General features: G+C 47.5%; 3 protein-coding genes across 10 annotated transcripts in view; 1 reads left to right on the forward strand and 2 right to left on the reverse strand.

Moving 5' to 3' along the window:
* Positions 1-5,587, reverse strand: part of ILF3 (interleukin enhancer binding factor 3) — a 41,002-nt gene extending 35,415 nt beyond the window's left edge. For 2 of the 7 annotated variants that reach the window (XM_004378342.2, XM_012556139.2), the window contains exon 1: positions 5,414-5,586. The gene's annotated coding sequence lies outside the window, so the exon portion shown is untranslated. Of the gene's footprint in view, positions 1-4,502; positions 4,873-5,413 lie in introns of those variants that run through there. The other 5 variants (XM_023733197.1, XM_023733196.1, XM_023733194.1 and 2 more) reach the window with 5 other exon arrangements.
* A 21,930-nt stretch (positions 5,588-27,517) lies between these two features.
* On the reverse strand, positions 27,518-56,511 carry SLC44A2 (solute carrier family 44 member 2 (CTL2 blood group)). The gene is made up of 22 exons (XM_004378345.2): positions 56,403-56,511; positions 42,105-42,153; positions 40,357-40,430; positions 40,150-40,234; positions 39,477-39,561; positions 39,200-39,310; positions 38,835-38,895; positions 38,622-38,745; positions 38,420-38,503; positions 38,214-38,326; positions 35,215-35,346; positions 35,032-35,131; positions 34,854-34,946; positions 34,608-34,692; positions 33,525-33,787; positions 33,349-33,443; positions 32,374-32,477; positions 32,192-32,265; positions 32,005-32,075; positions 31,746-31,834; positions 29,823-29,907; positions 27,518-28,999 (listed from the first exon to the last, which is right to left on the reverse strand). Exons 1-22 carry the CDS (start codon positions 56,431-56,433, stop codon positions 28,893-28,895), a joined length of 2,115 nt encoding a protein of 704 aa, XP_004378402.1. The 5' UTR covers positions 56,434-56,511; the 3' UTR covers positions 27,518-28,892.
* A 10,412-nt stretch (positions 56,512-66,923) lies between these two features.
* Positions 66,924-70,044, forward strand: part of AP1M2 (adaptor related protein complex 1 subunit mu 2) — a 13,411-nt gene continuing 10,290 nt past the window's right edge. For both annotated transcript variants that reach the window (XM_012556176.1, XM_004378346.1), the window contains exon 1: positions 66,924-67,042. In XM_012556176.1, coding sequence (XP_012411630.1) covers positions 67,001-67,042 — 42 coding nt within the window. In that variant the 5' untranslated portion in view covers positions 66,924-67,000. The remainder of the gene's footprint in view (positions 67,043-70,044) is intronic.

The following is a 70,044-nucleotide window of genomic DNA, read 5'->3' on the forward strand; positions in this document are numbered from 1 at the left end:
TGATGGGTCATATGGTAGTTGCCTGTTTTTTTGTTGCTGTTGTTGAGAATTTACACAGCACTGTGCAACCATTCTCAACCCTCCTTTTCTGAGGTGTTCCTCCTCCATTAACATAAATTAACTGCTCCCTAAATTTTCTGTCTAACCTTTGGAGTTGCTGTTGTCAGTTTGATCCCATACAGTTCTTAAAAGCGCATAATACTCAAGGCAGACATTTTTTACTAGTTAAACTATTGTTTTGGTTTTAAGACTTCAAGAGGATTTTTTTGGTTTAAGGTTTAAAGATCATGTCAGCGCAATAGTTTCAGGGGTTGATCCAACTTTCATGGCTCCAAGAAGTTTGGAGTCCATGAAAATTTGGAATTCTGTTATTTCCCCCCTTTTAATCAGGATTCTTCTATAGCATCTTTTATCAAAATGTTCAATAATGATAGCTGGGCACCATCCAGTTCTTCCGGTCTCATCGCAAAGGATGCTTGTTGAGTTTTAGAAGAAACCTCCGAACTATTTTCCACAGCTGAAGCCTTGGGTTTTAAAAAAGCAAACTTGAGCCAATTTCACCAAAATCGATTCAATTCACCTTCTCTCCACTCCTGTCACCTTACATATTCACTTTGCAAAGCTGGGTCATCAACAAGCCCCATTACTGAGCAGCCCACAGAGCTACCATGCTGACTGGCCAGCCATTATTTATTCCCTCCTCCAAGGATTCTGCACAGGTCACCCACTTGACAAATTATTTATTAAGTTTTGCTATGAGCCACAGGGCTGGTCTGGTTATTTCCATGCAGCTGACATTTAAGATTTTTTTTGAATTATGAATACAAAGCAGGGATTTATTAAACTGCAAAACAATCTAAACGTATTGAGAAGCAAAGCTAATCTGCAACATTTCATTCTTAAAACACACACACACACTCAGGTAAGAGAAAGTTGTTCAAAAGCAAGCAAAGAAAAGTCAAGCGCCCTGAAAGATTAATATCCTAATGAAAATAAGGAGAAGGATGTCTGACTGGAACCTTCAAGGGAAATTATCATGGACCTCAAATTGCCCATAGAACCACTTCCTATTAATCATCTAAGAGATAAACATAATTTGAAGCAAAGTTACATCTTCTGATAAAAAGGGTGCACATTCAACTTTGCGACTAAATAATCCTTAGTGGTCACAGATAGCCCCCGCCACACACACACACAAAAGTAGCACTTAGACAGTAAGCTCATTCTCAATTTCTTCATTATATGGACGTTTAATAAAAAATTAAATTTCAACTAAACATCACTTTCCCAAGCCATCTGAAAACAGCAGCTGTTAAAATTCCATTAGAATTTCCAATTGATATTTACAATGTAAAGTGCTGTCTTGGAAAAAAATAAGGGACAATTGTTTTTAAAATGTTACACTGCTGAGGCTCCCTAACAAACACCTGCCCACCCTGCTTTCCCTATTATTGAGAAATGCATCACAGAGAGGCACCAGCTTACCCTAAGCAACAAAGCTGACACATAACCTACTTGTTTCAAACAAAATAGCCAAATGATGCAGCAGGACACTGAAGTCAGCCACATCCCCTCAGGGCACCAATACCCCTCCTCACTGACTCACTTATGTAGACCCAGTCAAACCACTAAACCAACCTGTTGCTGTCAAGTCGATTCCAACTCATAGTGACCGTACAGGACGGAGAACTGTCCCAAAGGGTTTCCAAGGAGTGCCTGGTGGACTGGAAATGACCTTTTAGTTGGCAGTCAAACTCTTAACCACTATGCCACCAGGGTTTCCACTATCTGCCTATAATTCCAAACCCTTCTGTCAGAAACAGAGATCAAATCTTTCTCTCCTAGGACTTTGCTAAGATAAAAACCACCCAAAATGTCATTGTTAGCTGCCAACAAGTTAGCCCAGAGCTCATGGTGACCCCACACACAACGGAACGAAATGCTGCCTAATCCTGTGCCATCCCCATGGTTAGTTGTAGATCAGACCACTGTGATCTACAGAGTTTTCATGGGCTGATTTTTAGAAGTACATCACCAGGCCCTTCTTCTAAGTCCACCCTAGTCTAGAAGCTCTGCTGAAACCTGTTCAGCATCACATCAACACGAAAGCCTCCTCTGACGGATGAGTGGTGGCTGTGAGCGAGGTGCACTAGCCAGAAATCAAACCCAGGTATCCCGCAAGGAAGCTGAGAATTCTATCACTGTAACACCACTTCCCCCAAAATAAGAGCCTATTGTGAGCGGCCATCCAAGGTACAACTTGCCTCCATTCACTAAGAGCAACAGATGAAGAAAGGTCAGGAAATCACTGGAGAAAATGGAATACGTGTCTAATCCCCTCTATGACCTGCCTCCTTTGCTGAGAGACCGGAAGAACTAGATGGTGTCTAATACCGAACATGCAGATTAATGATTCTATAGAAGAATCCTGATTAAAAGCGAGAAAATATAAAAAAGAATTTCAAATTTTCATGGAATCCAGACTTTCTGGAGCTACTGAGGCCCTATGATCCCTGAAACTATACCCTGAAGGCATCTTTAAACCTTGAACTGAAGCTATCGCCTGAAGTCATCTTTGAACCAAATAAATTTAGCCTAATTAGAAAAAAAGATTGTATTAAGCATTATACTCTTCTAAAGAATTATCTGTGTGTGACCAAATTGACAACCCCAACCAAGACCAAACCCATTGCCATCAAGTAGATTCTGACTCACAGCACCCCTATACAACAGAGTAGAACTGCCCCATAGGAGTGGCTGGTGGATTTGAACTGCCAACCTCTTGGTTAGCAGTCAACCTCTTAACCACTGTGCCACTAGAACTCCAAATTGACAGCAACAACTCAAAAGGATGGATGAGAAGCTTAAGGGGGCAATGAGTTTGTTATGATGATGAAATAGTTTGGAAAAAGTTATGCAAAATAAAGGTGGCACAACTTGAACAACGTAACCATTGTCACCGAAACGTACACGTAAAAACTGAAGAGGTGTAGGTTTTTGTTTTCACCATAAAAATACAACGTGACAAACAACAGAACCTAGAAAATCCTAACTCTGGCAATAAAAGGTAGAAGATCCAATCAAAGCAAGATTCAAATAAAATGTCCCAACTTTGTGGGCCATACACGCTAGCACTACATGGTGACATGCCGTTTACACAGCTTTCAAAATTTCACAAGGTTAATCAACTTGATGACGAAATGTAGCGGGATGTTAAGTCCAAGCAGGTATAAATTCAGGCTGCTTAGGAAAAGGAATCACTCCTCTGAGGCCATGAAAGGTGAAATCAGAAGGAAGTGGTGAGGAGGGTGAAAGAGTTAAGAGTGAACAGTACCAGTCCAAGTAAAACTTCCAAAGCCTTTTTCAAAAGCAAAAACATTTCCAACCCCACATCTTGTTAAAGCCTAAGACACACAAGATGCTGCCTGACGTTCACCCAGAATAGGGAAGAGACCAACTTAAAAGGCTCTTTCTCCATCACCAGCTCCACCTGTTCCTACCTGGAGACCTTAACCAGGCAAGCTTGAAAAAGAGCACCACATATTTGCTAGGTCAAAATATTAGTAGCTGTCCATGCCAATGTATTTGACAGAAAGAATTTAAGAAAATAAAGTCTTAGATTCCTTACTCCCAGAAATATGGTACTCCAAAACTCTAAGTAAGGAGCTAAGGAATTCTTGCCTGCAGGCACTAGACAAGTTCAATCAGGAAAAACAAACAAAAACTACAATCAATCATGCACCTCTGTTCCAGAAAGAGGGTGATTCCCTGGCTTATCCAAGCTCCAGCAGGATAAGGGGTCTGATAAAGCAGTGCCTGGTGCTGGCAGTATTGCTCAGCCTCCAAGCTAAACCAGAGGGCCAGCCAGACAACAGCAGGGCCTGCACAGATTGGATGCACAAACCCCAGGGACCAGTGGCTGCCCACATGGCCAAGAGACAGCTCAGGGGAAAAGACTCCAAGACTATAGAACAGGGATGGTAGCACCTGCCAGTACCCTGGGGCCTTCTTTTCCTTCTTCAGCTCTGCAAGAAGCTCTGGTTCCCACACTTCATTCACAGCCAGGCTAGCTGCTGTAACAACATCCCACAAGACCACACACAAAGCATCACACATAAAGCATAGTGGCAGCACTGTGAGCAATCCGTGGACATATCCAATCACGAATACCTGCACAAAGGGAAGCTCACGTCCTAATTTGAATCGTAACGTCGAGTGGCATCTCACATTTCCCCGTGAACCCCAAATATGCCACCAACCACTCACTTTTAAAGCAAGATAGAATCCTAAGCAATCAGAAAAACAAATTCAGAATCACGAAAATATGAATCGAGAAAAGAGGCTTAAGCCAAAATCAATGCTTCTTTGCTGGCCCATCAAGTCCCGTCAGCAGAATCCCAAGCAACTTTTTATCAATTTTGAGTAGATGGCTCACTCTCTTCATGTTTAGACACTGAACACGGGAAGAACATACTGATCACTGTATATCCCAAATAACTCACCCAGGCAGAAGATTAACCCGCGCAGAACCTCGACAGCAACCTCAAGAATCTCAATCACTGAACTACTTGAAAAAAACAGAAGAGAGTTTCAAACTCCCAAGTTCAAGTTCCAATCTTGGAAGACATGTTGCAAATTACTGTGCACCCTAAACACCCGTGTTTGGAGAGAAACCAATCCTAAGATCGAAAAAAACAAAAATTACAGAAACACCTAAGCAAAGGGAAAGCTTAATCCCTCCTAAATTCGGATTCTGATTTGCGAGAGGCTTAGGTGGCCAGAAATTTGGAAACCCCAAGAACCCACAAAACTCTTATGGGGAGTCCGCGTGGAGACGGGGTTCCAGGGAGGGGGTACGCCTCCCCGCGCCCAGTGAGGACAAAAGAGGCGGCGTTGCCCGCCTCGGGAACCTGGGACCCTCCTGGAACCCGGGGCGGGAAGGGCACAAAGAGGAGGAGGGGGGTTGCCCCTACCGCTCGGGCCGGAGGGGGTGTGTGCTCCCGGCACGTGCGCCCGGGGCGCCGCAACAAACAAAGCGCAGCCCGGGGAAAGCGGCAGCCAGAAGCCCGGTGCGCGCGCACACCCCGCGCGAGGCGCTGCCGCCGGCCGAGGGGCCGTGAGATGGGGGGACGGATGCGCGCGCACCGGGCCCTGCCGCCGCCGCGGCCGCCATTTTGTTTCCTCGGCACAATGGGGGAGAGTAACGGCCGAGCGCGGGAGCGAAGCAGGCGAGGGAAGAATGGGTCAGACGCCGGGGTTAGAGGACCAGGCAGTCAGGGCGGAAGCAGGGGGTGCGCGGCGCCTCAAGGCTTGTCACTGCGACCCCCAAGCCGGGCCCGCGCGGAGAGGAAAGACGGGCGGGGGGAGGGGCAGAGGCGGGAGCGGGCTCAGCCGCCGCCACATTGGCACTCACCTCGTTGGCGTCCTCTTACCCCGACCGCAGCCGCCGCCGCCCTCCAGCCACAGCCCCCCGGGGTCTCCCCCCAAAAGCCACGCGGTGTGCGCCGGGCTGCTGAGTCCAACTGCAATGGCGAGAAGAGGAGGAGGAGGAGCTGAGGCCGGGGGCGAGCGAGAGAGTGTGCACGCACGCGCGCCGGGGCGATGCGGGGGCACGTGACTGGCCGGAGCCCCGCCCCCTCGCCGTCGCGTATGCTGCTCGACGCAGGCCCAGCGGAAAAGGGGGAGGGGCCAAAGGAGATTAGGGTGGGTAGGTCTTAGCCACGTGACGGAGGCGAAGCTGGAGCGTGGCTGTCACGTGGCGCTGGTACGTTTTCCTCTCTTTTCTACGTCTTTGCCTGATCATGTGACAATGGCGACTTCGTAGTCCTCCTTGGCCACGTGACGAGGACTTTTACGCTTTACCTTTGCTGTATTGGTAGCCGTGCGTCAGGTGACCGGGTAACAGCTCTTATTTAATGGCGGTTTTTCGGCGGCTATTACCACGTGACTCAGGGGCAAGGGCGAGAGGCGGAGCCTCGCTGCGGGTTCGAAAACAGTAATCTGCACGCCTGCGCAGCCGCCATCTTACGCCCGTCACTCTGAGTACGTTGGCGGAAATGGCTTTGGGAGGTTGGCGCGTGAGCATGTTCTTAGTAGCGCGATCTCGGTCGAGGAGGTTCGGTTTCCACCGGAGACTGCTCCGCAGAGCTTCTTTTCCCGTCCACATGTCCCCCAAGAGACTGAGATGCCTCGAGGTGCGTGTGCGAAGAACCGCCGGGCTGAGCCCCTCGTTAGTCCTCAGGACCGGGAACGGCGCGAGTGAGCGCCCCGGATCTTTGGTCCCGCAGTCCTTCCCTGGTGGAGCACCCTGCCGGCTTTAAGGCCCCGGAGCCTCCCAAGTGCAGAGCTGGGCTGATCAGAACGCTCCAGTGCCACTTTCACAGACGGAGAAACTTAAGACCTGTTCGTGGGAGAGCGGGGACTGAGGACGCTCGGCAGCAGCTTGAGGCTCATAAGTTGAGGCACCGGTGACGCGCCTTCTTTTTGCAAACCCGATTTCATTGAATCCTCCCAGGCTCCTTGTGCGACCGTAGCGTACATAGTCTATGCGTAAACTGCGCCCGCTCCCCTCCAGTGTCAGGGTGACACACAGCAGGCGTAGTCGCTAGCCAGGTTGGTAGGCTATTGTTAAGACCTCTCCGGGATTCGGAGCAAGAGCGCAAGGAGTTTTTGGAAAGACTTCCTTTAGGAAGGAGGTGAGAAGTTGAAGACGTATCTTCCTTGCAAAAACATAGGGGCGGTGCAGCAAAATTGTTACAGGATCCAGTGTCAGTGCTGTGTGACCAAGTTTTCGTTTCCTTACCGACAAAGTGGTGATAATTTAAAAAACAACAACAATCAGAAATGCCCCAAAATTATACTTTTTTATTAAGAAAGGAAGGTGTACAAATATGATTGCGGAAATAAGTGCATGCTGCACCTGCAGCTTTTTTAAATTTTGCCTGGGATTCTGAATAGGTAGTACATTTCACATGATGAAAACACGTCAAATGTGCAAAAGGATATAAGGATACCTGTGTCCCCTTGACACCCAGGTACCCTCACTCTTAACAGCTATTGTAAAGTTTTTGTGTATTTCTACAGAGATTTTCTTTCCCCTAGAGATGTGTAATTGTTTTTTTACATAAACAATTAGTCATTTTATTCTGCTGCTTGTTTTTTTTTTTTTTTCCCCTACTTGGTAATACTTGGAGATCTTTCTTACACGTTCAGAGCTTGAGATTCAAGAAAAGCATGGTAAAATTAGTGGGGAATGGATTCAGACAAAATTGATAAAAGTAAGTCTAGATTGTTCAAGGTCAGTGCGATGATAATGGTGATAACATATCCTAAAATGACTCTAACATACATGGTCTCATTTGAGGGCCCAACCCATGAGATCAGCCATGTCCCTATTTGACATCTGAGGCTCAGAGGCGGAGTGACTTGCCTAAGCTCACAGCGCTACCAAGTGGCAGAACAGGGACGGATTCTAATTTTCTGACTCCCAAGTTCTTGGGAGGCACTCAAGTTTACATCTCTGAAGAACTTGCTTTTGGGGATGTCATTCTCCTAAGGCAACTCCTATCAGAGGGGCCCCAAACACTGAGGCTTGTAGGGTTTTGATTACAAGCACAGGCTTTGGATCAAACAAAAACCTCCATGGAGGAGCCCAAGACTGATGTCAGGAGTTTTTCAACCTTAGGGGTTATTTGAGTGCCTGGCATGGAGCTTGAAAAGTGATTGTGATTTTTATTGTTACCTACTGGTGCTTTGTCCAACCTGGTTCTTTAGTGAGAAGAGCACTGGGCTGGCGTTGTTGAAGTATAAAGGAAACTGAACTCCCTTAAAAGTTCAGTCTGCTTAGAACCACCCCCAACCTACCCACCAGGGGCTGCTGCATATGATGTTTTCAGCCCATCTGACAAGCTCCATCATCGTGCTTGTTGTCCTTGTTATTTCCTTGGTCACCATACAAGATAGGCAACCTAAGATGCCATCTGTTCTCTCTCATCTCTGCAACTCTGTCTCCTACCCTGCCCAACCTCCTGCCATTCCCACATCTTCCCACTGCTCCATGGTTAACAACCCCGTGTGTTCAATCATTCTCTCACTTCCTTACCTTTACTGACACCTCTCTCTCATCTTCCCCACCCCTCCTTCCCACACATTGAAGATTGAGGTCATCCCTTCTTGCAGTCCCTGTCTATGGACATGTTCTGCCATCCTCAGGGACGTTAGCATCCTCATGAAGAGCTTCTCCATCCATTACCTTCCTCGTTTTCAGAGATTTCTCCCACTTCAGCTCGTTCCTCACTTCTCTCAGTTCTGCTCAAATATCACCTCCTCAGAGAGGCTTGCCTATCCTGACCACATCTGATCATACCTGAGAACTTCTCCCCTTGAAAGCTTTTGACCAATGTCCCCTGCCTTCCCTCCCTCTCAGTAGAGTGAATATGTGTTGACCACAGTGCTTTGGGGAACCACCCCTGTCCCTTGCTCAGTCTGTGGAGTTCAGATGGCAAGTCCCACCGCCTGACTTCAAAACTAGGTGCATGGCCTGGCACGGTGATTGGCTCAGGAGTAGGTGACCAAAACCAGGACAGTCAGAGCCAGTAAGCATCAGGCCTGGGCTTTTGGAGCGAGAGAAGCTCTGATTTCCCTGAGCCAGGAAAATGTAAAGGCATTGTTGGGGGCAGGGGATGCACCTTGATGAGAGAACTGGACAGAGAATGAAGTGACCCAGAAGGTGAGCCAAATATGGAGCAAGAGCAAGGCCAAGTCACAGCCACATCATTTGAGCCCCTGGATCCAGCCAGGCCTCAGGTTGTGGAGTTGACCCTCACAGTGTTGAAACCTGTGGAAAAAAGTTCACATAACTACACACAGTGATGCCATCACATGGGCCACGTGTACTAGCCCCTCCACCTTAAGTCTTATCTTCACCTTGCCTGACCATCCCTGCCACCCTGAAGTCCCTGCTGCTCTGGCCAGCTCTCGCTGTCATCCGCATGGCAGGTCTTTGTGGCTTGTGCCTGCTTAGCCTCCATGCCCTCTCTAATCTTGTTCTCTAATCTTGTTCGGATTAGAGAACCAAGACTTTCCTTTGGGGCACCACTTTTCTCCCACTCTGTGGCTCCTAGGTGAGGCCTACCTCACCTCAAGCTGGCACTGCCCCGGGTCTGGCCAATTAGAACTTTACTTTTCCTCTGGCCCAGTGATTGGTTCAGAGACAACATTTCACCCAAAGGGCCAAGGCAGAGGCAGCCCTGGGACTTGTCTGATCTGCTGAGAAAGAGAGGATCTCTTTCTGCTGGGGCTGCTGGGCTGAGAGGGTAGACAGTCTGATGTGTCCTTTGACATCTTACTCCATTCATTCATTCATTTATTAAAGCACCATCCCTTCCCACCTCAGGCCTTTGCACTGGCTATTCCCTCTTCCTGAAACACTCTTCCCACAGATATTCAGAGCTCCCTCCTCACTTCTCTCAGTTCTGCTCAAATACCACCTCCTCACAGAGGCCTGCCTATCCTGACCACTGTTGCATAAGAGCACTATCCAATTACCCTGCTTTATTTCTCTTCCAAGTATTTATCACCACTTATTATATATATCCACCACCTGTCTTGTCAGTTTGCCATGCTCTGATGGCTTGTGAGTTGCTGTGATGCTGGAATCTATGCCACCGGTATTTCAAATACCAACAGGGCCACCCATGGTGGACAGGTTTCATCAGAGCTTCCAGACTAAGACAGACTAGGAAGAAAGGCCTGATGATCTACTTCCAAACATTAGCCAGTGAAAACCTGTAGATCACAGCAAATCTAATGCTGGAAGATGAGCCTCCTAGTTTGGAAGGCACAACTCGATAGCCAGAACAATGGACTCAAACATAACTAATGATCTTGAAGATGGCACGGGACTGGGCAACATTTCACTGTGTTATATACAAGGTCGCCACAGGTTGGAGCCAACTCGATGGCAACAACAATAACATTATTTGTTGTTTATTATGTGTCTCACTCACTAGAGAGTAAACTCCGAGACCAGGGAACATGATTCTTCTTGTTCGCTCCTATATCTCCACTATCTATACAGTGCCTGGCTTAGAGTGCTTCAGTGCTGAGCAAGCAAATTGGTCATCCCCCACACCTGCGGCCCGATAGGCCCCAGATCAGTCCATCCTCATGGATACATAAGCCAAAAGGGAATTCTCCTTTTTCCCTTAAGCAATTTTTTGTTAAAGAGTAGTATAAAGGATCTTAAGTGTACAACTTGGTAAATGTTTACATAGCACACATCTGTGTTAACCACCACCCCAGTCAAGCCAAGGAACATTGTCACCCCTGCAGAAAGTTCCCTTGTGCCCTTCCTAGACAGTTCTTAGCCCTTATAGGCAACTCTTCTTACATCAGCAAGATTAGCTTTACCTGTCTGATAATTTTCTAGAAATGGAAGCATCCAGTGGGACCTCTGTGTGTCTGTCAGTTGCCCGGGCCACGTTGAGTTTTCTGCCAGCTTGTAACTCGCAAGCACACCTGTGCCTGCGTGCATCCCTTCTAAAGTGGAAGTGGTCCCCCTCCTGGCCCAGGCTCATCCCTCCATATGTCCCCTGGATCCATACCTCTCAGTGTTGCAAACCACAGAAAGAAACATTGGCCAACTCTAGTAGAAATGAGTTTGATTGAAGCCTGTTGGGAGCTCACAAACTGTCCGGAAGCGCTGGAGAAGCTGACTGTGAGGACCATGCAGCCTGGAGCAGATCTGGGGACATCTGGTGAAGAGATTCTCACACAGCCCTGCCCTCATTTGGTGGGGGGAGGGGGGCCAGGCAACAAATAATAAGCAAATTTTAGAATATGTCCAATAGTTGCAATTGCTAGGGACAAAAAATAAAGCCGGGGTACAGGAGTAGGTGGGTGGCAATTTTAAATAAGGTAGTGGGCAAAAAAGTCCTTATGAGGAGCCAAGGAAGGAAGGCTGTTTAAGTTATCTAGTGCTGCAGTAATAAAAATACCACAAGTGGATGGCTTTAATAAACAGATACTTATTTTCTCACAGTTTAGGAGGCTAGAAGTCAGAATTCAGGGCACTGGCTCTAGGGGAAGGCTTTATCTCTCTGTCGGCTCTCGGGGAAGGTGCTCGTTCCTTGGTTCCTTGTTGATCTTCATGTGGTATGGCATCTATCTTCCCCCATCTCTGCTTGCTCCTCTGTCCTAATCTGCTCTCTTTATATCTCAAAGGTGGTCGTCTTAAAACACCCTACACTGACAGGGTTTCTTAACAGAGAAAACCCATTCCCAAATGGAATGATAACCAGAGGTGTAGGGGATAGGATTTACACCACAAAGTCTGAGGGAACGCAATTCAAACCATCACAGAGGCCAAGCAGATTGCTGAGAGACAAGTGTTCCAGCAGGCGGAACAGCCACTGGAAAGGTCCAGAAGTGGGAAGGTGCTTGCTAAGGGAGCAGCAAGGAGGGGACAGGGAGGGATCAAAGGGCAGGTAGGTCCTGTAGGGCCCCAAGGGCCCAAGAGGAGATCTTGGCTTTAACTCTGAGGGAGCTGAGAGCTGTGGGAGGGTTCTGGGAAAAGGAGGGATGGCTCCCCAGGTGGCCCTGTGAAAAAGCCATGGAGGTGGGGAGGGGAAGCCAAGCAAGGATGCTGGGGCAGTCATCCAGGCCAGGGGAGAGGGGCGGGGGCCAGGAAGTCCTTGAAGGTAGAGCTGAGGGGATTTGCTCGCCTATGGGACCTGGGGTGGGGGAGAAAGAGGAGTCACTAGGCAACTGGAAGGATGGAGCCACTGCCCCCTGTGGGAGGGGCAGTCTGGGACAGGACCAGTTTTACACATGCTGCCTTTCAGATACACATCATGTTGATATGCTAGACACTCAAATCTGGAGGTGGTCACTACCCCAGTCCAGACCACCATCCCCTCTCTCCTGGGCTCCTTCCTTGCCTCCAAGTTGGAGTCTCTCCACCAGCTGGGCCAGACTCTCCAGACCTACACAGCAGCCAGACTGTTCCATCTTTGTGCCCCACTCCCCCACCCCTCCTCACACCCTCCAGGACAAAGGCTCAGTGCCTTCCTGCAAGGCTGTCCTCTCGGCCACGTCTCCACCCTTCTCATCCATCCTGCTCTTTGCATGTTGTGCTCCAACCTAACAGAATTGTGACACGTCTTATCTCCATGTCTTTCCACCCACTTCCCTGGATGGCTCTAACTCTTATTGGTCCTTTTGGCCCCAGCTTACATGTCACTCCCCCTGGAAGCTCCTGTTATAGCTTCCTTTAGCACAGCAAACTTTCCTATTAATTATTCATGCATGCCACATGATTTGTTAAGCACCTTGTAGGTGCCACATATGTTTGTAGGTCCTGGGAATCTGGCTGTGAAATTGGTAGAATCCCCCCACCTCAGCCCCATCTCGTGATCACACTCCCGCCCATCCCTAATTTCAAAGTCAACATGCCCCCTCTGTCCACCACATTCTTTCTTTCCAGTTTGTCCTCTGATGTACCCAACACAGCAATTCCCTGACAACCCCGCCCCCACCCCAGTCCTCTGACACTACCACTTTTGAGTGTCCTCACCCCGTCACAGCCTCACTTGCCTTCTGCTCACTTAGGTCCTTCATCATCATCATTATTTTCACTCCTGCACACACCCTCCAATCCCTGCTCCTTTCTGTAAATCCTGGCTACAGCAACTCTCTGCCTACTTGGTGCCTGCGATATCATGCTCCAGTGTTGCTGGAATCAAAACAAAACAAAACACAACACCACCATTCTCCTACATTCCCTCCTGCATGCAGCGCTCCCCCATGCAACTAGATGATTTCTCATGTCTTCTTTCTTCTCACATCTTCCAACACCTCCTCACCACCCTCCGCTCTCAGCCGATGACCTTCCTTCTTATTTCAAGAGAAAATAGTCATATCTAAAGCGCCAATCTACCATCTCACACCACCAGAACCACAGGCATTGGTATCCATGTTCCCTGTGAGAAATTGTTTTAATTCTCTCAGAATGCAGGTTTCTGGGGTCCGTGCAGTTGGGGTGACCCACCCAGGCCATTTGCCCTTAGATGTCTTTTTGAACATTGAGCCTTGAAGAAACTGGTTTCCTTAAGTCAAACAATAACCTAATAAGCAGCTTAGTGGAGACCTGCTTGCCTTAGACATTGGGTTCTTTTGGAGAATTATTTATATGTAGTCAGAATTGACTCCACAGCAAGAGGTTTTTCGTCAGTTTTGAGAAACAGAAACTCCAGGGTCTGAGTGGAAGCTGTGTTTTAGGGTAAATTGTTATTATGTAAACACTGGCCTGACCCGTTCCATTTCACTGGCAATGCTGATAATATGTGGTATAACAATTTTGCAAGTTCTTCTCATCTTTGAAACATTTTTCATTCTCTAGTTGAAACATGGAGTCCTGGTGGTGCAGTGGTAAAAAGCTCAGCAGCTAACCAAAGGGTCAGCAGTTTGAATCCACCAGCCGCTCCTTGGGCATTTCTACTCTGTCTTACATGTCTTATGTCTACTCTGTCTTATGAGTCGGAATCGACTCGGTGGCAACGGGTTTCAGGGTTTTTTCTTTAGTCAAAATGTTACCCCAATTTGTAAATCATATATTAAAGAAACTTCAACCAATTTCTATTTTTGGCATGAGTTAAAATGAGAAGAAACAGCTGCAAACATCCGTTAGTAATTGGAACATGAAATGTATGAATTGTGAAATCAAGGAAAATTGGAAGTCGTAAAAAATGAAACAGAATGCATAAAGATCGATGTCCTAGGCATTAGGGAGCAGAAATGGACTGGTATTGGCCATTTTGAATCTGACAATCATATGGCCTGCTATGCCAGGAATGACAAATTAAAAAGGAATGGCGTTGCATTCATTGTCAAAAAGAACATTTCAACATCTATTCTGAAATAAAAAGCTGTCAGTGATAAAATAATATCTATATACCAACAAGGAAGACCAATTAATGCGATCATTATTAAAATTGACACACCACTAATTCCAAAGATGAGAAAATCAAAGATTTTTACCAATTTTTACAGTCTGAAATTGATCAAACACGCCATCAAGATGCATTGATAATTACTGGTGATTGGAATTTGAAACTTGGAAACAAAGAAGGATCAGTAGTTGGAAAATGTGGCCTTGGTGAGAGAAATGACACCAGAGATCACATGATAGAATTGTGCAAGACCAACTGCTTCTGCACTGCAAATACATCTTAGGTGGGGTTCTCTAGAGAAGCAAAACCAGTAAAGCCTATGAATATAAATAGAGATTTATGTCAAGGAAATAGCTCATGCAATTGCAGAGGCTAAAACGTCCCAAGTCCACAGATCAGGGTAGAGGCCTCTCCCAGTTCATGTAGCCACAGAAGCTGGTGAACCCAAGGTCGGCAGGTCGGAGAGGGGCTCCCGCTCACAGGCTGTGAAGGCCAGTGAATTCCTAGATCAGCAGACAAGACCGCAAGGTTTCTCCTGATTCACGTAGCTGCAGGGGCTGGCAAACCCAATGTCAGCAGGTCGGGGAACTGGACTCTTGCTCACAGGCTGAGAAGTTTGACGAATTCCAAGATCAACAGGTAAGCTGCTAGCTCAAGTCCCACAAACCGGAGGTGAGACAACAAGAGGCAGCTGCTGAGTTTGGAAAAAGCCAGTAACCTTGGCAAGGCGAGCAGGCAGAAGGTAACCAGTGGAAGGCAGAGAGATGAAACTGAGGGGGTGGTGAGCTGCCACAGGCCCCACCTCTGCCAGTACCACTCAGCAGATTCCATCATGGGGGTGATCACAACATTATACAACTGCAGAAACACTGAGAATAATGGCCTAGCCAAGCAGACATACAATCTTAACCATCACAGCGACTATACACATGCACCTTACCAGATGGAAAACAAAGAAATCAAAGAAACAATGGAAAACCTCAATATCATCAGTCAGAACAAAGCTGGGGCCAACTGTGGAACACACCATCAATTGCTTGTATGTAAGTTCAAGTGAAAGCTGAAGAAAATTAGAACAAGTCCACAAGAGCCAAAGTACGACCTTGATTATATCCCACCTGAATTTAGAGACCATCTCAAGAATAGATATGAAGCACTGAACACTAATAAAGACCAGACAAGTTGTGGAATGACCTCCAGGACATAATACATGAAGAAAGCAAGAGGTTGTTAAAGGGACTGGAAAGAAAGAAAATACCAAAATGGATGTTAGAAGAGACTCTGAAACTTGTTCTTTAATGTCGAGTAGCTAAAGCAAACAGAAGAAATGATGAAGTAAAAGAGCTGAACAGAAGATTTCAAAAACAGCTCAAGAAGACAAAGTAAGGTATGATAACGAAATGTGCAAAGACCTGGAATTAGAAAACCAAAAGGGAAGAACCTGTTTGGCACTTCTCAAGCTGAAAGATCTGCAGAAAAAAATCAAGCTTAGAGTTGCAATATTCAAGGATTCTGTGGGAAAATAGTAAATGACACAGGAAGCATCAAAGGAAGATGGAAGGAATGCATAGAGTCACTATACCGAAAAGAACTGGTCGACATTCAACCATTTCAGGAGGTAGCATATGATCAGGAACCGATGATACTGAAGGAAGAGATCCAAGCTGCGCTGAAGGCATTGGCAAAAAACAAGGCTCCAGGAATTTGTGGAATACCAATTGAGATGTTTCAACAAACGGATGCAGCTCTGGAAGTGCCCACTCGTCTATGCCAAGAAATTTGGAAGACAGCTACCTGGCCAACTGACTGGAAGAGATCCATATTTATGCCTATTCCCGAAAGGTGATCCAACAGAATGTGGAAATTATTGAACAATATCATTAATGCCACGTGCAAGTAAAATTTTGTTGAAGATCATTTGAAAGTGGTTGCAGCAGTACATCAACAGGGAACTTGCAGAAATTCAAGCCAGATTCAGAAGAGGTTGTGGAACGAGGGATATCATTGCTGGTGTCAGATGGATACTGGCTGAAAGCAGAGAATACCAGAAAGATGTTTACCTGTATTTTATTGACTCTGCAAAAGCATTTGACTATATGGATCATAAGAAATTATGGATAACATTGCAAAGAATGGGAATTCCAGAACACTTAATTGTTCTCCTGAGGAACCTGTAGATAGATCAAGAGGCAGTTATTTGAACAGAACAAGGGGATACTGCATGGTTTAAAGTCAGGAAAGGTGTGTGTCAGGGTTGTATCCCTTCACCATACCTATTTAGTCTGTGTGCTGAGCACATAAACTGAGAAGCTGGACTGTATGAAGAAGAATGGGGCATCATGATTGGAGGAAGACTCATTAACAACCTGTGACATGCAGATGACACAACCTTGCTTGCTGAAAGCAAAGAGGACTTAAAGCACTTACTGATGAAGATCAAAGACCACAGCCTTCAGTATGGATTACATCTCAATGTAAAGGAAACAAAAATCCTCACAACTGGACCAATAGGCAACTTTATGATAGATGAAGAAAAGATTAAAATTGTCAAGGATTTCATTTACTTGGATCCACAATCAACACCCATGGAAGCAGCAGTCAAGAAATCAAATGACTTACTGCATTGGGCAAATCTGTTGCAAAAGACCTTTTTAAAGTGTTAAAAAGCAAAGATGTCACCTTGAAGACTAAAGTGTGCCTGACCTAAGCTATGGTGTTTTCAATCACTTCATCTGCATGCAAAAGCTAGACAATGAATAAGGAAGATCAAAGAAGAGTTGATGCCTTTGAATTATGGTGTTGGTGAAGAATATTGAATATACCATGGACTTTTAAAAGAATCAACAAATCTGTCTTGGAAGAAGTACAACCAGAATACCCCTTAGAAGCAAGAATGTTAAAACTACGTCTCACATATTTTGGACATGTTATCAGAAGGGATCAGTCCCTAGAGAAGGACATCGTGTTTGGTAAAGTAGAGGGTCAGAGAAAAAGAGGAAGACCCTCAATGAGATGGATTGACACAGTGGCTGCAACAATGGGATCGAGCATAACAATGATTGTGAGGATGGCACAGGACCAGGCAGTATTTCATTCTGTTGTACATAGGGTCGCTATGAGTCAGAACTGACGACGGCACCTAACAACAACAACTACAATGGGGTTGACTGGACCCTGTGGTAGTAGGATCCAAGTGGCAGCACTCAATCAGCAAAGACAAGGTGGCCATGGTTACTGTAATCAGAATAGTCCAACATTTATGGACTTATGGCATTGGCTGCTTAGTCATAGTGTCCCTAGGAGTGAAAGAGATAGGAAACCCACTAAATATTTACTTGATCTGTACAAGCAGAAGAGTTCTAGGTCAAGTGAACAGCAGTCTATCTCGAATCACCAGAATAGAGAGTCACGACGCCTCAGTCACTTCCCAGACATGAGCCAGTTTACAGACCCATAACCCCTTGAATGAAGGGGAGACCAGGTCCCCTTGAGGAAGGACCCCACTATGCTGCCAAACATTTATACTGTTAATATTTCTCCCAGCCTTCCTCAAAGGGATCTAAGGCCTTTTACAAGAGTGACTGTTCATTGGGGGAAAGGAAATAATCAGACTTTCCAGGAATCACTGGATACTGGCTCTGAACTAATTCCAGGAGACCCAAAAACGTCACTGTGACCCCCACCAGTCAGACTGGGGACATATAGAGGTCAGGTTATTAATGCAGTCTTAGGTCATGTCCATCTCACAGTAGGCCCAGTGGGCCCCCAAACCCATCTTGTACTGATTTTCCCAGTTCCAGAATGCATGATTGGAATAGATATACTCAGCAACTGGCAGAACCCCCACATTGGATCCCTGACAAGGGCTATTATGGTAGGAAAAGCCAAGTGGAAGCCATCAGAACTGCCCCTACCTAGGAAAATAGTAAACCAAAGGCAATACTGCATTCGTAGAGGGATTACAGAGATTACTGCCATCATTAAGGACTTGAAGGTGCAGGGGTAGTGATTCCTAGAACATCCCCATTCAACTCACCTGTTTGGCCTGTGCAAAAAACAGATGGATCTTGGAGAATGACAGTGGATTATTGAAAACATAACCAGGTGGTGACTCCAATTGCAGCTGCTGTTACAGATGTGGTTTCATTGCTTGAGCAAATTAATATATTCCCCGGCACCTGATATGCAGCTGTTGATCTGGCTAATGCGTTTTTCTTCATACCTGTTTTGAAGAACCACCAGTAGCAGTTTGCTTTCAGTTAGCAAGGCCAGCAATACACCTTCAGTTGCCTACCTCAGAGCTACATCAACACTCCAGCCCTATGTCATAATTTGGTCCAAAGGGACCTTGATTGCCTTTCCCTTCTGCAAGGCATTGCACTGCTCCATTGTATTATGCTGATTGGACCTAATAAGGAAGAAGTGTTAATGATTCTGGACTTATTGATAAAATATTTACATGCTAGAGAGTAGGAAATTAATCTGACAAAAATTCAGGCACCTTCCACCTCAGTGAAAATTCTAGGTGTCTAGTGGTGTGGGGCATGTCAAGCTATTCCTTCTAAAGTAAAGGATAAGTTATTGCATCACCCTCCCACAAATAAAAAGGAGGCACAACACCTAGTGGGCATGTTTGGATTTTGGAGGCAACATATCCCTTATCTGAGTGTACTACTCTGGCCTATTTATCAAGTGACTCAAAAAGCTGCTAGTTTTGACTGGGGACCAGAACAAGAGAAGGCTGTGCAACAGGTTCAGGCTGCTGTGTAAGCAGCTCTGTCACTTGGACCATATGATCCGGCTGATCCAAAGGTACTTAAAGGGTCAGTGGCAGATAGAGGTGCTGTTTGGAGTCGTTGGCAGGCCCCTATTGATGAATCACAGCATAGACCCTTAGGATTTTGGAGGAAAGCCCTGTCATCCTCTGCAGATAACTACTCTCCTTTTGAGAAACAGCTTTTGGCTTGTTACTGGACTTTAGTAGAGACTGAATGCTTAACCATGGGCCACCAAGTCACCATGTGGCCTGGGCTGCCTATCATGAACTGGATGTTGTCTGACCCACAGAGTCAAAAAGTTGGATGTGCACAGCAGCACTCCATCATTAAATGGAAGTGGTATATACGAGATTGGGCCTAAGCAGGACCTGAAGGCACAAAGAAGTTGCATGAGGGAGTTGCCCAAATGCCCATGGTCTCCACTACTGTCACATTACCTTCCAGCTCCAGTCTGCACCTATGGCCTCATGGGGAGTTCCTTATGATCAGTTGACTGAGGAAGAGAAAACTCATGTCTGGTTTACAGATGGTTCTGTGTGATATGCAGGCACCACTCGAAATTGGACAGCGGCAGCACAATAGCCCCTTTCTGGGTCCACCCTGAAGGACGGTGGTGAAGGGAAAGCCTCCCAAAGGGCAGAACTTTGAGCAGTGCACCTGGTTGTTCACTTTGCTTGGAAGGAGAAATGGCCAGATATGCGATTATATACTGATTCATGGGCTGTGGCCAGTGGTTTGGCTGGATGGTCAGGGACTTGGAAGGAACATGATTGGAAAATTGGAGAAAAGCAGGTGGGGGCAAGAGGTATGTGGATAGACCTCTCTGAGTAGGTAAAAAAAGTGAATATATTTGTGTCACATGTGAATGCTCACCAAAGGGTGACCTCAGCAGAGGATGATTTTAACAATCAAGTGGATAGGATGATGTGTTCCATAGAAATCAGTCATCCTCTTTCTCTAGCTACTCTTGTCATTGCCCAATGGGCTCATGAACAAAGTGGCCATAGTGGCAGAGATGGAGATCACGCATGAACTCAGCAACATTGACTTCCACTCACCAAGGCCGACTTGGCTACAACCACTGCCGAGTGCCCAATCTGCCAGCAGCAGAGACCAACACTGAGTCCCCGATATGGCACCATTCCTTGAGGTGATCAGCCAGCAACCTGGTGGCAACTTGATTACATTGGACCACTGCCATCATAGAAAGGGCAGCGTTTTGTTCTTACTGGAATAGACACTCTAGACACAGATTTGCCTCCCTGCACGCAATGCTTCTACTAAAACTACCATCCTTGGACTTACAGAATGCCTTATCCACCGTCGTGATATCCCAGACAGCATTGCCTCAGATCAAGGGACTCACTTCACAGCCAATGAAGTACAGCAATGGGCCCATGCCCATGGAATTCACTGGTCTTACCATGTTCCCCTTCATCCTGAAGCAGCTTGATAGAACAGTGGAATGGCCTTTTAAAGACTCAACTGTGGCGCCAACTAGGTGGCAATACCTTGCAGGGTTGGAGCAATGTTCTCCAGGAGGCTGTATATGCTCTAAACCAGCATCCAATATATGGTGCTGTTTCTCCCATAGCCAGGATTCATGGGTCCAGGAATCAAGGGGTAAAAATGGAAGTGGCACCACTCACTATTACCCCTAGTGACCCACTTGCAAAATTTTTTGCTTCCTGTTCCTGCAACTCTATGCTCTGTGGGTCTAGAGGTCTTAATTCTAAAGGGAGGAATGCCCCCACCTAGAAACACATCACTGATTCCATTGAACTGAAAGTTAATAATGCCACCTAGCCACTTTGGACTCCTTATTCCTCTAGATCAGCAGGCTAAGAAGGGAGCAACCATACTGGCAGATGTGATTGATCCTGATTACCAAGGGCAAATTGGATTGATATTACATAATGGAGATAAAGAAGAGTATGTCTGGAATGCAGGAGATTCCTTAGGGCATCTCTTAGTACTACCATGCCCTGAGATTAAAGTCAATGGAGAACTATAGCAACCCAATTCTGACATGATGACTAATGGCCTAGATCTTTCAGGAACGAAGGTTTGGCAAAGAACCAGGCAAAGAACCATAACCAGCTGAGGTGCTTGCTGAGGACAAAGGGAATACAGAATGGGTGGTGGAAGAAGGTAGTTCTAAATACCAGTTACTACCACATGACCAATTGCAGAAATGAGGACTGTAATTGTTATGAGTATTTCTGTGTTGTATGTGTGCATCAAAGTTTTTTGTTTTCTTTGCTTATAAAATGTAAGATGTAAACAGAGCTAGTGTGTTTTCTGTTGTACACGTGTTTGTTGTATCTTATTAGGTGCAAGTACGACTTTATAATTGTCTTTAATCAGAGTTTATGTATGGATTAAGGAGATGTGTACAGGTGCCAAGTTGACAAGGGGTGGACTGTGATCATTAAGGTTGTGTGTCAGCTTTGCTGGGCCATGATTCTTGGTGGTTTGGCAGTTATAATGTAGTTTAGCAGTTGTATAATGATGTAATCACTTCCATGATGAGATCTGATGTAGTGTAATCACCTCCATCATGAGATCTTCTATGAGTGGCCAGTCAGTTGAAAGGGATTTTCCTTGGGGGTATGGCCTGCACCCAATATATGTGGACTTTCTGGCAACGTATTCTGGCTTTTGCTCTGCTCTGGATCCTGGACTCAGCCATCAGCATCTGACCTCAGGTTCTTGGAACTTGGGCCAGCAGCCTGCTGTCTTACCTGCCAATCCTGGATTCATCAGCCTTCACAGCCCATGAGATAAGATTCTGCCATCTGACCTGTGGCTTTTGGGTTCATCAGCCCTTGCAGCTGTTAGTCAGGAGAATTCTCCAGCCTGATGCCTGACCCAGGAACTTGTGACTTGCCAACCTCTACAACTTCATGAGCCATTTCCTTGAGATAAATCTCTCTCTCTATATATATATATATACACACACATATATCTATACACGTATATATATATATGTATATATACGCACTTCATTGGTTTTCATCCCCTAGAGAACCTAGCCTAAGACAATGCAAAAACGAAAAACCAAACCATTGCCATCGAGTCAATTCCAACTCATAGCGACCCTATAGGACAGAGTAGAACTGCCCCATAGAGTTTTGAAGGAGCGCCTGGTGGATTCAAACTGCTGACATTTAGTTAGCAGCCATAGCACTTAACCTCTGCACCACCAGGTTTTCCAAGACAATGTGGAACAAGGGATATCATTGCTGGTGTCAGATGGATACTGGCTGAAAGCACAGAGTACCAGAAAGATGTTTACCGGTCTTTTATTGACTATACAAAAGGCATTTGACTGTGTAGATCATAACAAATTATGGATAACATTGCAAAAAATAGGAATTCCAGAACACTTAATTGTGCTCATGAGGGAACTGTACATGGACCAAGAGGCAGTCGTTCGAACAGAACAAGGGGACACTGCATGGTTTCAAATCAGGAAAAGTGTGCATCAGGGTTGTATCCTTTCACTATGCTTGTTCAATCTGTAGGCTGAGCAAATAATCCAAGCAGCTAGACTATGTGAAGAAGAACAGGGCATCAGGATTGGAGGAAGACTTATTAACAACCTGTGATATGCAGATGACACAACCTTGCTTGCCCAAAGCAAAGAGGACTTGAAGCACTTACTGATGAAGATCAAAGACTACAGCCTTCAGTATGGATTACACCTCAACATAAAGAAAACGAAAATCATCACAACTGGATCAATAAGCAACATCACGATAAAACAGAGAAAAGATTGAAGTTGTCAAGGATTTCATTTTACTTAGATCCACAGTCAACACCCATGGAAGCAGCAGTCAAGAAATCAAATGACTTATTGCATCAGGCAAATCTGTTGCAAAAGACCTCTTTAAAGTATTAAAAAGCAAAGATGTTACTTTGAGGACTAAAGTGAGCCTGACCCAAGCCATGATATTTGCAATCCCCTCGTATGCATGAGAACGCAGGACAATGAATAAGGAAGACCAAAGAAGAATTGATGCCTTTGGAATTATGGTGTTGGCAAAGAATATTGAATATACATACCATGGACTGCCAAAAGAATGAAGAAGTACAACCAGAATGCTCCATAGAAGCAAGGATGGCGAGACTACGTCTTATATACTTTGGACATGTTGTCAGGAGGGATCAGTAACTGGAGAAGGACATCATGTTTGGTAAAGTAGAGGGTCAGCAAAAAAGAGGAAGACCCTCAACGAGATGGATTGACACAGTGGCTGCAACAATGGGCTCAAACATAGCAATGATTGTGAGGATGGCGAAGGACTGTGCAGTGTTTCATTCTGTTGTACATAGGATCTCTATGAGTCGGAACTGACTCGAGGGCACCTAACAATGACAACAATATGAACTGCCGGAAGAAGAAACAAGTCTGCCTTGGAAGAAGTACAGCCAGAGTGCTTCTTGGAAGCGAGAATGGTAAGACTTTGTCTTGAGTACTTTGGACACGTTATCAGGAGGGACCAGTCCCTAGAAAAGGATATCATGCTTGGTCGGGTAGAGGGTCAGTGAAAAAGAGGAAGACCCTCGAAGAGATGGACTGACACAGTGGCTGCAAGAATGGGATCAAACATAGCAACGATTGTGAGGATGGTGCAGGACCGGGCAGTGTGTCATTCTGTTGTACACAGGATAGCTATGAGTAGGCACTGACTCAATGGCACCTAACAACAACAACATACCTGTGGTTATAATCTCATTTGGGAATGGGCTTTCTTTGTTATGCTAATGAGGCAGTATTAGTGTTGTTTTTGTTAGGTGCCATCCAGTTGGTTCCAACTCGTAGCGACCCTATGTACAACGGAACGAAATGTTGCCCAGTCCTGTGCCATTCTCTCAGTCATGCTATGTTTGAGCCCACTGTTGCGGTCACTGTGTCAATCCGTCTCATTGAGGGTCTTTCTTTTCCTCAAAATATGACTGGGGAAGAGCTGCCTCCTCAAAGTAGAGTTAACTTTAATGCTGTGGAAAGAATAAAGTTTTCAGGACCTTCATTTGCACAGCTTAAAATGAAAAGAAACAGCTGCAAACATCCATTAATAATTGGAACAAGGAATGTATGAATTATGAAATCAAGGAAAATTGGAAGTCATCAAAAATGAAATGGAATGCATAAAGATTGATATCCTAGGCATTAGTGAGCTGAAATGGACTGGTATTGGCCATTTTGAATCAGACAATCATATGGTCTATGCTGGGAATGACAAATTGAAGAGAAATGGCATATCATTGTCAAAAAGAACATTTCAAGATGTATCCTGAAGTACAACGCTATCAGTGATAAAATAATATCCATACGCCTGTAAGGGAGATCAGTTATTACAACTATTATTCAAATTTATTCACCAACCAGTAAAGCCAAAGATGAAGAAATTGAATATTTTTACCAACTTCTGCAGTCTGAAATCGATTAAACATGCAGTCAAGGAGAACTGATAATCACTGGTGACTGGAATTCAAGAGTTGCAAACAAAGAAGGATCGGTAGTTGGAAAATAAGGCCTTGGTGATAGAAGTGATGCCAGGGATTGCATGATAGAATTTTGCGAGATGAACTACTTATTAATTGCAAATATCTTTTTTCAACAACATAGATGACAACCTCGCCGGATGGAAAACACAGGAATCAAATTGACTACATCTGTGCAACGAGACGATGGAGAAGCTCAATATCATCATTCAGAACAAGGCCAGGGGCAGACTGTGGAACAGATCATCATTTGCTCCTATCCATCTTCAAGTTGAAGCTGAAAAAAATTAAAACAAGTCCACTAGAGCCAAAGTGTGACCTTGAGTATATCCCACCTGAATTTAGAGACCATCTCAAGAATAGATTTGTTGCATTGAACACTAATGACAAAAGACCAGATGAGCTGTGGGATGACACCAAGGACATCATTCATGAAGAAATCAAGAGGTCATTAAAAAGACAGGAAAGAAAGAAAAGACCAAAATGGATGTCAGAAGAGACTGAAGTTTGCTCTTAAACATAGAGTAGCTGAAGCGAAGAGAAGAAATAATGAAGTAAAAGAGCGTAGTATTAGTGTAGGGTGTGTCTTAAATCAATCTCTTCTGAGATATGAAAGAGCAGATTAAGCTAGTTGGCCAACAAGCAAGCAAACAGAGATAGAGGGGGATAGATGCCAGGCCATGTACTTGCAAAGGCCCTTCCCTCAGAGTGGACAGAGAGAGAGAGAAAGCCTTCCCCTAGAGCCGGTGCCCTGAATTTGGACTTCTAGCCTCCTAAAGTGTGAAAAAATGAATTTCTGTTCCTTAAAGCACCCCCTTGTGGTATTTCTGTTATAGCAACACTAGATAACTAAGACACCAGTGCAGGACAACTCAGAGGTCGAACTCATGCTCCAGAGCTCCCTGTGGATCAGGCTCCAAATGCCCCCTGCAGGAAGGAGGTGAGATTGCTCCCTCGCCTGGCTTTCCCCCTCCCAGCCATGCTTTCCCTTGCTTCTTCGGCTCCTCTTGTTCTCTCACATTCCACATATACTCAATCATGTCAGCTCCATCTTCAAATTCTACCCCAAATCTGGACCTTTTTCATTACCTTCATCATGACCATCCAAGTCCAGTCCATCATCAGCATTTGCCTGGACCAGTGCACTGGTCTCCCTGCCTCTACACTTGGGTTATACATCTTTGCACACACCAGCCAGAGGGCTTCAAAAGTACATAAAAACAACTTCAACCAGTTGCTGTTGAGTTGATTCTGACTTATGGCCACCCCATGTGTGTCAGAGTAGAATGCGTTCCACAGGGTTTCCAATGGCTGATTTTTTGGAAATAGATCACCAGGCCTTTCTGCCAAGGCGCCTCTGGGTGGACTTGAACCTCCACCCTTTTGGTTAGTAGCCGAGCATATTCACTCTTTGCACCACCCAGGGACTGCAAGAACTTGTTGTGCACTGTCGAGTCGATTACTACCCACAGCGACCATATAGGACAGAATAAAACCGCTCCATAGAGTTTCCAAGGCTGTAATCTTTACGGGAGCACATTGCTAAGTCTTTTCTCCTGCAGAGCCACTAATAGGTTGAAACCTCTTGACAGTTCGGTTAGCAGCTGAGTGCTTAACCATTATGCCACCATAGCTCCTTAAAAAGAAACTTAGATTGCTAACACTGACTTCACATTTCGCTGTGCCAGGCACTGTACTAAGTTCTTTACGTGGCTGCTGAGTGCCTACTGGGTACCAGGCACTCTGGCCCATGCTGGGATAAGGTGGTAAACGAGGAAGATCTGCGTCCTCTTTGAGCTGATATTCTGGTCGGGGAGACTGACATTCAGTAAATGAAAGTACAAATAAGTTACTTGCTTACAGATTGTGGTACGCGCTGAGGAAAATGAGCAGCTTGACGTGGTCATCACTGAGAGGCCAGCTTCAGGGAGGTAGGGAAGGCTTCCCTGAGGAGGTGATCTCTGAGCTGAAAGCAGGAACCAGGTGGACAGCATTTTATGCTCAAGCCCTGGAGCCAGCGTGGCTGGAGTAAAGTGGGGGGAGGTGAGAGTGTGGAGAGGTGATGGGCAGGTTGTGCAGGGCCTTATGGCTTTCACCCAGAATGAGATGGGAGCCACTGAAGGTTCTGGGCAGAGAAGGGATGGGACCTGGTTCAGGTTTTCACAGGCTGCTCTGGTGGCTGTGGGGAGGACAGGGTGTGCAAAGCGAGCAGGGAGCCAGGGGACCAGGGAGGAGACCACTGCACTGGTCCAAATGAGTGATGATGGGGCTGGATCCAAGTGAAACTATGGTGATAAGTGGGCGGGCTTAGGAGCTACTGTAAAACCTGTGAAAGCCGGAACCTGTGTAAGGTGGAAACCTGTTACAGGAAGCTCAAATATTTTCCACTAATAGTGACAAAAAAGTGGTCAGACTGTACCCTGCCAAAGGCGGAAAATTTGCGAGACCTGGAAAAAAAGGCAGTCTCAGCAGTGTTCAGGCTCTCACAGGTTTCGCTGTATTTTGGGAGCAGGTCTAAAGGGGCTGGGAGTAAGGAAAAGACTAGAAACGCAAGATAGACGAGAAAAGGGACTCCAGAGTCAGTACAGGGCAGAGGTGAGGGCTTTGGAGTCAGGGAGGCCTGGGGCAAATGCCTTATTTGCTTCTTGCCTGCAGGGCAGCCTCTAGACATGGTGCCAAATCTCTCAGCCTTCTTTTATCATAGGCAAAATGAGGGTAGTTAACAGCAGTGGGGCGTTGTGCGCAGGAGATAGGGAATACTCGAAAGAAGGTGGCTAGTGAAGAAAAAATTCCTGGGGAGGGAGCAGTTATAGATGGCCTGGAGGTGCAGTTGTAGAGAGCTGGCACCAGGAGGCAGTAGCGAACCTCCAGGCAGTGGGGCGTGTCCTTCAAGCTGGTCTTTGCAGCTTTGCCAGATGAAAGCGGTTAGGCCAGACTGTGCAGCTTCAGGCGCCTGGGCCCCCTGGAGAAAGCAGGCCTCCGGGGCATGTGTCCAGGCCCATGTGGGCGGGAAGTAAACAGGCACTGCTGTCTTCTGGACTCCAGGGATCAGAGCTCAATAAGGGGCATTTGTGTGCCAGGCGCCTGCAGGCAAAACCTGAGCTGCCTGAATGATGGAATTCAGGTGGAGGCCTGGGCCGGCAGACAGTGGGCTTCCTGCCTCCGCCTCCAGCTGGGAGAGTCACCCCAGCTCAGAGAATCCCAGGGCAGTCAAAGCTGGGGTTCCTCTTCCGGCCTCCCACTCCCCCAACAAACTCGCCAGGCCTGGAGTCTGTACAATAGGCACTTTATTAGTGGTTGGAATGCAATTACACGCGGGGGTGTGCAGGCTGAATGGGGGGTGTGAGTGGGGGCTGGGACAGGCACAGGAAACGGGAGACCCCGGACTGGGAATTCTCCCTCTGGGATCCATGGACAGTGCTTATGAGCCAAGACGAGAAGTTGGGGGAATCTTGGGAAATGGCAAAGGGGGAACAGGGAAACCAGGTCCCCTGAGTTCAACACATTTGGCAAAAGGATCCTCAAGGTGAGGTGACTGGGCAGAGGGCCCGGTTTGCCCAGGATCTCCCAAGGCACACCCGAAATCGCCCCTTGGGTAGATTTCAGTTTCTTTTTTCTCTTACAAAGAGAGCCGTGTCAGTAACTGGCAGAGGACGTGGGGAGAAATTCGGCCCAGCTCCTCCATCCATCAGGTTTCCATTAAGAAGCCATTAGCCTTCTCCTCCTCCCCGCCTGCTCCGGTCTGTCCACACAGGCCTCTGTCCAGGTGCCCCTCCCCCAACAGTCTCACTAAGTCTTCTCTCCTCACCACAGCCCCTGCTGCTGCCTCACACACCAGAGACACCTCACCTCTTACACGTACATCCCCTCCCCAGCCACACCCACTAAGAGGCATACAAAGGAAGGCACTCCTCAGGGGCCCCGTCTGAGCTGTTGAGACAAAAAAAAAAACAACTAACAGACCCTTTAATGTATGTCGAGGTTGAAAAAATCATAAAGAAATGCTTCTGGCGGCCCTTGAGCCAGTTGTTCCACAACAGGAAAGGGGTTGGGTCCTGGCCAGACCAGAGGGTTAGGGGAGAGATCCAGGGAGTAGAAAGCTCCAGCTCCCTGCAGCCTGCCACTCCTGAGACACCACCATGGGCCATAAGATGGGGAGGAAGCAGGTGCAAGCCCCTGAGGCCAGGCCCATCAGAGCCTAGACACTGAGAGGCCCCACCTGACAGCTCCCTGTCTGGGCCGGTGGGGGCTGGAGTGACTCATTTCTCAGTCTAGGGGGCTTTTGTAAAAACACTGACTGCCCCTAGGCATAAGGAGAAGATACTCCAAATCCTCCAAGTTTCCGGAAACTGGTGGTAACTGGAGCCCTGGTGGTGCAATGGATGAGAGCTATAGCTGGCTAACCAAAAGGTCAGCAGTTCAAATCCACCATCTGCTCCTCGGAAACCCTATGGGCCACTTCTATTCTGTCCTATAGGGTCGCTATGAGTTGGAATCGACTCAACGGCAATTGGTTTTTTTTGGGGGTGGTAACTGGATGTGGAGGGAGGGCAGTGATAGGCCCTCGGGTAAGCCCAGTGGGGCTGGGGGTAGTGACCCAGGGGCAGAGCACCCAGTGTGAGGCTTCCAGAGAGGTGGGGGAGGGTGGAGGCCTTTACGACTCTGTCGACTTCTTGTTAGTCTTGTTCAAAAGCTTCTTGAGGTTGGAAGACATGAAGTAAGGCCTCTCGGCCGAGCCATCATTCCGCTCCAGGTCCTCCACTGCAGAGAGAGGCCCCAGAGCAGATGGTGTGATGGGGAGCCCACGGGCAGGGGCCTCCGGGACGGGGTGGGCGAATGAGGGCCACAGAGAAGCCTCAGAGGGTTAGGAAGCAAGACACACGAGGACTGGAAAGGGGTGGACTGTGGAAGGCTCGGGAACAGGACGTACACACGCTCCCCACACTCCCGGGCGAGGCAGCCCCCCCATGCATCCCGGTCTACAGCAAGGAAATGAAGAGGCCTGCCTGGCCCCCAGTCCTGGGAACGCAAGGCCCAAGCAGCCTTTCTTCACGCGACTTCCTCCCGCTTCCCCTCCTCTGCACTCCCCTTCAACAGGATGTCTCTCAGCTCAGGCGACATGAAGTAGGGTCGCTCCTGAGAGCCGTCATTCCTTTCCAGGTCCTCACCTGGGCTCCCCCCAGGAACCGGCCAGGGGAAATGGGGTGGTCAAGAAGGAAGGGAAAAAGGAGGCAGGGGGAGAATGGGGAAGCCAGCAGGCATGGAGGAGAGGAGAAAAGGAAAAAAAAAACAAAAAACAGACAGATGGAGAGACCAGAGTTAGTGGCAGCCACATATCCCCCCAACAAAGCCAGAAACTCCAAAGCCAGGGCCCGGGGCAGAGTGTTCCAGACACAGCCTGGGGCGTGGACAATAGGATGGAGCAGTTGCCAGCAGAGGAAGGAAGCCGGGAAGGCATGTCAGTCCCCAGGGAAGCTGAGGGCAAAGGGCAGTGAATATGTGGCCCCTGCCTGAGGGGAGATGCTAAGCCCAGAGGGGAGAGGGAGTCAGGGCCCAGCAATGGTCAGAATAAGGGGTCACTTACAGAAGCAGAGGAACAGCGTGTCCACACACATCCCATAGACACTGAAGAAGCCGTGGGCAATCAAGTACGAGCCGACGATCACCGTCTGGCCAAAGAGAAAAGAACTGCTTCAGCCACAGCACCTGCCCAGCATGGTCCTCACCCACCACATCCCCCCCCCCGGCCAGATCATGCCACTCTCCTGCTGACAGCACTCCCGTGACCCCACTGGCAATTGGAATAGCATCGTAACTCCTCACCCCTGTCAGCAGGGCCCCACTGTCCACACCACACCCCTTGCTCTCTTTCACCCCAGGGCCTTTGCATGTGCTGTTGCCCTGACTTAGCTGAGTCTATGCCTCCTTGTTCCTCTGCTTCCAGCTCAAACCTCCACTCCTCAGGTCCCACCTCCTTCACGAAGCTGTCTCTGACATCTAGACCAGTCAGGTCCTTGTTTTATGCCCTCTTAGCACTGTGCGTCCCTCCTCCAAAACCGTCCCCTGGTTGCAATTTTATTCATGTTTAGGGCATTACAGGAGGAGCCCTGGTGGTGCAGTGGTTAAGCACTCAGCTGCTAACCGAAAGGTGGGTGGTTCGAACCCACCAGCTGCACCACAGAAGAAAGATATAGCAGTTTGCTTCCATAAAGATGTACAGCCTTGGAAACCCTATAGGGCAGTTCTACTCTGTCCTATAGGGTCGCAATGAGTTGGATTTGACTTGATAGCAACAAGCTGAGTTTAGGGCATTACACGTTTAATGCCCACATCCCCGTTAGACTGTGTCTGTCTTGTTTACTGCTGCATCTCTAGCAATTTAGAGACTCCCAGGGCCTTGGCTGGTGCCTAATAAACATTTGTGGACTGAAGTAAGTGGCCCCGAAAGAGATTAACTAACTTGCCCAAAGTTACTCCTCTTATGACTGGCAAACAGACAAACTTAGATAAAAATCTAGGTCACCAGGATCCAGGGCCTGCAGCCAAATACTGTACTGCTTTCAGGGTGAATACCCAACCCCTCCACAGCCCTGTCACCTCCCTGCCCTTATCTAGGCTCCTCACTCGCTCCACACCAGTCACACTGTCCTGCACAGTCCCACTTCAGGGCCTCTGTACTTGCTGCTCCCTCTGCCTCGATACTGCCTCCGTCTGCTTCAGCCCTCAGCTCCAAGATCACTTCCACAGTGAAGTCGCCTGCACGCCGAGGCTGGCTTAGTTCCTCTACCACGTGTCTAACCCAAAAAAACCCATCACCATCAAGTCGATTCCAACTCATAGCACTCAATAGCACAGAGGAGAGCTGCCCCATGGGGTTTCCAAGGCTGTGATCTTTATGGAAGCAGACTGCCGCATCTTTTACTCACGGAGCAGCTGGGGGGTTCGAACCACCCACCTTTCAGTTAGCCGCCGAGCTCTTTAACCATTGCACCACCAGGGCTCCTAACATGTATAACAGTTCCCGGAACTCACCCCTGCGACCGTGACCAATTTGCAATCACACATTCACCAATGCTTTTATCTGATTAATGTCTGTTTCCCGCTAAACTGTAAGCCCCTGGAGGAAGCCCTCTCCCCAGCACCTGGGACGCAGAAACCAAAAAACCAGATGCCATCAAGTTGACTGTGACTCACGGCGACCCCGTGAGTGTCAGAACTGAACTGTGCTCCAGTGGGTTTTCAATGGCTGCTTCTTGGAAGCAGATCACCAAGTCTTTCTTCCCAGGCACTTCTGGGTGGACTCAAACCTCCAACCTTTGAGTTAGCAGCTGAGCGTGTTAACATTTGCACCTGCCAGGGACTCCAAGTGCTCAAAAAATGTTTGCGGACAGAATAAATAATCAATCCACCACCTCTGACCCCCATCCACATCTGTCCAGTCAAGAAGGTCAAGCAAGTCCCAATATCTCCTTCTCCCTGGGTCCCCACCCATGCCAAAGGCCCATACCAGTATAGGGACCCAGTAATAATTGAGGGGCGGTGCTGTGTCCTGGACGATTCTGATACGGTGGGTGAAGAAGAAGAAGGCCAGGATCCCTGGAGAGTGGGAAGAAACCAGGATGGTTGAGGGTTCTGCCTAAAGGAAGTAACCCTCCCAAAAAACGGAGGAGCAGATGGCCATCACAGAAGGAGGAGATGTGGGGGCCCAAGAGTAGCTCGTGGGTCACCCCCAACAGGCTCCCACACCCTGGGTGTGCCACACTCACCCACACTACCCACGACCAGAAGTTTGCCCAACAGGAAGAGAAAGTCAGTCACTTTGTCCAGGACAGCCACTCTGCAGGGGGACAGTGAGGGACAGGTGTGAATGCTGGCTCAGGGAGAAAGGGAGGGAGGGAGGAGAAAGGGAGGAAGAAGAGGAGGGAGGGATCAAGAGAAAGGCATCTTCCTGACCTGATGATGTTTCTCATGAGCAGGAAGAAGGCGTTCCTGGCTGAGGTGCAGAAGTTGGTGCCGTAGATGGCGATCTGCGGCAGGGGGTGGGAGGGCAAGATCAGGCCCACTGGGTGGGGCTGGGGGCTCTGCCCACCCAACAGGAGGCTGCAAGCTGCACTGGGGGTCCCAGCTCCACTCACCATGATGTAGGCGTTCCTGTTGAGAAATTTGATGAACTTCTCCAGGCACCAGAAGCAGCATTTGAGACAGGTCATGACGAACTTGGCAAACTTGTTCTGTGCAGCTGAGAGAGGAGGGAGGGATGCAGAGGTGAGAGAGGACCCACCCAGCCTGGTAGGAATTTCACCTCTCAGTCAGCCAGGGGCCTGCCACAGTCTAGGACTTCCAAAGACTAGAAGAGGAGAAAAAATCCAGGACCCCTGGGGCCCTGCCCCACACCCAGGCAGGAACCAGCCAGGGGCAGGCCCCTCAGCCCCGCCCCACAACGAGGACGCTCCCTCCAGGCCTTTCAGCCCAGCCTCTCATACAGGAACCAATCATGACCCACACTGCTCCCTGGCCCCGCCTCCCAGGAGGAAACTAATCCTTGCCACCTTCTTAGCCCTGCCCCAAAACAAAGCTACTCCCAGCACCACAGGCTCTCCTCTCCAAATACGGAACCAGTTTTAGCCACACCCTCCCAACCCGATGCTGTAGAGTGGATTTCTACTCATAGCAACTCTATAGGGCAGAGTAGAACTGCCCCATAGAGTTCCCAAGGAGCGGCTGGTGGATTTGAACTACTGACCTTTTGGTTAGCTGCTGAACTCTTAACCACTGTGCCACACCCTCCCAAGCACCAACAAATCCCAGCCCAACTTTCTAGCAGGAACTAAAAGGCCCAGGCCTTTTGGCCCCACCCCCTCAAAGGTAAACATTCTATGGGTTGGGGGCTCTCAGGGCTCTTTCATTGCAGAAATCAGTCACCCTTAGCCCCACCCCCCATAGGGAGAAACCAATCACTACCCTCTCACCTTGACCCCGCCCCCCAACCCAAACGAAAACCAATCCCAGCCTACCCTCCTCTGCGCCAGCGGCCAAAGAACTAATCCTGGTCTGCCCCTTAGCCCCGCCTCCCACAATGGGAGCCAATGCCAGTGGCTAGTGGGCCTCACCTTTCAGGCGGTGGTCCAAGTACTCAAGAATCACTCGGATGATCTGCACAATGGCTAGAATGAGGGCCCCAAAGGCCAGCGAGCCTGTGTGGTACCTGCATGCACAGGGGGTGGTCAGTGACCCAGTCAGGCCTTCCCACACTGCACCCCCAACCCCGAGTCATCGGCAACCTCACCGGAGCGCCCGGCCGAAGGCGGAGAAGAGCGGGAAGGCAGGCAGGTCGTCGGGCTTGCGCAGAGCCCAATAGTAGGAGGCGAAGGCCCCAGCCAGCGTGACCTGGCCCAGCGCCAGCACGAAGTTGGCCAGCCAGAAGAACATGAAGGCATTGAAGATCTGCAGGCCCAGCAGCGCCCGGTGGTAGCCAGACTCACCACCATAGAAGGCGAACTGGCAGCGGGCACCTGGGCACAGCTGGGATTCATTAGAGGAGGGGAAAGTCTGTGGGAGACACAGAACCTCAGTGAAGTCGAGTGGATTCTGACTCATACTGACCCTACAGGACAGAGTAGAACTGCCCTATAGGGTTTCCAAAACTGTAATCTTTAGGGAAGCAGACTGCCATATCTTTCTCCTACAGAGGGGCTAGAGAGTTCAAACTGCTGACCTTTCAGTTAGCAGCCAAGCGTTTAACCACTAGGCAGCAGGCTGGGGGTCAGGCAAACCATGAGTAAAAGAGGAGTCATGGGAATCAGTACAAAGGCCAGAGAATTAAGGAATTGGGGGTTCAGGATAGACACTTGTGAAAGAGGTTCTAGAGGTAAGACCAGTGATCACTTTGGGGTCCTTGAAGTAGGAGAAGCTATCTTGGGAATCAGGCTGGGGTCATGAGTCAGTGGGGTGGCCACGTGTGCAGGACGGGGGGGCCAGAGATCAACGTGAGGGCCAGAGGATCAGCACAGGAGTTGTGAGGTCAGGCTGGGGGCTGTGAAGGCAAGGAAGGAGTTCTAGAAGCAAGGACTGGCCATTGTAGGGGCCAAGAGAGGGGTGTCGGGGCCAGAAATGAAGTCAAAGGGAAAAAAGATGGGTGGTTCAGCACCCAGGTTGGGAAAGGCTGCCAAGTTGCAGAAAGGAAGCCATCTTGCCCTGAGAAGTCGCTGGGGCCAGTGTTGGGGTCTCTTCCTCTCCATGCCCCCAACATCCAGCACAAGGCATACAACAGGCACCAACTGTTTGTCTAATGATGTCTAAGTGGGGGTGAGAAGTTTAAAATTGTCTGGGGGCTGCTGGGGCAATGTCCCTCTCACCCATGGACACCCACCTCAGGGTTGCAGGTTCTCCCAGCAACTGGGCAGGCAGTGTCATTAAAGATCTTGTAGACAGCTTCGTTGGAAGTAGATAGGAAGCTGGAAGCTCATTAAGGAACCCAAGGTCAGGGATTAGGGACCCCAGGGGCATGTGGGGAAAGGATCCATTCCCCAACCAGGTTCTGGTGCTGTCCCCAAACTGTGGGCCACTTCCAGGCAAGTCTGGCCCCTAGCCATGCCAGGGGTCTGGTGGTGGATACACGGCAGTGCTGGCCCAGTAGGCGATGCAAAGACACAACAGGAAGAAGGTGACCAGTGGGAACAGCATGGAGCACATGACATATCCCACAGCCCTGAGGAGGTGCAGAAACACAGGCGTCAGGGCCCAAGCAGGCCTGGGGATCACCCCAACCAGGCCCCCAGCCCCCTGGCCCCCACCTGCTGGCTTCCTTGATGAGCGCGATGGCGATGAGAATTCTCTTCCGTAGAAAGATGAGCAGCAAGATGATAATGACCTCAAGGATGCTCAGAATGATCACTGCAGAGGGTAGAGGGTGGCTGAGCCTGCTATTCTCCTAGGCTCTCCCACTCCCTTTCAGGCCTCCGGGTGGGCAGACTCACTGAAGGCCATCCAGGTCTGCCGCAAGTGCAGATACACACGGAAGTCCGTTTGGAAGCCGAGGTCCATGAGGGAGACATCAGAGCCAGCCTCACCACGCAGTCGGGAGTACTCCATGTAGCAGTGGAATATTCCTGTGCACAGGGACCACAATGCGAAGACTGACCTCAGCCCACCAGCTCCTCTCCCAACCTTGCAAAGTAGATACCAAACCCCAAAAACCTGTTTCCGTCAAGTTGATTCAGACTCATAGCAACCCTACAGGACAGAGTAGAACTCCTCTATAGCGTTCCAAAGGCTGTGCTCTTTATGGAAGCAGACTGCCAACTCGTTCTCCTGCGGAGCAGCTGGTGGGTTCAAATCGCCGACCTTTTGGTGAGCAGCCAAGCACTTAACCACTGTACCACCAGGGATCCTTCTAAAGTAAGTACAACCACTCCCATTTTATAGAAGCAAAAACCAAAGTTTGCGGAAAGGGTGCCGCTGTGGCTTACTCCTGCCTCAGGGCCTTTGCACGTGTTCTCTCTGCCTGATACATTCTCTCCCCATGGCTGGATCTCTCACATCCTTAGTCTCTGCTCAAATGTCACCTTCTCATGTAACTTTGCTGAGGCCCCGGGATCCTCACTTAGAACCATACGCTTCCACCCTTTGTATTCTTACCCCCTTCCCTGCTTCAAAGTCCTAGTGATTTTTCTGGTTTATTTGTTTCTTGTCCATTTACCCCATGCCCCTCAGGAATATAAGCTCTAAGACAGCAAGGATTTGTCCTGATTTGTTCATTGCTATAAGACTAGGGCCTCAAAAATGGCCAGGACACAGTAGGTACTCAGTAATACAGTTGATCGTCATTCACAGATTCTGTATTTGCAAATTCGCCTACTCACTACAATTAATTTTTAATCTCTGAATCAGTACTCATGGCATTTTTACATCATTCGTGGACACACACAAAGTTGTGAAAAATTTGAGTTACTCAACATGCGTGTTACGAGCTGAGGTCAAACAAGGCCACAGTCTGCTTTCTTGTTTCAGCTCTCAAGACTGTAAACAAGTGGCCTTTTCAGTCTATTTTGTGCTAGTTTTTCTGCATTTTTGTGCTTTCTGCTGGTGATTTTTGCTGTTTAAAATGGCTCCAGGTATAGTGCTGAAGTGTTCTCTAGTATTCGAAGTGCAAGAAGCCTGTGATGAAAATACACAGGTTACATGAGCTTCATCTAGGCCGGAACTATAGTGCTGTTGGCTGTGAGTTCAACGCTAATGAATCAACAGCATATATTCAATAAGGTGCCTTGAAACAAAAACACACTTAAAACAAGGTTATGTATTATTGGTTGATGAAAATGTGATCAGAGGCTTGCAGGAACCTAACCCTGTAATTTCACTGTTAAGGACTGCATTATGTCCCTCTAAAATATGTGTTGAAATTCTAATCCTTGTGCCTATAAATATGACCTGGTTTGCAAACAGGGGTTTTCTTTTGTTATGTTGGTGATGTTATACCAGAGTAGGGTGGTTCCTAAACCTAATCACTGTTGAATTGAGAAAAAGAGTGGAACAGACACAGAGATATACACAGAGGGAAGACAGATGCCAAGGCACTCCCAGAACTACTGACAAGCAAGGCCCTCTCCTTAGAACCTCACCCTGAATTCAGACTTCTAGCCTCCTGAACTGTGAGAAAAGAAACTCCTGTTTTTGAAAGCCACCCACTTGTGTATTTTTTGTTACAGCAGCTCTAAGTTAACTGAGACAGTCCCCTAGAAGCAATGGTTCAGTATTTGCTAATTCAGTGTTCCTGGAGATTTCAGAACATGTTGTTGTCAGGTGCCATTGAGTCGGTTCCGACTCATAGCGACCCTTGTACAACAGAACAAAACGCTGCCCGGTCCTGCACCATCCTCACAGTCGTTACTATGTTTGAGCCCACTGTTGCAGCCACTGTGTCAGTCCATCTCATTGAGGGTCTTCCTCTTTTTCGCTGACCCTCTACCTTACTAAGCATGATTCCCTTCTCCACAGACTGATCCCTCCTGATAACGTGTCCAAAGTACGTTACAGAACATAACTACCCTGAATAATGAGAATCAACTGTACATGTCAAGATGCTGCGGCCTGAGGCCGCCCTCTGACCCCCTTGCTACCCTTGACAATGATTCCTGATGTGGGGGGCATGCGTGTTGGCCTTCAGTGGGGAAGCATTAGGGATTTTTAGCATTCCCCGTGGCTCTGTGCAGAATAAAATTACAAAATACTTATAAAGAAGAAAACCAATCAAGTCACCCAAAATGCCAGCCCCTAGTCAGAAACCACTATTAACATAAATATTTTGGTCTCTATGCTCTCCGATTTTGTTGCATAGCAGGTTTTTTTTCCTCCTGGAAAGTTTAAATGAACAATCAAAGTATTAAGTCCTGTGTTTTAAGCACAGTCTCTCGGTTCCACAGGCCTGAGCTAAACAGGGTCCTCCCACTCTCTCATCCTCACACTAGCTCATTCACATGGAGCCTCCCAACCAAGCCTTCCAAGCAGTAAATACTAATTATCTGCATTTTATAGAGGAAGAAATTGAGGCACAGGGAGGTTGAGTCACTTGCCCAAGGTCAAAGCTAGGAAGTGGCAGAGCCAGGATTCAAACCCTGGTTTTCTTGTGCCAGAATGTGTATCCTTAACCACTGTGCTAAGCGGCCAGCTTGAGAATGCCTTTTGCTGTCAACAAAATACAGATTCAGGCCGTGGTTTAGAAGGCTACAAAGAGCCTCACTGCAGGCCTACACTGGTGCTGATTTAACCCATCCTCCATCAGTGGGTACTGAGGTTGTTTCCAAGTGTCTGCTCTTATAAACAACACTGAGATGAACATCTTTACAAATACTCCGAGTAAAAGATGGAGAATACCTGGTGACTTAGGATAAAATTCTTGATGGGCCACTGCCAGGTCAAAAGTCATGGGCATTTTGCAGACCCTGGGCACAGAGAGGGCAAGGAGAGGGAGACTCACCATAGCCCAGAACCAGAATCACCATGATGATCATCACCCAGACCATAATGCCAGCCAGGAAGCGGAGCAGGACGATGAACAGGAGGCTCATTACCATGGCAATGACCAGGCCTCTGGGGGATAAAAATGGGGGTGTAAGTAGACCTCCCCCCTCACCAGCCTCAGACGGGGCAACACGGAGAAGGATGCCTTCCTTCCCGACTTACATGACAATCCAGTACCAGGAGACAGTATAATCCTCAAAGATCCGCATGGCCAGCTGCCGTGCCTCCAGGATCCCATTGGCCTTCCTGGGGGAAGGCAGACAAGGCTCAGGTCAGACCCAGCTCCACGATCGGGCCAGCCCTAGGGGACGCCCTGTCCCGCCCAGGAGAGCACAACCCTGGTGTGGTGGGTGGCAATGCTCACTTGGCGCCCTCCACCAGATCTGTGATGTTTTTCCGATGGCCATGACCATCCTCGTAGGTCGTCTCATTGCCCACCATGAGCACCCCCTTGTGGGCATGGATGGCTGGGAAGCATCGTTGGGCCACTAGAGGGAGCAGGGGATGGGACCAGTGAGGCTGAACCCCTGCAACGCCTCCTCAAGCCCCACCGAACGCATGGGACCCCCTGACTCACGAGGCTTGCTGGGGGTGATGACGGCAGGGCAGTCACCATCCCGAAGCACCTCGGCCACACCCTGCCAAGAGGGAAAAAATAAAATAAAACAAAACTCGTTACCAGCGGACTCACAGCAACCCTACAGGACAGAGAAGAACTGCCCCATAGGGTTTCCAAGGCTGTCATCTTTACAGAAGCAGACTGCTACACCTTTCTCCTGTGGAGCAGCTGGTGGGTTCGAACGTCGACCTTTCAGTTAGCAGCCAAGGACTTTAACCATTGTGCCACCAGGGCTCCTCCACCAAAAGAGAGGGAGGGGATTAATCCCCAGGCTGATGCCCTCCCACATGCCCCTGCCTGGACCAGGGCAGCCTCCCGCTCACCTTGTTATTCTGGAAGCCAGGCACACAGAACTGCTTGTAGTACCCAAAATCAGGGGAGGCACGGGCGTTCAGGTAGGTGAGGTAGCGGTCGGGGCATTTCTCCACGCAGATCTGGAGGGCAGAAGAAAGAGGTTGGATGGGGATCAGAAGAGAGATTCCACCCCGTGTTCACCAGGGAGAGCAGAAGGGCTGGGGAAGAAGCCGGTACTACAGGATGAAGAGAGACCTGGTAATGGAAAGGGAAGGCAGGCAAGGGGGAAGGGAGGGAACAGGTTACCTGTGGGGTGGGACACTGGAATTCCAGCAGGACCAGGGGGCTGGCACACTTCACAATGTTGAAATAAAATAGGTAGGGTTTGTCCCTGGAGTTGAGGAAGGGGGTGGAAACTGTCACGATTTTCTTGACCACTCTATATAAAATATCTTCATGAAAATAATGACAATAACTGTAGTAGCAGCAGCAACTCCATGCCAAGCACTGTTCTATGCTCTGCACATGTACTGGCTCATCTAACCATCACAATGGCCTCATGAGGTGTGACTGTTCTGATCCTCATTTTAGAGATGAGGCAACTGAGGTCCAGAGATGTTGAGACACTTGCCCCAGGTCACACAGGCAGGGAGTGGTGGAGCCTGGACTGAACTTGGTGTTACCTCGCCTGTTCATCACCATGATTTCAAATCCAGTGCTGTCTCAGCTTGGTGTCCCTCCCCTAAAATGTGAACCACCTGAGGACAGGACACTCAATGTCTCACTAACTGCCGAGTCCCCAAGGCTCAGTAGGGAATGGGAATAGTGAGAATTTTGTAAATATTTGTTGACTGGACTTATGGATGAATTGATGGATGGGTGGAGGTGAGGGGAAACCTAGAACCTTCTCTCCTGTGTTCAGGAAACCCTCCTGCCCCCACCTCCCCATTCCCACCAGTCCCCAAGGAGCCAGACTCACGCGTTTTTCGTGCCCTTCTGCCCGCAGAACTCGCCTCGGCTATCAGTAGGGTAGATCACCTTTCGAGGGTCCCCATGGGTCCAGGCTGCAGAGGGATCCAGGAACAGTGAGGTGCCTCCACTACTCAGCACCAATCCCAGCCCTGCCCCAGGGGCTGTGGCTGTCCCCTCCCACTCTGGAACCTCAGGTCTGGTCCCTTCCACTCACCTATGATACCCACAGCCACATAGCCTACAATGGCCAGGAGGAGGGCCACGCAGCAAATGATGTCAGTGCAGCCCCTGAGGAGCAGAGTCAATGTCAGAGCAGGAGCCTTGGTGCTGGGTATCATGGGCCCATCCTGCCCCACACATATACCTGCATCCGTGTGTTGTTTGGACACATGTTCCTGGGTGGTACAAATGCTGTGCCAAAGGGCATGTACATTTTCAATTTTGATAACTAATGCTACAGTGTCCTCCAAGGAAGATGGGGCAATGTTCAGCTCTCTTTTGATTGAGAGTACCCATTTCCCCACATCTTCACCAGCACTAGGTATTAATGTTTTAAAAATTTTAAACTATTTTATTACCAAAAGATAATATACAAACATAGTAAAAATTAAAACCGTACAGGAGTGTATACAATAAAGAAGTTAAGTCTCCCTGTACAATCCCTCTTGTCATAAATAATTTTTAATGATTTCTTGTCAGTACTTTGGGATATTTATTAGGTGTGATTATAATACACTCACTGTTCTGTGCCTTGCTTTTTCCACTTAATATATTTAGAGGGATCCACATCACTATGTAGAAGAGTTCTTGTATTTTTTAACAGCTGTGGAGCCCTCCTGGCGCAGTGGTTAAGCACTTGGCTGCCAACCAAAAGGTGGGCAGTTTGAACCCACCAGCCACTAAAAGTGTGGCAGTCTGCTTCTGAAAAAATTAAAACCCAAAAAAACAAACCCACTGCTGTAGAAGTCGATTCTGACCCATAGCGACCCTATAGAACAGAACAGAACATCCCATAGCGTTTCCAAGGCTGTAATCTTTATGGGAGAAGACTGGCACATCTTTCTCACGAAGAGCAGCCGGCCTTTCAGTTAGAAGCTGAGCTGTTAACTACTGTGCCACCAGGACTCCTTCCATAAAGATTACAGCCTTAGAAACCCTATGGGGCAGTTCTATTATGTCCTGTAGAGTCACTATGAGTTGGAATCGACTTGACGGCAACTGATGATAATATTACAACCTAAGGATAAATTGTAATTTATCTAACTAGTTCCTAAGGATAGATATTCAGATTATTGATTTTTGCCATTTTCAAAAAGGCAGCAATAGTATATATTATTGTCCATGTGTACAAGGTTTACTGGGAGAATTTTTTCACTAGAATTAAAATTTTTTGAACAAAAAGATGTACAGCAAAAATTTTCAGGACGAATGGAAATCAAGAAGGTGAGAGTGTTGGCACATCTCGAGGTTGGCAACCAATGTCACAAAATAATTTATGTATTAATTGTTTAATAAACTAATTTGCTCTGTAAACTTTCACCTAAAGCACAATAAAAAATTTTTTTTATGGTATTTGCAAATTCCCTCCTAAAAGACTACACCAATTAGTTTTACAAGCAGAATACAAAAAATGATTAGAAATCATTTCTAATCTTCGCTAATCTGTGATGGGGAAATTATATTTTGTCATCGTTTTATTACTTTATTTTTTAGTGAGGTTGAGCATCTTTCCATAAATTCACTGTCTATAGTATTTTTTGCTGTATAAATTATCTAATTTCTCAACCTATTTTAAAAATTCATTTACAAGATTTCTTTGTATCTTAAAAAAAATTAGTCCTCTCATCAAGTTGCAAAGATGTATCAGCAGTGTGTTGGAAAATAGATGGAGTGGGTGTGAAAAAACAGGGTGGGGGCAGTATTAGCGGCCCTCCCTCCCCCCAGGAATCCCAGAGCCCTTACCTGTTGTAAATAGGTCCTTTGAAGGTGGGGTCATACTTCTGTGGTGTTCCTGAAAATCAACAAGATTGAGCTGGGTGGGCCACGAGAGCTGGATTAAGACAGGGCTGGGAGACCTCCCTTCCGGGACCATACCCAAGCCCCCAGCCAGAGCAGGCCAGGGTAAGGGGAAGAGTCCTTAACTGTTGCTAACAGCCCTATTTATCACCTGAGGGCCACCCGCTGGGGAGGGGGCTGGGATGGTGGCCACCAAGCGAGAGAGGAAGGTTTGACGCGGGATCTCGGAGAGAAACCTCCCGAAGGAGTCCTGGGGAGAGGGCCACAAGGACAGGCCCTTCGAGCAAGGGGCAGGTGTTTGGAGGGACCTCTGGGAGGCAGCTCCAGGGTGAAACTGGGGTGAAGGCTTCAGGAAGAGACCTGCAATTCCACTCCTTCACCCTAGTCCACCTGTGGGTCCTCTCAGCCCTCCAGGCGTCCGGGCCCCACCGGGAAGGGGGTGAGGCCCAGCTCCAGGGAAAGGCCAGGCCGAGCGGGCGCTGCCTACCGTGCTTCCCATAGTAATGCTCCTGCTCGCCCCCCATGGCTGCGGGCGCCCTGCCCCACGGCGCCCGCCTGCTCCGCGCCTCCTCCGCCTCCGGTCTGCAGGCGCCAGCGTCCGGAGGGAGGCACCGACCGGCGGGCTAGTGATGGCTCCTCCCAGCTAAGAGCCAGGTGGGCGGCCGAAACCGGTCGGACCGGCCGGAGCTGAGCACTGCCAAGGGACTGACGGACAGAGGGAGGGCGGAGCGGGCCTGGCGGTGGCAGCTGCTCCCGCCACTCAAGTCCCTGCCCGATTTAGCTCTCCACGCCCCCTCCCCGCCCCAGGAAATACTATGGCATCAACCGGTGGCCTGGATCCCGTCTACCCCGCCGTACACCTGCCACACTGCCTAGAACACCACCTCCTAATCCTGGGAGGAGGCCTAATACTGCCCCATTCTCCAGGTCTAGAAACTGAGGAACAGTGTGGAAAATCGCTACCTCAGAGCCTCACAACTGGCAGATGGCCGGGTCCAAACAACCAACCATAGAGTTTGGGGCTGAAAACCGTCAAACCAGTGGATGAGTGGTTATTTTGACCTCTGTTTTTTAAAAAGTAATTGCCAACAGTTAAACACTAGGAGACTCCACGTAAAAATCTACATCTCCAGTCTTGAAAACTGGACTGGCGGTCCTGCCTGGCAGCCTCACACCACGTCCCTGTCTGGCAATGCCCCATCTGGTACCTTCATGGACCCCAACGACACCTGAGCTTGCCAGCCCTGCGCTCACTCCCAACCATTAAGCCTTAAGTGATTGTTCTGTAGAACATTTACCGAGTGTCTACTGGGTGCAGGCCCTGGGCCGGGAGTGGAGTACAGTGGTGAGTGACAGACCCAGTCACTGCCCTTGTGGAGCCCACATCCTTCTCAGGGACTGGGTTCAAATGCTGCTTCTGCCAGGTCTGAGCCAGAGGACAAAGGACAGCACTTTACCTTCCCCTAAGCCTCAGTATCCTCAACTATGAAACGGAGCTAAAGTATAAAACCAAAACTAGCCCCTAAGGTCAGGCACAGGATACGAAAGGAGGGGGTATACAGTTCAAAAGGTTTGCGGTTGGCAAGGGATATGCTGTCTTGTCAGCTTGGGGGTGTTCAATCGATGAGGGGGTATGGGGATATAGCCAGCATAGGGTGTATAGTCAGGGTAGCATTATACGGTCAGTGTGGAGGGGTACAGTCCACCTGAGATGAACGATTGCCATAGGGTGTTGAATCAATGTGGAGTGAGGTGTCCAGTCAGTGTGGGGTCATACAGCTGGTGTGGAGTATACAATCAGCACAGGGCATATGGCTGGCTGGCTGTACCCCAATACCGACTGCACAGCCCCATGCAGAATGAATGCCCCACACCAACTGTATACCTTCACACCAACCATCCTTCCCACGTTGACTGTATACCCCCTGATATCCTGTGCCTAGTCTCATTGCATCTCCCAATAGTCTTTTGAGGCCAGTTGTATACTTTGCAGTAGAGTTGACTGTCCAGCTGGCATGATGTTATACAGTCGGTGGGGGGGGCAGTGTACAACCAGCAGAAGTATACATTCAATGTGGGGCATATGGTCATCAAAGGGTTATACAGCCAGCATGGTCATCTACAGCTGGTGCTCAACAATTGTACGTGCTACCTCAGAGTCGAGCACTGCCCAGATGGTGGTCTGGCCACTAATTGAACTTGTCCCCAGAGAGACACCATTTCTTCCCCAGTGGCCTGCAGCCAAGGAGGCCCCGCCTGATCCGTGGGCCACAGGCTTTAGCAAACAGGCGAGGCCCAAGGCTCCAAGCCATGCCCTGGGGTGACCAGGACTCCCAAATAAACCCTGTGGTTCTGGAGTCCCTGCCAGCCTAAAGGCCAGCTGGTTCCACCCCACCCAGTCCGCACAGTGGACAGGAGAGCAGGCCCTGGTCTCTACATGCGGCCCTTTGGGGACACTCGTGCAGACTCAGGGCTGGAACCACCAACTCCACAATGACTTCCCCGATAAAGGTGGAATTTCCAGTTAGATAGGAAAGAGTAAATCCTCAGCCAGTAGCCCTCACTGGACATTTGGAAGAAAACTTAACCAGACAGCAAAATAAATACTACCTGGATTAATCATGCAACTATGTAAAACCCCAAACTATTACAAGCATGAGAGACACCGAAGAAAATTTCTACCATCTGACAGGAGATAAGACTGACTGGTAAGGCAGGTGGGAGGAGAGATAAGGGAGCACCGGAAGTTTCCTGTGCCAACTGGAATGGCAGCCAGACTGGCAGAGTCGGGACAGGCCACGTAAGAATGGCTGGTGCTGATGAAGAACGCTCACCACCTTTCAGACCCTGGCTCAGTGCTCTGTACCCACAGTGGAGGTCACATCATCAACCCATTATACAGCCGAGGAAAACTGAGGCTCAAGGGAAGGAAGCGGCTTGTGGCTGATCTCCATTCCAGGTTTGATGGGTAAGTGGGAGCCACTGAAGGTACTGGAGCAGAGGTATGACAGTGCCTGGCTGGGGAAGGGGGATCACGTTGGGGGTATCTCAAACTACTCTCTCAAGAAAGGAGAGGAGAGCTGAGCCTGTAGGTTTGGGGGCTGCAGGTGGGACAGCTGGGCCATGTCTGGGCTGTGTGAACTTAAATAAGGATGCAGAGAGGGGCGCCTGGCATAGGCTTGGCTCAGAGCCTGGCCTTGCGGGCTCCCAGGAAATACAGTGGGAACATTGGTACTGTCATCTGATGGATTCCATTAGCTTTCATTATGAGTTAGTGGAGTAGGGATGGAGGGTGTGGTGTGGCGAATATTAACAGTTTCTGCTAAGTGAGTCTGGTCCAAGGCCTGCAGGACTGGAGCTTCCTGAATCTCTGTAACAACGTTGCAAGATAATAACAGGAAAAGTACTGATACCCCCTATTTTATTAACCGTTTGCCATGTACCAGTCATCTTCTAAAATGTTACCTGGTTTGCCTCATTTCATCATTATAGCTTGGTGAGGTCAATCCTATTATCCACATTTGACAGATGTGGAAACTGAGGCCCATGGAGGAAAAGTAGCATGTCCATGGCCAAACAGCTATGGGCGGCAGAGCCTAGGCCTACAGATCCTGAGTCAGTGCCTGTACTGGTTTCCTATCGCTACTGTAACAAATTGCCCTGAACTTGGTGACTTACAACGACACAAATTTATTATCTTACAGTTTTGGGGGTCAGAAGTCCAAAATCAGTCTCACTGGGCTAAAGTCAAAGTGTCAGCAGAGCTGTGTTCCTTCTGGAGGCTCTGAGGGGACAATCCGTTTCCTCACCTGCTGCAGTCTTTTGAGGCTGCCCCTATTCCTTGGCTTCTGGCCTCTTCCTCCACCTTCAAAGCCAGCAATCCCATCACTTCAGCCTCTGCTTCCATCCTCACATCTCCTTCTCTGACTCTTCTGCCTCCCTCTTTCACTTATAAGGATTCCTGTGATTACATTAATATCCCTGGGTGGTGCTAATGGTTCATGCTTAACTACTAACCTAAAGGTTGGGGTTCAAACTCTCCCAGGAGTGCCATGGAAGAAAGGCCTGGTGATCTGCTTCCTTAAAGATCACAGCCAATACCATTATTAAACATTTTGATTAAAGATTCTATAGAAGAATCCTGATCTAAGGGGGAAAATATAGAGCAGAATTTTAAACGCTCATGGAATCCAGACTTTCTAAAAACTATGGAGGCTGGATGAATCCCTGAAACTATTGCCCTGAGGTAAACTTTAAACCAAAAATATCCCCTGAAGTCTTCTTAAAACCAAACAATAGTTTAGCTTAATTAGTTTAAAAAATGTCTGCCTTAAGCATTATGCTCTATCTATATGGGATCTTAACTAAATCTCTTTTGTCTTAACTATGTGTCTTAACTAAATCTGTTTTGAGATGTAAACGAGCAGATTAAACCAGTAAGAGCAAGCAAGCTGACATGGGGGAAGATAGATGCCACGCCCACATGAAGATCACCAAGGAGCCGAGCAACAGAAGCTGAAAAGAGACAAGAACCTTCCTCCAGAGCTGACAGAGAGAGAAAGCCTTTCCCTAGAGCCAGTGTCCTAAATTCAGACTTCTAGCCTCCTAAACAGAAACCCTGGTGGCGTAGTGGTTAAGTGCTACGGCTGCTAACCAAAAGGTCGGCAGTTCAAACCCACCAGGTGTCCCTTGGGAACCCTATGGGGGCAGTTCTATTCGTCCTATAGGGTCACTATGAGTCGGAATTGACTCGATGAATTGACTTGACGGCAACAGGTTTAGCTTCCTAAACTGTGAGGAAATAAATTTCTGTTTGTCAAAGCCACCCACTTGTGGTATTTCTGTTACAGCAGCACTAGATAACTAAGACAGCATGTAAGGTAACATGCAGAGGTTCCGGGGATTAGGGAAAATGCGGACATCTTTGGGTGAGGCAATTATCCTGCCTACCAGTGTCTTACCCATCTAGGCCAGGGGTTGGAAACAACTGCCCCTGGGTTAAATCGGGCCCACTGCCTGTTTTCATACAGCCCATGAGCTAAGAATGGTCTTCACACTTTTAAATGGTTGAAAAACATCAAAAAGAATAAATTTTGGGATGTGAAAATTATGTAAAATTCAAATTCCAGTGTCCATAAATAAAGTTTTATTGGAACACAGCCATGTTCATTTGTTTTCACACTGTCTATGGCTGCTTTCACGCTACAACAGCAGAGCAGAGTAGCTGTGATAGAGACTATATGTAGAGAAATATTTACTCTCTAGCCCTTTACAGAAGTTGGCTGGCCCCGGTCTCCAGGCAATAAATAGGCATGTGCTGAGCCAGCTCTATGCCAACACCTTTGTCACACGCTCTCCTTGTACCAACCCGGAGTGGTGACATTCATTCCCCACAAGATGGGTGGGGAAATCGAGGCACTGAGAAGGGATGTAATTGTCCCAGCAGGTTCCACACCCTGGAAGCAGGGGAGTCACGCTGAGCAGGGCTCCTGTCCTTGCTGGATGATGCTGATCAAGCCTTTTCCTTTTCCTGGCCTCCATTTCCCTGTCTGGAAAATGGACCTAATCCTTGTATTTCCTTCATAGGTGTTTTTAGGACTTGATGCTCAAAAAGCACTTAGCATAGGCCTGTGGTACGTGGCTTAAACAAACACTAACCATGGGTGGGATCCCCTTGTATGGGGGCAAACTGAGGCTGCTTGCTCAGGCCACATGGCTGGGAAAGCGTGCCGGGAATCAAACCAAGGCCCCTTTGGCTCCCACCCAGATCTTTTCTTTGGCAGGTGCCAGGAGAGGCAGAGCTGAAGACGCCGCGATGGTGGGGGAAAAGCACGGGCAAGCAAGGCATTACATCAGGCCAGAGTGGGGGGAGGCGGCCCTTGGGTCCCCTCCTAGCTGGGCATGAGGGCTGGTCTACACAGAGCAGTGGGCATGGAAGATAACGGAACAGTCACAATGCTGGTGCCAGGACATAGAGTACCACCCAGCCTCCACGGCCTCTGGGCACTGGCCAAGTCCCCAAGGGCTGTGGCAGCCCCAGGCTCGCCCACATAGCCAGCCTGGCTCGCCCCCACCTTCCCAGAAGTCTGTGCTTAGGGAATGGGCATGCCAGTTGCCCAGACAAGTCCCTTTGACAGAGGCCTGGGGGCAGCATCTGGGTGAGAAAGCTGGACGTAACCCTACTAGTCACAACGCTACCAGCAAAGACAGAGCGCCTACTGTGCGCCGGGCCTGTACCAGGCAACGAACCAGACACTTTACTTCTAGGAACTCATTTAATCTCATGACGATATTCTGAGGGCGGATGGCACAATGAAGAAACTGAGGCACAGAGATGCTTAATGCCTTGCCCAAGGTGATACAGTCAGTAGGAGCTGGGCTTTGAACCCTGCTCCTGATACCATGCTCTGGCACTCTGCTGCCATCCAGTAGATTCCAACTCATGACGACCTTATAAGACAGGGTAGAACTGCCCCCATAGAGTTTCCTGGACTGTAATCTTCACAGAAAGGACCCCTGGTGGCATAACAGTTGCTGCTAAGTGCTCGGCTGCTAACGAAAAGGTTGGCGGTTTGAACCCACCTAGTGGCTCACTGGCAGAAAGACCTGGCAATCTGCTCCTGTAAAGATTACAGCCTAGGAAATCCTATGGGGCAGTTCTACTCTGCCACATGGGGGTGCTATGAGTCGGAATCGACTTGATGTCACCCAACAACAGCAAAGCTTTACGGAAGCAGACTGCCACATCTTTCTCCTGCAAAGAAAAATTGGTGGGTTCAAATGACAGACCTTCCAGTTAGCAGGGAGTGCCTAACCACTGCACCACCAGGGCTCCTTATGCTATGTGATAAACCAAAACCCACTGCCGTGGAGTCAGTTCTGACTCAGGCATTTACTGTGTACAAAGCTCTGGGCTAAGCGCTGCATCCACATCAGTCCACTGGACCCTCAAGGCAGCCCTGAGCAGGAGCCAATCAATACTGTTACTAACTCCATTTTATGGATGGAGAAAATAAGGCTCAGGGACATGAAAGGTAACAGATGATACAGAGCTAGGAAGGGTGGATCTGGAGCTTGAACAGAGCCCATGCTGCGTTCTGGAACCTGGCTGAGTCAGACTCCTGTGGGCAGCCCACCCTGGGCCCAGTCACCATCATCTCACCCCTCAACTAGTGCAGTTGCCTCTGCCTTGGTCTCCTGGCTTCTGCAGTTGCATCCTACAGAGACCAGAGGGAGCCTGCTGAACACCTGAGGCGGGCCCCATCCCTCCTATGCTCAGAACTCTCAATGGCTCCCATCTCTCTCAGAACAAAAGTCCAAGTCCTCCCTGCAGCCCACAAAACCCTGTATAATCTGCCCCTGTTCCCTCCCTGATCTCAACTCCTCCTGCTCTCCCCATCACTCACATTGCTCCTCAAACACACCGGGCCTGCTGTCACCCCAGGGCCTTTGCACTGGCTGTATCCTCTGCTGGAACCACTTTGTATGGCTCCCCACTTGTTCTCTGGTCACCTTCTCAGGATGACCTCCTCTGATCCCTTGATTTTTAATTTTAAACCCCATCCCTAGCACCTGTAGCTCACTCCCCCACCACCACCCCACCCCCATGGGCTTCATTTTTCTCCTGAGCCCTTATCTGATATTCCATGTATTTTCCTGCATTCATCTTATTTCTTATCTGTCTCTCTCCAGAACATCAACTCCCAGAGGGCAGATTCTTTGTTCATCCACTGCTGTGTCTCCAGGGCTTAGAACAGAACCTGGCACAGGGCACTTGCTTGATAAATGTTTGTTGAAGTAAGTTATGAATGAACTGATCTGTATTAAGTAACCTGTATGCTTATCAAGGAGCCCTGGTGGCTTAGTGGTTAAGAGCTTGGCTGCTAACCAAAAGGTCAGCAGTTCAAATGTATTCAAACCCACCAGCCCCTCCGCAGGAGAAAAGACCTGGTGATCTGCTCTTGTAAAAATTACAGCCTAGGAAACCCTATGGAGCAGTTCTACCCTGTCCTGTAGGGTTGCTGAGACAGAATCAACTAGATCATGACAAGTTTGGAGTTTTATACTTACCAAGAACAAGTCTTTAAACAGAGAATCACTCTCCCTCTGACCTCTGGCCCCGAGCCTCGTTTCCTCTCCCTGGCGGCAGTTCTTCTCCCTGGTTTCCCTTTCCTCTTTCCAGACATGGCTTATAATACATTTACACAAAGAGATTTCTAGTTATTTATGCTCCACTCTCTGTTTTGTTACACACACACTATTCCCTCAGGTTTATATCATTAGACATTGTTTCCGCAGAGCAAAGCTAGACCTATTTCATCTTTTCCAGGGCTACACAATGTTCCACTGTGGGAACAGTATCATTTTTTATTGTTATAGTTGAAAATATACACAGCAAAACATACACCAATCCAACCGTTTCTACACGTATGGTTCAGCAACATTGATCACATTCTTCAAGTTGTGCAACCATTCTCAACCCTCCTTTTCTGAGTTGTTCCTCCCCCATCAACATAAACTCACTGTCCCCTAAGGTTCCTATCTAATCTTTCAAGCTGCTGTTGTCAGTTTGATCCCATATAGATAGTTCTTAAAAGAGCATAATGCTCAAGGCAGACATTCTTCACCAGTTAAGCTGAACTACTATTTGGTTTTAAGAAGACTTCAGGGGATAATTTTTTGGTTTACCTTTTAAAGATTATCTCAGGGCAATAGTTTCAGGGGTTCATCCAGCCCCCATGGCTCCAGGAAGTCTGGATTCCATAAGTATTTGAAATTTTGCTCTCCATTTTCCTCCTTTTGATCAGTATTCTTCTATAGAATCTTTGATCAAAACGGAACAGTATCATTCTTCATTAAGCCAGCCTGGGAAGCATTCAAAAGATACAGATGCCACATGTACACATAGAAATTTATAGGCAAAGACCTGAAAGGAGACTTAGCTGTGTTACCCCTGGGGTGAGAGCAGCTAAAGAAGGATATGTAGAAGGTTCTTTCACATGGAAGGCTAGACATGTCCATGCAGTTGAAGGCTTGTTTTTAGTTTTCAGTCCCCCTTTCCCACCAAGAATATACGGTATTACTTTTGTTATGAAAGAGTTTAAAATCTTATTCTAAAATAACCCTCCCTTTGGGGACTGACTGGGAAGGGGCACAAGGGAACTCTCCAGGGGTTATGGGAATGTTCTATTCTAGGGGTCTGTAATCTTTTACTGTGAAGGGCCAGATAGTATAGGTTTTAGGCATTGTGGTTCGCATATGGTCCTTTATTTTTTTTTTGCACTATGAGTTTTAATTGAAAACATTAAACAGTTTACTCAATGAATTAAAAAACTTTGATAGTTAAATTGGACTATCACTTATGTGACATTTATTCTTCATATTTATGTAGACATGAAAGAAACTTTACTTGTGTTTTCTGTTCTCCATTTCAGAGCAAGATTATGAAGAGAGGGCGTAATGTATTTATAAATCAAAACCCAACTGGGTTAGAAATGAAATATAAAGGGAACTCAATCCACACACGGCTGTGCCATAAGAACACAGGTGGTTTTTAACTCATGTTTTGGGTAGGAAAGCAATGTAGCTCATTCACAAGACATGAAAGCAGGTGCTATAGTAAAGCTGAACCACAAAAACGCCAATGATTTTTAGCATGCCTCTTAATTTTTCCATTCTCTGGTTTCTTGCCTTCTGCTCCCAAATCTTGAACAGGTAACCGCTTGAGGGGGTGCTGGCAATAGATAGGCCATGGAGGAAGTGTCAGCAAACACAAAAATGTAAATCCGGCCAGAACTATATAGATAGTCTATCTGAAGTGTTCAGCCATATACCCATAGATAAATCCAACTATTGCAGAAAAAATGAATAACTCCCTGAAACATCTGTTCAGCTAGCTTCTGCCCCTTGTAAGCCATCTCCGTGGGCAGCGAGCCCAGATGCTCCAACACGATGCCTAAGAGGACGGGCAGCAGACTGCAGTCCGCAGGCCTGTGGGCCAGTTTGCCAACCCCTGTTCTATACCGCAGTTGGCGTTAGCGGTTGTGTGAGTCTATATATTTGACAAAGCTCATCAACCTGTACTCCTAAAATCTGTGCTTTTTCTTGATACGTAAATTATTCTTTAATTATAAATTAATATACTAATAAAATAATACTAACGGCACCTCCTTGGGCACAATGGGCTTCTGGAGTGCTGGTAATGCTTTTTCCTGATCTGGGTGCTGGTTAGATGGGTGTGCTCACCTTGTGAAAACTCCTTGAGCCATGTACATTTAGGATCTGGGCCCTGTTATGTATGTGTTTTCTGTGAGAAAAAGTTTGTAATACCCTCTCCCTGATTGGTTAGGAGTCTCTGGTGGCACGGACGGTTAAGCACTCGACTACTTCTGAAAGTTTGGCACTTCAAACTGCCCAGATGTATATCAGAAGAAAGGCCTGGCGATCTGCTTCGAAAAGGTCACAGCCTTGAAAACCCTATGGAATGCAGTTCTACTCTGCACACAGGTCACCATGAGTCAGAATGGACTCGACGGCAATGGGTTTGCTTTTTTTTTTGGTTTTTGGTTGGTTAAATATAAGATGGTCCATACACAATGCACTACTTTATGCAATTGTCAGACAAGATTGAGGAAAGCTTTCCAGGCACTGCACACACACAAAAGCAATGTGTAGAACAAACACCTTTTCATTCAACAAGTATTTGCTGAGCACATACTGGGTGGGTACACCTTCTAACAAAACAGACGTGCATTCCTGCTCTCATGAAGCTAGCATTCTAGTGATTTGCTGCCATTTTTGAAAGAAAAAAAAAAAAGCCACTAAATAAAGAGTCTGTATAGAATTGCTTGCGAAGACCGAAAGCCTAGACTCCTTCTGGAAGGAAACACGAGATGGTGTAACATTGGTAGAACTGGGAGAGGGAGCCAGAGGGAGACTTTTCAAGATGAAAGTATAAAGTCTTTTGTATCTTTAACTATGTGAATGTATTATGTCTTTCAATTAAAAAAAAAAAAAAAGTTGCAATTAAATAAATACTCTATCCCAACTATATACGTGTATATACACACACATGACCTTTTAGGTTAGCAGCCAAGCTCTTAACCACTGTGCCACCAGGGCTCCATGTATGTATATATATACAAACCCACTGTCATCATAACCACCCTATAGGACAGAGTAGAACAGCCCCATTGGGTTTCTAAGGCTGTAAATCTTTACGGAAGCAGATTGCCACATCTTTCTCCTGTGGAGTGGCTGGTGGGTTTGAACCGTCAACCTTTTGGTTAGCAGCTGAACTCTTAACCACTGTGCCACCAAGTCTCCACATATGTGTGTGTATATATATATTTTAATCAGATGCCAGGGCCCCACTGCAGGCTGAGTTGTACTCACTGGGGAACTGGACCAAGGAATCTGCTTTTTAAAACAAACATCACTACTTGTTTTCCAGTTTTTTTCCCCTTAGTCAGTCTATTGTTTCAGTTTTAGGATTCTTTCCCATGCTGTTTATGCCAAGGGTGGGCTGGGGAGGGTGGCAGTGCCCATTGCTGACATGCACTAGGGCTGGGAGCCATTTTCCGGTTTCCCTCAGAGCTGCCGAGTTCGTCTAGAGGAGGGAGCTTCCGGCCGTGCCCAGCCCAGCCCAGCCCCGGTTTATGCTTGTCGGAGAAGCTGCTTCTCCATCAGCTCACAGAAAATCCAGATCCCCAGTACCAACAGCCCCCGAGGCCTCCTGAGCACAGAGCTTGCCAGACACTATGCAAAACGCTTGCCATCAACATTTGTAGTAACTGTTAAATGAGAAACTATTTTGTTCTGTAAGCCTTCATCTTAAGTGAGAATAACAGCACAATTGAAAGAGCGTAGTCAATGTCACTGAACTGTGCATGTAGAAATTTTTGAAACGGTGTGTCTTTGGCTATGTGTATTTTCACCAAAAAAAAAAAAAAAAAGGTTGAGAATTTAGAGGGTTAATATGTTGTGGGGTTGTTAACCAATGTCATAAAACAACATGTGTACTACTGTTTCATGAGAAACTATTTGTTCTGTAAGCCTTCACCTGAAGTACAATAAAATAATTAAAAAAAAAAAGAAAACAAAACGCTTGCCATCAGTGAGTGTGATCTACACAGTCTCACAGATGAGGATATAAGTCTCAGAGAGGTTACCTGACTCACCTAGGGTCACACAGCTTCTAAGTGTCAGAACCAAGATGTGAGCCTAGATCTGTCTGATGTCACCCCTACATTCATGGTGACCAACAGGAAGGGATTGGGGCATGAGGGAAAGATATGTGAGCCACTCTTGCACACCATTCCCATAGGAAAGTGCCCCAGTATCTGGCAGGGACTTCACCAGGTGGCGTGGGGGGGCCAGGTTTTTTGTTCTAGAAAGAAAGAATTGTTTACAACCTAAGCTAGTCCCCAATGGCAAGGAGTCAAGTGAGGTGGCCTGTGTGGAGGAGGACAGGGCCTGGTTGCAGGACTCAGCTGAAGTCTCCGCCTCAGGCTCTGCTGGGCCTCACAGAGAAATAATTAAGCAACGGTGTGGTTTGTTTGCTGTTCCCTCTCCCCATGGAGGACTCAACCTCCGGCCTTAGTCCCTAAAATAATTCATGATGATTCTCCATCATACATCGTGTCCTGTTCTTTCTTCACAATGCTCACAACAACCTAAAATTATATATTTATTCCCTGGTCACTCCATACGGGCGTGGCTTTTCCTGGTTCACCAGCCACTGCGCTCCCAGTGTCTAGACTCCCACCTGTAGGGTGCTCAATAGATCCTTGTTGACTGAATGTGCTCCCAGCACCCAGCACAAGGTCTGTCAGGCACAGAGGTCCCCCTGTCTCAGGTATGGGCCGGGCTGGGCCTGGGAGGGTTTTCTTAGTCCCACCCATGGCTGGCTCCCTTTGGCCAAATTCAAGGCTGGGTGAATCACATCATTGTCCACTCTGCCCCCCACCCCCATCTCAGCTGGGCCACAGGAACACCAAAGATCCCTCAGCTGCTGCCCACAAGCAGGCAGTGCCTGGCCAGGACCCAGGCTGATTCCCAGATCAGAGACAGCTAGCCACACCCAGTGGACACACTGCATGGGCAGCTGCAGGGTCTGGGGCTTAAGAGAAAACCAAGGGCAAGGAGGCCCCCCCAGGAGGTCTGGGCTGACAGCTTCAAGCCCAGAGAGGAGTAGCTGGGAGGCTGCCAGGCCTAGTGCCTCCAGCTTGGCTGGGCTGGGCAGGGCAGGGCAAGGAAGGTCCCAGCCTCCTCCATTTCTCTCTCAACAGCTTACTGAGGCCTTAGTCCCTGGGGGGAAGGGTGGCTCTCACATATTTTGTTTTTCTTAGTTATTTTTGTGCGGTTTCCGGCCCCCTCCCCAATGCCCTGAGGTTTCAGAGTTTCCAGGAAGTTCCTGTCACACGAAGGGGACGGCCGGGCCCCTTAACCACAGGGCAGTGCCAGGTGGGGCTTGGGCTCCAAACAGCCCTGGGAACCCAAAATAGAGAAGAGAAAGGGGAAACTGAGGACCACGCTCGCGCATGGGAACGCAGAAGCAGGCACCGTGGAGAGCGAGTGCAGGGGGCGTGGGGAGGGGGCACATCCAGAGCCCATCCCCCGGACCAAACGGCAAAGCTCTCCCTCGGGGGTCCCTGCGAGGGGCTTCCAGGTGCCGGGGCCCAGCTAAGTGGGAGGAGAGCATCCCCAGCCTCTTGCACAGGGCGGGGAAAGTTTGTCAATTGTTTTCAGCTTCGTTCCAGTCTCCTTCACCAAGGCGGCATTGTCTCCGCCCTTCCGAGGTGGCCAGCAAACCCGGCTGGCTCCCACCCCGCCATTAGGTCCACCCAGTCTTGCCTCAGTTTCTCCATCTGGCCAAATGCCCGGGACGGCTACTTCTAAAGGGATGCGGGCTGGAAGAAGAAGTGGGCAAAAGGGAGTGGAAGAGGAGGGGGATTTGGGGAGGTCTGGGCTCTCTTACGACTCCCGGCCGCCGTGCCTCCCCTCCCCCGCCCGCTATCTGAGCCGCCCAGATAACGGGACCTCCCGGGCGGAGCATGCGCCCTGCGCCCGGCCCATCAGCCAGAGAGTGCAGGGGCTCCAGAGAGGCGGCGCGGGGCGATCTGGCGGGGAGCAAGGGGCGTAGGGGACCCCCTTTGTAGCGTGGGTGTTTAAGGTCTCAGATGTCGCCTTTCCCCAGGGCCCTCCAACGTAGCCGGGCGGCCTCCAGCCAGAGGCTGTTCTTACCGTAGGCTCCGTCCTTTCGCTCGTCCTCCATGGCCAGGGCGGGCGGGAGGGGAGTCCGAGCCGGCGCGACCCCAGCCCAGGCGGGCGGGAGGCTTCGCGGGCTGCAGCGCCCCGCCCCGGTCCCGTCCCCGCCCCTCCCGGCCGTCCCCGCCCCAGCCCGCCCCTCCAATGGGAGCTCCGAGCGGGCAGGGGCGGGATAGGGCTCCACAAGGGGCGGGGCTCTCTGTTTTCCGGCTGGGCCCCTGGAGGCTGTGCTATCCACTCGTTCATCCTCTAGTATACTGTGTGCCAGCAAACAAAAAAAAGATGCCATTTTTCGTTCATCAGATTGGCAAGAATTTTAAGAGTTTGGTAACATCGAGTGCGGTGAGCAAATGTTCTATTTGGCAGAAAGTTTAAATCCAAAACATGCTTATGCTGGGCTGTTCCTCTCTGACGTTGACCTTGGAGAAGCCATCGCTGGCGTGCATGTATAAGAATGTTACCTGCAGCCTTGACAGTTATCGTGAAAAATGTACATGCCCGTCAACAGGGCAGCTGATACAAGTCGATGGTTTGCTCACAAGAGGGAATACCATCCAGCGGATAAAAAGAATGAATCAACAGGGAAATGCAAATTAAAACTACAATTACTGTGGAGAACAGTTGCGCAGTTCCTGAAAAAGTTGCATATACAACTAGCATATGATGTGACATATACAACTAGCATATGACCCAGCAGTCCCCATCCTAGGTATAATACAGAACAAGTGAAAGCAGGAATGGAAACAGAAACTTTTACACCAATGTTCATTGCAGCACTTTTCACAATAGCCAAAATGTGGAAACAACCGAAATGTTCATCAGCAGATGAATGGATAAACAAAATGTGGTGTATAATACAATGGAATATTACTCAGCAATAAAGAGAAATGAAGTCCTGAGGCATGCCACAACATGGACGAACCTTGAAAAAATTATGCTGATCAAAATCAGCCAGTAGCAAAAGGACAAATAGTGTATGATCTCACTTACATGAAATAAGCAAATATACAGAAACCAAAGATTATTAGTGGTTACAAGGGGTGGGAGGGAGGGAGAAAGGGGCAGTTTTTGCTTGGGGGACATTGAGTTTATGTTAATGGTGGCTGGTGGGAATGTAAAATGGCATAACCACTTTGGAAAAAGGTCTAGCAGTTTCTTATAAAGTTTAATGAGCACCATATGACTCAGCCATCTCACTCCTAGAAATAAAACCGTATGAAATTTTGTAAGATAAATGACTTCTTCATTGCAAATACCTTTTTCAACAACATAAACTGCGACTATACACGTGAACCTTGCCAATGGAATACACAGGAATCAAATTGACTACATCTGTGGAAAGAGATGATGGAAAAGCTCAATATTATCAGTCAGAACAAGGCCAGGGGCCGATTGTGGAACAGACCATCAATTGCTCTTATGCAAGTTCTAGTTGAAGGTGAAGAAAATTAAAACGAGTCCACGAGAGCCAAAATACAACCCTGAGTATATCTTGCCTGAATTTAGAGACCGTCTCAAGAACAGATTTGACATATTGAACACTAATGACCGAAGACTAGATGAGTTGTGGAATGGTATCAAAGACATCATACATGAAAAAAGCAAAAGATCATTAAAAAGACAGGAATGAAAGAAAAGACCAAATGGGTGTCAGAAGAGACTCTGAAACTCGCTCTTGAATGTAGAGTAGCTATAGCAATATAGAGTATCTACAAAAACCTGAACAGAAGACCTCAAAGGGTGGCTCGAGAAGACACAGTAAACCACTGTAACCAAATGCGCAAAGACCTGAAGTTCGAGAACCAAAAGGGAAGAACATGCTCCGCATTTCTCAAGCTGAACAAACTGAAGAAAAAATTCAAGCCTCAAGTTGCAATATTGACTGATTCTATGGGCAAAAATATTGAACGACACAGGAAACATCAAAAGAAGATGGAAGGAATACATAGAGTCACTGTACCGAAAAGATTTGGCCTACGTTCAACCATTTTAGGAGGTAGCATATGATCAAGAACCAATGATATTGGAAGGAAGACGTCCAAGCTGCACTGAAGGCATTGGTGAAAAACAAGGCTCCAGGAATTGACAGAATACCAATTGAGATGTTTCAACAAAAGGATGCAACGCTCATCTATGTGAAGAAATTTGGAAGCCAGTTACCAGACCAACCACCTGGAAGAGATCCATATTTGTGCCCATTCCAAAGAAAGGTAATCCAACAGAATGCAGAAATTATCGAACGATACAGTTAATATCATATGCAAGTAAAATTTTGCTGAAGATCATTCAAAAACGTTTGCAACAGTACACTGATGGAACTGCCAGAAATTCAAGCCAGATTCCGAAGATGCTGATGTCAGATAGATCTTGGCTGAAAGCAGAGAATACCAGAAAGATGTTTACCTGTGTTTTATTGACTATGCAAAGGCATTCAGCTGCATGGATCATAACAAATTATGGACAACATTTTGAAGAATGGGAATTCTAGAACACTTCTTTGTGTTCATTAGGCAGTACACAGACCGAGGCAGTCGTTTGAACAGGACAAGGGGATACCACGAGGCTTGAAATTAGGAAAGGCGTGCATCAGGGTTGTATCATTTTACCATACTTATTCAATCTGTATGCTGAACAAATAATCCAAGAAACTGGACTACATGAAGAAGAATGGGGCATTAAGATCGGAAGAAGACTCATTAACAGCCTGTGGTATGCAAATAACACAACCTTGCTTGCTGAAAGCCAAGAGGACTTGAAGCACTTACTGATGAAGATCAAAGACTACAGCCTTCAGTAGGGATTACACCTCAACATAAAGAAAACAAAAATCCTCACAACTGGACCAATAAGCAACATCATGATAAACAAGAAAAGATTGAAGTTGTGAAGGATTTCATTTTACTTGAATCCACAATCAATGACCATGGAAGCAGCAGTCAAGAAATCAAACGATGCATTGCATTGGGTAAATCTGCTGCAAAAGACCTCTTTAAAGTGTGAAAAAGCAAAGATGTCACTTTGAGGACTAAGGTGCACCTGACCCAAGCCATGGTATTTTCAATTGCCTCATACGCATGTGAAAGCTGCACAATGAATAAGTAAGACTGAAGAAGAACTGATGCCTTTGAATCATGGTGTTGGCGAAGAATAGCAAATATACCATGGACTACTAGAAGAACAGGAACCTGGTGGTGTAGCGGTTAAGAGCTCAGCTGCTAACCAAAACGTCGGCAGTTCTAATCCACTAAGCTGCTCCTTGGAAACCCCACAGGGCAGTCAAACAAATCTGTCTTGGAAGAAGTACAGCCAGGATGCTCCTTAGAAGTGAGGATGTTGAGACTTAGTCTAATGTACTTTGGACATGTTATCAGGAGGGACCAGTCCCTGGAGAAGGACATCATGCTTGGTAAAGTTGAGGGTCATTGAAAAAGAGAAAGACTCTCCATGAGATGGATTGACACAGTGGCTGCAACAATAGGCTCAAACATAGCAATGATTGTGAGGGTGGCACAGGACTGCGCAGTGTTTCCTTCTGTTATACATTAGGTTGCTATGAGCGGGAACCGACTCAGTGGCACCTAACAACAACAACACCGCAAAGACTTGTACACAAATGTTCGTAGCAGTTTTATTCAGAATGACTCCGAACTCGAAACAACCCAAATGTCCATCAGCTGGTGAATGGTTTAACACTGTGTCCATCCATGCAATGGAATACTTCTCAGCAATAAAAAGAAATGAGCTATTTTTTAAAAATTTTTACTGTGCTTTAGGTGAAAGTTTACAGAGCAAATTAGTTTCCCACTAAACAATTAATACACAAATTATTTTTTGACATTGTTTGCCAACCTCGTGATGTGTCAACGCTCTCCCCTTCTCCACCCCAGGTTTCCTGTTTCCGTTCATTCAGTTTTCCTGTCCCTGCCTTCTCGTCTGTGCTTTTGGGCTGGTGTGCCCATTAGTCTTGTATACATGATTGAACTACAAAGAATATTCCTCACGTGCGTCACTGTTGGTCCAAGAAATGAATTATTGATATGAACAATGATATGGACGAATCTCAAAAAAGCATTATGCTGAGCAAAAGAATTTACGTTGTAAAAAGTTCTAGAACAGGCATAGCTAATCAACCTATGGTAACAGAATGCTTATCAGTGGTTGTCTTCAGGGTGGTAGTGACTGGCAGGGCCACAGCGGTGGCTTCCGAGGGACTCGAAACAGGACTGTGATTACACAGATGGGTTCCGTTTGTGGAAGTGACTCAACCTCTGCTCTTTCTTAATATACGTTACATTTCCATTTTTTTTTAATTTAAGAAAGAATGAGGTGGCTCTATAGGTTATAAGGAGAGTGAATATTTATAGAGGGCTTACTCAGCTCATCAAGGTATTAAATGCTTTTTAGTAAATCCTTACAACCATTTTCCAGTTGGGAAAGTGACACAGAAAGCTTAAGCAATTTACCTACAGTCAAACAGTTAATGATTACCAGTGGGCTACAGATTTGAATCCATGGAGTCTGACTTCACAACCCATCAACCCATACACACTTCATACCCCTGAGTCATACCCCTTCTGGAGTAGCCCAGCTAGGCTTCCAAGTCATATTGTTGAGTAAAAATAGAAAATTGCATTTAGTCATGTATGATACGGAAAAAGAGAGAGATACCATATGTAACCAAACAGAAAAAGATCTGAACTTGCCAGCAGTTTATACCGGTTATCTGTGGGAGACAGAGGGGCCAGGAAGGGAGGAGGAGATCAAAGAAGACTTTTTCCTGACCTGTAATGTTATTTCTTCTTCTTCTTCTTTTTTTTACTTGTCCTCGTCTTCCTTCTTCTTCTTACTCTTCTTCCTTAAATAGGAGAAAGTATTCGTGTATTTCTTTCATAATTAAAATTCTATGTAAAGATAGATTTAAAAATTCTGGTATGACCCCTATTCACACGTATTATAGAAAAGATAACTCAAAATGGATCAACAACCTAAATATGAGAGCTAAAACTATAACACTCTTAGAAGAAAACATAGGGGTAAATCTTTATGACCTTGGATTTGGCAATGGATCCGTAGACACAACACCAAAAAAAAAAAAAAATAGATAAAAGAGACTTCATCAAAGTTAAACACCTTTGTGCATCGAAAAACACTATTAAGAAAGTGAAAAAATGATGTACAGAAGGGGAGAAAATATTTGCAAATGATATATCTGATAAGGGTCTAATATCCAAAATATATAAGAACTCTTATAATTCAACAACAAAAAGACAAACAACCTAATCCAAAAATGGGCAAGGGACTTGAACAGACATTTCTCAAAAGAAGATAGACAGATGGTCAACAAGCACATGAAAAAATCATCAAAATCATTAATTATTAGGAAAATAAAAATCAAAACTACAATGAGATGCCACTTCACATCCACTTGTCATTGTTAGGTGCTGTCAGTGGGTTTGAACAGCCAACCTTTCAGTTAGCAGCTGAGTGCTTAACCTTTGCACCACCGGGTGCCTTTCACATCCACTAGGGTGGCTATAATTGGAAAAAAAAAAAAAAACGCAAGTAACAAGTATTAGTAAAGATGCAGTGGAATTGTAAGCCTTGTATATTGCTGGTAAGAATGTAAAATGGTGCAGCTGCTGTGGAAAACAGTTTGGCAGTTCGTTAAAAAGTGAAACATAAAATTACCATATGATCCAGCAATCCCACGTCTAGGTATATACCCAAAAGAATTGGAAGCAGGGAGACAGATACTTATACACCAATGTTTACTGCAGCATTATTCACCATAGCCAAAGGTTTGAAACAACCTCAATGTCCATGAACAGATGAACAGTATAGCCATACAGTGAAATATTATTCAGCCATAAAAAAGGAATGAAGTACAATGTGGATGAATCTTAAAAATATTATGCTAACTGAAAGAAGCCAGACATAAAAGGTCACATATTGTATGATTTAATTTTTATGTACAATACAGAATAGGTAAATCCATGAAGACAGAAATCGTATAAGCGGTTGTTCAATCCTACTGGACCAGCGGCAGAAGTGGCTCTGAGGGGCTCAGGTTAGGTTACGAAAAAAGAGGCGGAAAATGCCAGGCTGCTCAGATCTAGGTTTTATTAGGGAACTTACATACAGAAGTTGATGCCAAGATTCTCACCACGGTTAGTGAAGCATCGAGTGTCATCCGGGTAGGGATCCACGCTCAGCAGTGCAAGGAGGGAGTTTATACACTTAGTGCTTACATGCAAGGATATGTGCAAGGGACTCAGGGAAAAAACTTGTCTAATCTATGATGGATGGGGTTGTTTCTGCACTAATTAATGGGTTCCAATTGATGTGACCATGAAGTCAGGTGTTTGGTGTGTTTTTTCCTGGCCCAGATCTCTGCTCAGTAAGATATTCTGGTTCTCTCCCAGAATTCTTCAGGGCCCTCTCTGTGGTGGCTGGGAGCTAGGGGGAGGACGGGCAGGGAGCGACTGCTTAATGGGTATGGGTTTTCCTTCGGGATGATGAAAATATTTTAGAATTAGATAGAGATGATGGTGAATGTACTAAGTGCCACTGTCACTTGAAATGGTTAATTTTATGCTATGTGAATTTCACCTCACTAAGAAGTAACTTTAAATAAGTGTGGTGCCACACAGCTGTGATGGGGGTAGCACGGGGCACTGGGAAAGCCTGCAGGAGGAACCGGATGGAGACGCTGGATGGAAGACAGAGAGGGCTTCCCAAAGAAGGTGACCTGAGAGCTGAATGAGAATAGAAGCGAAAGCGAGGCGGGCATTCTGCAGAGAGGACTCAGGTGTCGGAGGAAAGAGAGAGGGGAACTGAAATTGGGGAAGTCAGTTGTCTGGGGCAGAGTTCAGGGTGCCCTGTGACAGAGGGCAGCTGGGGGCAACGTCCGAGGGCAATGGGTAACCATAGGGGTTGTGAGAGTGGGCGAGGGCCATAGTAGGTGTTTCAGAGATCCCTTTAGTGACATAAGAAAGGGATCAAAGCAGGTGCCTAGAGGCAGGGTTGCTGAGAGAAGCCTGGTGCAGGTTGCAAGTGTACCTACGACAGCTCCCGGAGGATGGGGGTGGTTGCAGCCGAAGTGGCCTGGCTGGGCAGGGCCGGGACAGACAGAGTGGCTCTGTTCTCTGACCCCGCTGTAGCTTTTGGGTTCATGAATTTTTCAGGCAAAAAGGCCTTCAGTTTCAGATTCCAGCGTGCTGGGCCCTGGCTTTTGAGTTCTATTTACTGCCTGAAAACCTGAAAACATCTCACCGAGGGCCCTAGGAGAGGGTCCTTGTGAGGCTCCAGGGTGCCTGGGCTGGAGTGAGAGCCTGCATCTCCCGGACCGCCTTCTGACTGGGGGGCGGGTAGCAGCGTTGAGGACCCACCTCCTTTGGGCAGAGGCAGCATGAATTCCTGGGCTTTGCAGGGCTCGAATCCCAGTTTGGTCAGTGCTGGCTGGGTGATCTTGTGCAAGTCACTCACCTTCTCTGAGCCTCAGTTTCCTCATCTGTCATATGGAGATAATAAACCAAAAAAAACCCATTGCTGTGGAGTTGATTCCAACTCACAGCAACCCTACCGAACAAAGTAGAAATGCCCCATAGGGTTCCCAAGGAGCGCCTGGTAGATTTGAACTGCCGACCTTTTGGTTAGCAGCCCAGCTCTTCACTACTGCACCACCAGGGCTCCGTGGAGATAATAGCGTTCCCTACATCAAAGAGTTGTCACGAGGATTCCCACATGCCAGATGTTTCAGGCAGTGCCTGCATATGATGTTGTTGTTAGGTGCTGTCAAGTCAGTTTTGACTCGTAGTGACCCAATGTACAACAGAACGAAACACTGACTGGTCCTGCACCACTCTCCCAATTGTTATGTTTGAGCCCATTGTTACAGCCAGGGTGTCAATCCATCTTGCTGAGGGTCTTCCTCTTTTTCGCTGTCCCTCTACTTTACCAAACATGATGTCCTTCTCCAGGGACTGATCTCTCCTGATAACATGTCCAACGTATGCGAGACGAAGTCTTGCCATCGCGCATGCCATGTATTGAATATACCGTGGACTGCCGGAAGAATGAACAAATCAGTCTTAGAAGAAATACTACCAGAATGATCCTTAGAAGCAAGGATAGTGAGACTTTGGCTCGCTTACTTTGGACATAATTGCTAGAAAAGGAAATCATGGTTGGTAGAGGGTCAGCAAAAATGAAGGAAATCCTTGATGAGAAGGCTTGACAACAGCAGCAGTGATGGACTCAAACCCAACGATCATGAAGATGGTGGAGGACTGGGCAACATTTCACTCTGTTATATACAAAGTCACCAAGAGTCGTAGCTCACTTGACTGCACCTCTCCAAGACAACGACAAGTGGCAGTAATACAGTGATACTTGCACCCAGTGATACAACAGAGTGATTAAGAGTGGGCTGGGATGGGGCTCTCAAACTTGATGGCTCAGGCAATGTGTGGTGGAGTCAGGATTCAAATCCGGCACTTGTGCCCTTCACCACCACAATCCTCATTGTCGTCCTCCTCCTCCTCATCATCATAGCTGTCATGATTAGCATGTTCCATGCACCATATTGCATGAGATAACTCATGCTATTGTATGCATGATAACCCAAGGAGGAAAGTGCAGTTATGAACCTTTTCTCAGATGTGAAGCCTGAGACCCTGGGAGTGAGGCCAGGTGCCAGAGGCCACACAGCTGGCCAGTTGCAGAGCCAGAACCTAAGCCCAGGCAGCTGGCTCCAGAGCCCTGGAGCTTCTCAAGCGCACATGTAACAGTAAACAACAGCAGCACCAACACTAGGAACAGCTGTGAGCCAGACTCTGCACAATCGCTTGGCTTGTCCCTGCTCAGAAAGTCGTGGTGGAAATTCAGGGACACAGTGAAGGGCTGGCAATAATGTCTTACTGTGTTACTATTTACAGGGTATCGATGGCCTCTGCCAAATGTCAGCTCTGATCTTCCTGCCTCATAGCCCCTGCTCACTGTCTGTCAGCCCCACCCCGCAGTGCAGGGGTCTTCAGAGCTCTCATCCCCATCAGGAACCATCTGGATTTTTAGTTTTTTGGTTGTGTGTCTCTCACCTTCCCTAGAATGCGAGCAGCAGCCTTGTCCATGTCACTGTCCACAGTGTCCCAGTGGGCGCTCAATAAATATTCGTTAGCCGATCGGATCGCCATCAACATGACCATCATCACCATAATGAAAATAGGCTCCAGATGTCCAGTTTAGCACACAGTAGGTGGTCAGTAAGTATTTGTTGGATGAATAATATTATAACATAATAATTAGAGTCAAAATAATAAAACAAGTTGCTGTCCAGTCGATTCTGACTCACTGTGACTCCATGTGTTACAGAACCGCTTCATAGGGTACTTTGGGCTGTAATCTTTATGGAAGCAGATCAACAGGGCTTTCTTCCATGGCGCCACTGGGTGGGTTCAAACCACCAACCTTCAGGTTAGCTGCCGAGTACAAACTCTTTGCGCCACCCCGGGACCTGTAGTCATAATAATAACTATCATTTATCCTTTCGATAGTCTACCTACATCTTAGCGTCACATTGTTCTTGGGTGCCACTGAGTTGATTCTGACTCATAGCGATTCCATGTGACAGAGTAGAACTGCCCCAAAGGGTTTTCTAATCTTTATGGGAGCAGGTCGCCAGGTCTTTCCTCCTGCAGAGCCACTGGTAGGTTCTGACCTTTCAGTTAGCAGCCTAGCTTAACCATTGCACCACCAGGGCTCCTTTAGTGTCACATTCCCATTAATCCGTTGCCATTGAGTCAATTCCAACTTTCCAACTCATAGTGAGTAGAACTGCCCCATAGGGGCATAGAGTTTCCAAGGCTGTAATCTTTACAGAAGCAGACTGCCACGTATTTTTCTCGTGGAGTGGCCGCTGTGTTTGAAGCATCGACTACCTTTCGGTTAGCAGCCAAGTGCTTTAACCACTGCCCTGTCAGGGCTTAATAAATATTTTTGAACAAATGAATAACAGTTACATTAGGAACAACACTAAAAGCAGCTACATTTGTCTTGCTCAGAATCCTACCCAAGGTTCTGGTCACTAAGTAAATATCTGAGTGACAGAGTATACTAATTAGTAAATATTTACTGTATGAATGAATGAATTCAACAAACATTCAACACCTACTGTGTTCAAGGTCCTGTGCTGGGCGCAGGGGACACAGACATGAACAGGACGAAGTCTTTGCCCTACTGGGGCTTGTAGACTTGTGGGAGAGACAGAGGAGAATGAATGAATGGGGGGACGAACGGACAGATAGATGGTCTGTCGGTCCTGTGTTTTCACGCATCAGCACTCCTGGCAGCAAAGAGAAAGAGGCGGGGCCTCGGCCTCGACCGAAGCACCGCCCCCTTCCAGCCCTCGCAGCTGCTTTCGCGTCTGCCGACCGCGCCGCTCACCTGGCGGCCTCCCCTTTAAGAAGGCTCACCTGGGCGCTCACCTGGGCGCGCGCGCTTCCGCTGGAAGAAGGAAGCGGCGCTGTCTTTACCTCCTGGCGCTCCCTCTCCGCCTCTCAGATTCACCGGCCGCCACCATGTCCGCCTCGGCCGTCTTCATCCTCGACGTCAAGGGCAAGGTGAGACCAAGCGCAGGTGTAGGGGGACAGACCGGTGAGGCTGCGCTCCCAACCCAGGGACAGCCCCTCCGTGGAAGCCAGCAAGACTCCGGAAAGCTCTTGGGGCGTGGAAACCTACGCTCCCCTCTACTCTAATGCCCGTGTGTCCCGGTCGAATCCCACCTTCACCATTTACTAGCCGTGTGCCTGGGACAACGGGCGTCGCCTCTCGGAGCCTTAATTTCTCCTACCGTAAAAATGGGGGAAACTGAGGTCCCCACCCAATCAGAATTCATAAAACTCGATGCATGTAAAGCGCTTAGCACAGTAGCCCTTCTGCAAAGATAAGGCGTTCTATAAATCGAAATGGATATTTCCATCGCCGCCACTGGCCACGTTAGTAATACCCGAAGAAGGCAGCAGGAGGCCTCAGTTCCTCCCTGGAGCTGCCTTGTCCCTTCCTGAAGCTCCCCTAATTCGTCTCGTCATTCAGCAATAGTAGCAGTAATAACGGCGGTGTTAAAATAATACTGATAATATTAATAGTGGGAGCTAAGACGTTTAAGAGACTTACTGTGTGCCCTCTATGTTCTAACCACTTGACTCAACAGTCTAAGTACTATTATTATTGATGGCTTACTGCTGGCAGAGTAGACATACATGAACTCTTTAAGAGCTACATGGGTAGAATCTCCCCTCTCGCCTTCACCTGCTCCCCTCCCCCTTTTTTCCCCTCCCCCTCTACCTTCCCTCTCTCCCTTCCCCTCCCCTTCCCTCCTCTTTTTTAATAAGCCCTACCTCACCACTTTGGTGCATATGAAGCCCTGAGTGAGAGCAGGAATTCTGGAGCCAGACCATCTTGTTCCAATTCCCAACTTCCCCTCTTACTACAGACAGGGTTCCATTGGCTCTTTCAGAGCCTCAGCTTCCCCATCTGTAAAATGGAGACAGTGGTAACACCTCCATCACAGGGTTTCTGGTAAGAGCTAAATAAGGTGGTGGTGGTTGTTAGGTCCGTTTGAACAGTTCTGACTCATAGCAATCCCACGTACAACAAAACGAAACACTGCCCAGCCCTGCGCCATCCTCACAATCATTGCTATGTTTGAGCCTATTGTTGCAGTCACTGTCTCAATCCATCTCTTTGAGGGTCTTCCTCTTTTTTGCTGACCCTCTACTTTACCAAGCATGATGTCCTTCTCCAGGGACTGGTCCCGCCTGATAATATGTCCAAAGTATGTGAAGGAGCCTTTTGGCTATACATCTTCCAAGACAGATTTGTTCGTTCTTCTGGCAGTCCATGGTATATTCAATATTCTTCGCCAACGCCATAATTCAAAGGCATTACTTTTTCTTTGGTCTTCCTTATTCATTGTCCAGCTTTCACATGCATATGAGGCGACTGAAAATACCGTGGCTTGGGTCAGGCGCACTGGGTCAGGCGCACCGTAGTCCTCAAAGTGACATCTTTGCTGTACACTTTAAAATCGTCTTTTGCAGCATATTTGTCCAATGCAATACATCATTTGATATTTTTTCTTTTTCTTTTTTTAATAAACTTTATTATTTAAACCAGTTTTAAGTTTACAGAAAAATTATGCAGAAAGAACAGAGGGTTCCCATACATCCCTTCTAACAGCTAGCTTGCATTAGCGTGGTACACTTGTTACTATTAATGAGCATATCACCCATTGCTGTCCAGTCGATTCTGACTCATAGCGACCGTATAGGGAAGAGTAGAACTGCCTCAAAGGGTTTCCAAGGAGTGCCTGGTGGATTCGAATTGCTGATCTTTTGGTTAGCAGCTCATCACTTAACCACTGCACCACAGACCTCCAATGAACATCTATTGATGCATTATTACTCCCTAAAGCCTACAGTTTACATTAGAGTTTGCTCTTTGTGTTGTACAGTTTTATAGGTTTTGACAAATAATGTCACGTGTCCACCATTAGAGTATCATTCAGAATAGTTTCACTACCATAAAAATGCCCTGTGCGCCACTTATTCGCTACCCTCTCTGCCTGAATCCCTGGCAACCACTCATCTTTTCTATTCTCTCTGTAGTTTTGCCTTTTCCAGAAGCTCACATACTTGGAATCATACAGTATTTACCTATTTCACAGAGGTTTCTTTCACTTAGCAATATGCGTTTAAGGTTCCTCCATGTTTTTCCATAGCTTAATAACTCAATTCTTTTTATCACTGAGTGATACTCCAGAGTATGGATCTACCCCAGCTTGTGTATCTGTTCACTTATGGAAGGATGTCTTGGTTGCTACCAATTTTTGGCAATTATAGATAAAGCTGCTATAAACATTCACCTGCAGGTTTTTCTGTGAACATAAGTTTTCAATTCATTTGGGTCAATATTTAGGAGTATAGTTGTTGGATCGTATGGTAGACCTATGTTTAGTTTTGCAGGAAACTGCCAGACTGTCTTCCAAAGTGGCTGTACCATTTTGCATTCCTATCAGCCATGAATGAGAGTTCCTGTCTCTACCTCCTCACCAGCATTTGATGTTGTCAGCATTACGGACTTTATCTATTTTAATAAGTGTGTGGTGGTGTTTGATTTCTTGACTGCTGCTTCCATGGGTGTTGATTGTGGATCCAAGTAAAATGAAATCCTTGACAACTTAATTTTCTCCATTTATCATGATGTTGCTTATTGGTCCGGTTGTGAGGAGTTTTGTTTTCTTTATGTTGAGGTGTAATCCATACTGAAGGCTGTAGACTTTGATCTTCATCAGTAAGTGCTTCAAGTCCTCTTTACTTTCAGCAAGCAAGGTTGTGTCATCTGCATATCACAGGTTGTTAATGAGTCTTCCTCCAATCCTGATACCCCGTTCTTCATACAGTCCAGCTTCTCAGATTATTTGCTCGGCATACACATTGAATAACACATACCTTTCCTGATTTTAAACCACGCAGTATCCCCTTGTTCTGTTCAAATGACTGCCTCTTGGTCTATGTACAGGTTCCTCATGAGCACAATTAAGTGTTCTGGAATTCCCATTCTT

Source organism: Trichechus manatus, unplaced genomic scaffold (assembly GCF_000243295.1).
Source record: "Trichechus manatus latirostris isolate Lorelei unplaced genomic scaffold, TriManLat1.0 scaffold00057, whole genome shotgun sequence".
In the NCBI taxonomy this organism is placed as follows: Eukaryota; Metazoa; Chordata; class Mammalia; order Sirenia; family Trichechidae; genus Trichechus; species Trichechus manatus.

Coding starts and splice junctions, on each gene's coding strand:
- SLC44A2 (XM_004378345.2), bottom strand. CDS start 56,433: ATGGAGGACGAGCGAAAGGACGGAGCCTACG. Junction 42,154..56,402: donor GCGAAAGGACGGAGCCTACG/GTAAGAACAGCC, acceptor GTTGATTTTCAG/GAACACCACAGAAGTATGAC. Junction 39,562..40,149: donor CAGAAGGGCACGAAAAACGC/GTGAGTCTGGCT, acceptor CCTCAACTCCAG/GGACAAACCCTACCTATTTT.